General features: G+C 34.7%; 1 protein-coding gene across 1 annotated transcript; it reads left to right on the plus strand.

Annotated features, from left to right (window-relative positions):
- Nucleotides 1–27,366: 27,366 nt before the first annotated feature.
- On the plus strand, nt 27,367–49,595 carry LOC131148139 (uncharacterized). The gene is made up of 9 exons (XM_058097877.1): nt 27,367–27,771; nt 38,951–39,137; nt 39,280–39,413; nt 41,070–41,182; nt 41,276–41,516; nt 41,711–41,872; nt 41,996–42,075; nt 42,482–42,531; nt 49,447–49,595. The coding sequence occupies exons 1-9, from the start codon at nt 27,367–27,369 to the stop codon at nt 49,593–49,595; spliced, it is 1,521 nt and encodes a 506-aa protein (XP_057953860.1).
- Nucleotides 49,596–72,089: the final 22,494 nt, after the last annotated feature.

Below are 72,089 nucleotides of genomic sequence, written 5' to 3' on the forward strand. Positions count from 1 at the left end.
TCAATGATTTTGGCTCGGCAATGAATGCTTTAGGGTTACCGGACCAAAAATATATAAATGAATGCTTACTTAAATGAACTAAGCCTATATTGCCTCATTTCTTATGATTCCTAACTTTCACTCATCATTTTAAAAATATTTTAACATTGAAGCTTATCATAATTTTTGGTGTACATGGTTTTCTTTTTTTTTTTTGGGAAAAATTTAACAAAAATTCGGCAGCATGCCATCTGTAAATTACACATTTTCCCATAAATCTTACACCTCATAGGTTCAAATAGATCATTTATAAGAATTTCAAGGTACACGAGAACCTATATCCACTACCAGCATGAAATACACATCAACTACATCTGCCATGCAGGAGGCATTCTAGACTAGCATGCAATCATGTCGCATTCAACAATTCACGAAAGTAATACATGTATCCATTAAATTCAGAATATAAATAGCAGAGAATAGTGGATAGTATTGAGTCAGTGTAGCATTGTTATTCATTTAGGCATTTATACATGAACGTTATGTGATGATGAGAGCACTTAATTTAAATAATTATGAAAATAATGCTCCCCCTGAGTTATGTATATATTCAACTTATGCCTTTTTCAAATTTTCACATCTTTAACCAAATATTTATAATATTTTCAATGATTTTAGTTCGGCAATGAATGATTTAGGCTTACTGGACGAAAAACATATAAATGAATGCTTATTTAAATGAACTAAACCTATATTGCCTCATTTCTCATGATTCCTTACTTTCACTCATCCTTTCAAAAATATTTTAACATTGAAGCTTATCATAATTATCGGTGTACATGGTTTTCTCTTTTTTTTTTTTGGAAAAATTTTAACGAAAATTTGGCAGCATGCCGTCTGTAAATTAGACATTTTCCCATAAAACCTGAACTCGATAGGTTCAAAAAGATCTTTTATAAGAAGTTCAAGGCACACGAAAACCTATATCCACTACCAGCATGCAATACACATCAACTGCATCTGCCATGCAGGAGGCATTCTAGACTAGCATGCAATCATGTGGCATTCAACAATTCACAACAGTAATACATGTATCCATCAAATTCAGAATATAAATAGCAGAGAACAGTGGATAGTATTGAGTTCAGTGTAGTATTGTTATTCATCTAGGCATTTGGATATGAATGTTATGAGATGATGAGAGCATTTAATTTAAATAATTATGAAAATGATGCTCCCTCTGAGTTATGTATATATTCAACTAATGTCTTTTTCAAATTTTCGAATCCATAACCAAGTGTTTATAATAATTTCAATGATTTCGGCTTGGCATTGAATGCTTTTGGCTTATGGGACCAAAAACATATAAATGAATGCTTATTTAAATGAACAGAGCCTATATGGCCTCATTTTTTATGATTCCTAACTTTCACTCATCCTTTCAAAAATATTTTCTCATTGAAGCTTATCATAATTATCGGTGTACATGGTTTTCTTTTTTTGGGGAAAATTCGGCAGCATGCCATCTATAAATTAGACATTTTCCCATAAAAACTACACCCGATAGGTTCAAATAGATCATTTTTAAGAAGTTCAAGGGATATGAGAACCTATATCCACTACCAGCATTCAATACACATCAACTGTATCTGCCATGCAGGAGGCATTACAGACTAGCATGCAATCATTTAGCATTCAACAATTCATGACAGTAATGCATGTATCCATTAAATTCAGAATATAAATTGCATAGAACAGTGGAGAGTATTGAGTTCAGTGTAGTATTGTTATTCATCTAAACATTTGGACATGAACGTTATGAGATGATGAGAGCATTTAATGTAAATAATTATGAAAATGATGCTCCCTCTGAGTTATGTATATATTCAACTTTTGCATTTTTCAAATTTTCAAATCCTAAACATAGTGTTTATAATATTTTCAATGATTTTGGCTCGGCAATGAATGCTTTAGGGTTACCAGACCAAAAATATATAAATGCATGCTTATTTAAATGAACTAAGCCTACATTGCCGCATTTCTTATGATTCCTAACTTTCACTCATTCTTTCAAAAATATTTTAACATTGAAGGTCATAATAATTATCGGTGAACATGGTTTTCGTTTTTTGGGGAATATTTTAATGATAATTTGGCAACATGCCATCTGCATATTATATATTTTCTCATAAAACCTGCACCAGATAGGTTCAAATAGATCATTTATAAGAACTTCACGGCACATGAGAGCCTATATCCACTACCAACATGCAATACACATAAACTGCATCCGCCATGCAGGAGGCATTCTAGACTAGCACGCAATCATGTGGCACACAACAATTCACGACAGTAATACATGTATCCATTACATTCGGAATATAAATAGCAGAGAACAGTGGATAGTATTGAGTTCAATGTAGTATTGCTATTCATCTAGGCATTTGGACATGAATGTTATGTGATGATGAGAACATTTAATTTAAAGAATTATGAAAATGATTCTCCCTCTGAGTTATGTATATATTCAACTTATGCCTTTTTCAAATATTCAAATCCTTAGCTAAGTGTTTATAATATTTTCAATGATTTCGCCTCAGCAATGAATGTTTTAGGCTTACTGGACCAATAACATATAAATGAATGCTTATTTAAAAAAGCTAAGCCTATATTGCCTCATTTCTTATGATTGCTAACTTTCACTCATCCTTTCAAAAATATTTTAACATTGAAGCTTATCATTATTATCGGTGTACATGCTTTCTTTTTTTGGGGAAAATTTTAACAATAATTTAGCAGCATGTCGTCTGCAAATTAGACATTTCCCCATAAAAACTGTGCCAGACAGGTTCAAATAGATCATTTATAAGAACATCCCGGCACACGAGAATCTATAACCACTACCAGCATGCAGTGCACATAAACTGCATCCGCCATGCAGGAGGCATTCTAGACTAGCATGCAATCATGTGGCATTCAACAATTCACAACAGTAATACATGTATCCATTAAATTCAGAATATAAATAGGAGAGAAAAGTGGATAGCATTGAGTTCAGTATAGTATTGTTATTCATCTAGGCATTTGGATATGAACGTTATGAGATGATGAAAGCATTTAATTTAAATAATTATGAAAATGATGCTCCCTCTAAGTTATGTATATAGTCAACTTATGCATTTTTCAAATTTTCAAATCCTTAACCAAGTGTTTATAATAATTTCAATGATTTCGGCTCGGCAATGAATGCTTTAGGCTTATCGGACCAAAAATATATAAATGAATGCTTATTTAAATGAACTAAGCCTATATTGCCTCATTTCTTATGATTCCTAACTTCCACTCATCATTTCAAAAATATTTTCTCATTGAAGCTTATCATAATTATCATTGTACATAGTTTTCTTTTTTTGGGAAAAATTTTAATGAAAATTCGGTAGCATGCCGTCTGTAAATTAGACATTTTGCCATAAAACCTGTACCTGATAGGTTCAAATTGATCATTTATAAGAAGTTCAAAGCACACGAGAACCTATATGCACTACCAGTATGCAATACACATCAACTGCATCTGCCATGCAGGAGGCATTCTAAACTAGTTTGCAATCATGTAGCATTCAACAATTCACGACAGTAATACATGTATCCATTAAATTCAGAATATAAATAGCAAATAATAGTGGGTAGTATTGAGTTCAGTGTAGTATTGTTATTCATCTAGACATTTGAACATGAACATTATGAGATGATGAGAGCATTTAATTTAAATAATTATGAAAATGATGTTCCCTCTAAGTTATGTGTATATTCAACTTTTGCATTTTTCAAAATTTCAAATGCTTAACTAAGTGTTTATAATATTTTCAATGATTTCAGCTGGGCAAGAATGCTTTAGGCTTACTGGACCAAAAACATATAAATGAATGCTAATTTAAATGAACTAAGCGTGTATTGCCTAATTTGTTTTGATTCCTAACTTTCACTCATCATTTCAAAAGTATTTTAACATTGAAGCTTATCATAATTATCGGTGTACATGGTGTTCTTTTTTTTTTTTTTGGGAAATTTTAACGAAAATTCGGTAGCATACCATTGGTAAATTAGACATTTTCTCATAAAACCTGCACCTGATTGGTTCATATAGATCATTTATAAGAAGTTCAAGGCACACGAGAATTTATATCCACTACCAGCATGCAATACACATCGACTGCATCGACCATGCAGGAGACATTTTAGACTAGCATGCAATCATGTAGCATTCAACAATTTACGACAGCAATACATGCATCCATTAAATTCAGTATATAAATAGCAGAGAACAGTGGATAGTATTGAGTTCAGTGTAGTATTTTTATTCATCTAGGCATTTGGATATGAATGTTATGAGATGATGAGAGCATTTAATTTAAATAATTATGAAAATGTTGCTCCCTCTGAGTTATGTATATATTCAACTTCTGCCTTTTTCAAATTTTCAAATCCTTAGCCGAGTGTTTATAATATTTTCAATGATTTTGGCTCGGTAATGAATGCTTTAGGCTTACCGAACCAAAAACATATAAATGAATGCTTATTTAAATGAACAGAGCCTATATTGCCTCATTTCTTATGATTCCTAACTTTCACTCATCCTTTCAAAAATATTTTAACATTGAAACTTATCATAATGATCGATGTACATGGTTTTTTTTTTTTTTTTTTTTGAGAAAATTTTAACGAAAATTCAGCAGCATGTCGTCTGTAAATTAGACATTTTCCTATAAAACCTGCATCTGATAGGTTAAAATAGATCATTTATAAGAAGTTGAAAACATACGAGAACCTATATCCACTACCAGCATGCGATACACATTAACCGAATCCGCCATGCAGGAGGCATTCTAGACTAGCATGCAATCAAGTAGCATTCAACAATTCACGACAGTAGTACATGTATCCATTAAATTTAGAATATAAATAGTAGAGAACAGTGGATAGTATTGAGGTAAGTGTAGTATATTTATTCATCTAAGCATTTGGATATGAACACTATGAGATAATGAGAGCATTTAATTTAAATAATTATGAAAATAATGCTCCCTTTAAGTTATGTATATTTTCAACTTCTGCCTTTTTCAAATTTTCAAATCCTTAGCCAAGTGTTTATAATATTTTCAATGATTTCGGCTCGGCAATGAATGCTTTAGTCAATAAATTTAATTAAATTAAAGAGTTATTTATTTATTTATTTTTTTTATCGTTTTCAAAAATTGAGATGGTGTTACTAAAATTTTCCCTACAACTTCTAGGGAAAAAAAAGTTCGATTTCACTTTTTTTTTAAATCCATATGACATATTTAGTGAAAACAAGATGACCGGAAAAAAGAAATAAACTAGCAACAAACTATGTAGAAAACTTTTACCCAAACCTTTTCCTTGATTTTGTGGGTGAAAAATTCAAACAACATAATAGTAAACCTTGTAAATATTTTTTTGGTTTCAGTCACATGGGTACAATAAAAAACGTAACTTTCAAGCTTAAGTTAAATAATGATATTATAGATTATTTGTTAAATAATATGCGATAAAAGGAAGAATTTGATCAAGTCGGATAAAATTAAAATCACATAAATTATTTTAAAACTATTTAAACAGATTCTAATTTTGACTATTTTAATTGAGATCTATTTATATCATTAAAAAAATGGAACTCATGTCATGATGAAATCAATTTAATCTTGTGTTGTCACCACATGGATCCCTACAACAAGCTAAGGTATATAACGCAATATCTATGTAATCTTACGTAATCATAGTCGATTATGGATGAGCCGGTTTAATTAAATCGCCAAATTAAATTAAATTATCATAAACTTTAGTAGGGTTACAGGTCAAACATTGGCGACTAAATTATGACAAAAACTTATCTGCCTAACTTTCACGGTTAACAGAAAACTTGAACAATACAAAACTGAAACAATATATCATTTTGGCATGAAACCAAACATTACGTTGAAACACATATAATAATTAAAATTAATATTATACTTTTAGTAGATGTAAATATAAAAAAATAATAAAGAAAGTAGAAATTAATAATTTTAGTAAATTTTATAATATAAAAGTATTGAAAAAGAAAGTGATAGAAAGTTGATGAATTTGAAAATATTTTTTTACAAAATTAATGGAATCAATATAGAGAGAGGAATTTAGTGGGGCTGTGTGGGATCAAAAAGGAAAAAGTTTTAAAAATAAAATTTAAAACTATAAAAAATTAGTGGGGCCCACATGGACCCTTGTTGAGAGAGAAATGAGAGGAAAAGAAATAAGAAAGGTTTAAAAAAATTATGGGGCCTGCATGGGTCTTGCAATTGCTAGAAAAATACTTTTTAAAAAAAATAGTGGAGCTCACATAAGGCCCTCTGTATGGTAAAAGACACAAAAAAAAACATCCAACGGGTCTACGTTTGGTTAAATCTCTCGATTCAGGAATCAAGAAAGAGAGAGAAAAGAGAAAGGGGGAAAAGAAAAAGAAAAAAATAAAAAACAAAAGAAAAGTGAGGTGAAAAAACATGATTGTGACGCATGTCCTACCAAGTTTCAATTTTAATGCATATTGAATTAACCCCTAAATTGGGTTATACATTTTTGCTTGTGGAACAATACTTTTTTTTTTTTTTTGGATTTACATGGGAACTCCTCTTCATGAATGCCCTCCATGAGGACCCCTTTGCTCGCACCAAACCCATGGTTGACGACCTTCCCCCTGATGTGTCTCTCTAGAAATCCGAATGCGGTCACAGTTTCCATTCGCCAGTTGGACGTTCGTCAAATTCGAGACCTAGGGCCCATCTCAGTTTACCATCAAAGAACTTCGTTCGAGGTGCCTTGAGTGCATCAACCAGGAATCGAACACACGATCCTCTGTCTTACGAGCCAACGTCTTTCCACCGCGCCATGCCCGTGGGGTTTGCGAGACAATACTTGTTGAACTATGCTTGGGCTAATACGGACATAATCCCCCCCCCCCCCTGGGTTTTGCTCTATTCTACATCAAAATTCACGAGAGCTTTTTTAATGAATTAACTAATACATTTGTGGGAGAATTAACTAATATTGTAAAATATTGGAAGAATGAAATGATAACCGTTTTTATGCTCCTTTTCGTATTGGAAGTTCAAAATGTTTTTAATTTTTTTTTTTTTTGTGCATATTGAAAACCAAGGGAAGCACAACATACCATTAAAAGCAGCCTTAATAGAGGGGTAAATTGTTTGTTTAAAAAGTTTACTAAAATCACTCTACATTTTCACCCTTTGTGCTCTCTTAATAGAGGGGTAAATTGTTGGCCCCACAAGGAGGAAACCCAACAATATATATGTATATAATGTTATCTTGCTGATGTCATCCAATTCAAACGAATTAGTTAGGCTAGTTAAAGTTGCTGAGAATTGAATGTTCATATTATTTACTAGTTCGATTTTGAAAACATACTTTACTTAACAAAGCATTTTTTTTCAACTTAATTTATTAAATTGATGTCATTTTCTTAAGTTATCTTATCACAATTGAATAAAAAGGATAAAGTTGTTATTTTATTAAAGGTAAATTTTATTTTATTTTTCTCACATAATTAATGTTTGATTAACGATCAACTCGTATAATGTTCATTTAGTCAATAAATTTAATTAAATTACAGAATTTTTTTTTTTTTTATCGTTTTCAAAAATTGAGATGGTGTTACTAAAATTTTCCCTATAACTTCTGGGAAAAAAAGTTTGATTTTACTTTTTTTTTTTTCAATCCATACGACATATATAATGGAAAACAAGATGATTGGAAAAAAGAAATAAACTAGCAACAACCTATATAGAAAACTTTTACCCAAATCTTTTTCTTGATTATTTGTTAAATAATATGCGATAAAAGGAAGAATTTGATCAAGTCGGATAAAATTAAAATCACATAAATGATTTAAAAACTATTTAAACGGATTCTAATTTTAACTATTTTAATTGAGATCTATTTATATCATTAAAAAAATAGAACTCATGTTATGATGAAATCAATTTAATCTTTTGTTGCTACCACATGGATCCCTACAACAAGCTAAGGTATATAAAGCAATATGCACTTAATTTTATGTAATCATAATTGATTGTGGATGGGCCGGTTTAATTAAATCACCAAATTAAATTAAATTATCATAAACTTTAGTAGGGTTACGGGTCAAGCATTGGCTACTAAATTATGACAAAAACTTATCTGCCTAACTTCCACGGTTAACAGAAAACTTGAATAATACAAAATTAAAACAATATATCATTTTGGCATGAAATCAAACATTACGTTGAAACATATAAAATAATTAAAATTAATATTATACTTTTAGTAGATGTAAATATAAAAAAATAATAAAGAAAGTAGAAATTAATAATTTTAGTTAATTTTATAATATAAATGTATTGAAAAAGAAAGTGATAGAAAGTTGATGAATTTGAAAATAATTTTTTACAAAATTAATGGAATCAATATAGAGAGGAATTTAGTGGGGTCGTGTGGGATCGAAAAGAAAAAAGTTTTAAAAATAAATTTAAAAACTATTAAAAATTAGTGGGGCTTACATGGACCCTTGTTGAGAGAGAAATGAGGTGAAAAGAAATAAGAAAGGTTTAAAAAAAATTATGAGGCTTGCGTGGGTCTTGCAATTGCTAGAAAAATGCTTTTTTAAAAAAAATAAAAATAAAAATAAATAGTGGGGCTCACATGAGGCCCTCTGCAGACACACAAAAAAAACACCCAACGTTGTGTGCCTACGCTTAGTTAAGTCTTGGGTTCAGGAATCAAGAAATAGAGAGAAAAAAGAAAGGGGGAAAAAAAAAGACAAAAAAAAAAAAGAAAAAAGAAAAGAAAAATGAGGTGAAAAAACTTGATGGTGACGCATGTCCCACTAAGTTTCAATTTTAATGCTTAATGAATTAACCACTAAATTGGGTTATACATTTTTGCTTGTGGGGCAATATTTTTTTTTGATTTACATGGGAACTCCTCATCGGCGCCCTCCACCTTTGCTGGCACCAAACCCATGGGTCGACGACCTTCCCCCTGATGCGTCTTTTTAAAAATTCGGATGCGGTCACGGTTTCCATTCGCCAGTTGGACGTTTGTCAAATTTGAGACTTAGGACCCATCTCAGTTTACCGTCAAAGAACTTCGTCTGAGGTGCCTTGAGTGCATCAACCAAGAATCGAACACACGATCCTCTGTCTTACGTGCCAGCGTCTTTCCACCGCGCCATGTTTGTGGGGTTTGCGGGACAATACTTGTTGAACTGTGCTTCGGCTCCCTCCCCCCTTTGCTCTATTCTACATCAAAATTCACGAGAGCTTTTGTAATGAATTAACTTAACTAATACATTTGGGGAGAATTAACTAATATTGTAAAATATTTGGAAGAATGAAATGATAACCGTTTTTATGCTCCTTTTCATATTGGAAATTCAAGATGTTTCTATCTAACAAAATTTCTAAATGCTTGCAAGAATGGCCAATAGTAGCAGCCAGATTAAATGCCCTCTTTATTAGAAAAGACATAAATCGACAGACTACCCGATGGTAAAATTTGTTGAAAAAAAAGGTATCTACCTTCAAATTCTAGAAGGGAAGAAGGAAAAAGCAAGGAAAAATGTAGAAGTTCTTAGAAAATAGAAAGTCCAATCTCAGTCCATCGAGTTGTAGAAAGCAACAAATTTGAAAAAGGGAGTTCATCAAGAAGAGATGAAAAACCCAAAGATAAAAGTCATATTCAATGCTTTATTTGTAACCAGTATGGACATTATAGCACTCAATGTGCCCAAAAGCCTAAAACTAGAAAGCTTAGAGCAAAAGGGGAAGAAATATTGGTTTCAAAGGAACAACAAAAATGTGACTTAGTGACTGATAAAGTCTACTCAGAATCTAGTGAGGATAAGGAAGTAAATATTTGTATTGAAGATTTTCTAGGAAGGACTCTAGAAATTTCAAAAGGAAAAAGAGAATTTGTAGAAGGATTATTAACAGATCCAATAATATATGAAATTTTTTCTAAAAGTCTTAAAGGAGTAATTGAAATAATTGAAGAATTTGAAGCAATTATTTTAGATAATTACAAGGTAATTAACAGGGAGAATATGAGTGTTCTTATTCACCAACTGATTATTCTAAAGGTTGAAATGGATGTTAAACTTAAAAAGAGAATGTTCACTACCAGAGTGATAATCGAAATTAGTGAATATCCAAAACTAGCAGAGTAATGGAGGAGAAGTGGATTATGCATACCCAAATTGCATATTCCTAGCAGCATAACACCCAAAAGCTTATTAGCAGTTCAAAAAGCTCTTAGAATTGGAGATGTCCAATTTTTTGGTTTCAGAAAAACATGATAGGTCTTTAATTTCTTACCAGCTTTGGTAAAGCATGTATTAAATTTCACCAAACCAGGAAGGCTATGGTGGATAGGATACATAGAACCAATTGAATTAAAGACAGGAAAAATTTTGTTTTGGAACCTTTTTTCAAAGGACTGGAAAGATGCACCAGTTTCAAATTTCGAAGATGAAGCACCAGATTAGGATGATTTCTAAAAGCATAGAAAATTCTATAAATTAGTTCAAAATTTATGGGGAATCTATCTTCTTGAAGCAAGATTTTCTTTAGACTGTGTGCTATTTACGGATTGCGAAACCCTAATTGCGATTGAGGGAAAATTTCTTCAACCTTCTGAGAGGCTAGCTTATCAGACTTTTCTATTGAAGTAAGAAAAATAGTAAGCTAGATCATAAATTGGGAGTTTCATCTTCCGTCAACTCAAGCAATGAAAAATGAGCTCCAAATGGTTTTGGCAGAACTTGCGAAAAAGGATAAAGATGAAGAAGTCATCGAAGCCTTAAAAGATCTCTGGAGAAAAATGAGATTGTTTTTTCAAATGATGGTCCAGAATTTCATCATATCCTAGGCCAAACTGATTGGACTAATCAGTAGGGTCATATTAGATACTAATCCAGAATCATGTCATATCCAAGCCTCATCTAATGGGTGATTCGAAGGGTCATATAAGCTTTGTCGTGACGTCCTGGGGCGCATGTGCCTTGGGCGGTGAAATCAAAAAAATTTGGTTTAAATTTTCAAGGAAAAATAGGAATATCGGAGTCACCACTATCCTTTATTGTGGTTAGAACACATGATTACTACCCCGTTAGGGGTAGAATGGGCGTATGTTACCAGAGCTGGGGTTAGGAGTTCGGTTACGCGAGGGGAAGGTACGAGCACCCCCTACACGCCCGTTCTTACGAACGGTACCTAATTAATTCAGAATTATCCCTAAGTTAATCTAATAAGTCTTTTAAATTACCCCTCTATTAGTGGATTTATGAATATACATGTGGTATAAATGAATAAATAAATAATACAAAAATATATGTACTATATATATTCTCTCATAACTATAGGTACGTAAAACCCGAAGGCTAATACCCTAGTATTAAAATCATAGGGATATACACACACAAAAATAAATATTAATATAATAACATATAATACAAAATATAAATATACCCGAGAAATGGAAATACTAAGAATATTTGATATTAATAATAATAGAAAGGACACAATAATAGTAACAGTTATAAAAACAAGTTAGTATAATAATAACCCTATACCTATAATATCATATCAATAATACAATGCTATGCTATAACAGTAGCCTACAATAATATCACAATGACACTACACGAATAATTATAGCATAATAATTATATACTAATAATAATAACACATGATCATATTAACACTACCTCGGCATATGTATACATATGTATGACAATAATAAATAACATGTACTCTAATATATGGTAATGATAACACGTAACTCAAATATATATACATATACTAATAGTAATAATACCATCTACTTTAACCTATATATATACTTGCACAAAAGGATAATACTAATAATACCGTGCACTAGGATATACAATATTAACCCACATTTAAAAATATACGTATGTATATGTATATAATAATTATAGCAATAATAATATTAGTAGTAATAAGCATACCTAAATAATACAATACCTACCTTAACATACAATTAATGATGATATGTACAATATGGAAATAATTAATGAAAGTAAAGAAACAAATCAATCCCACAGTTAACATGTAAACTATATAATATGGAAACAAATCGATTCTAAAATTAGTATGCAATGGTAAATACGGAAACAATGAATATAACCATTAAATATTGAATAAATACAACAAATGATAAAAACCCTACTATACGAATATTAAACAATAAAAAGAAGACCCTAATAATAATGTGAAATAAGCAAAATCCTAGAAGCACATGGTCAATATGGATATGAAATAAACAAAACCCTAAAAATATATGAACAATATTAACATGAAGGAAGAAAAGAAAACAAATCATATATATATAAATTTCATCTTTGGAAAAGGTTGTTGGGTGTGTTGTGTGTGTAAATAGTGTGTTGTCGTGGGTGTGTTGTGTGTGTAAATATTGTGTGCAGCGTGTGTTGCTGTGTGTGTTTTGCTGCGTGTGTGGGTGTGTATGTGTCAGTATGTGGAGGGTGTTAAAAATCTGTATTTTATATTCTACTCCTTCATCTTTTTTTTTTTTTTTTCAGTCGTCTATCCTTTCTTATATACAAAAAAAACTTAACTTTTCTATACACTTTTCATCTCCTAGACTCAAGCTAACCACCCTTGATTTATGGGATGTTACAAATTTCAAATGCCTCAAATCTCTCTTAGTTGTTTACAATGACAACTCACGCCAACACTCCCCCTCAGGTTGATGCATAGAGGTCTCGCATGCCCAACTTGTCAAATGAGTTGTTGAAGTCCTTGCTAGATATAGCTTTTGTAAGTATGTCTGCCAATTGATCTTCGGATTTCACAAACGAAAATCTAATTGTTTTTTCTTCAAGACTCTCTTTGATGAAGTGTCGATCTACCTCCACATGTTTAGTACGATCATGTTGAATAGGATTGTGAGAAATGGCAATTGCAGCTTTATTGTCACACAAGGGATCCATCTCGGAAGTGGGGGCAATCCCAATTTCAGTGAGTAGCTTCTTAGACAAAGGAGTTCACAAAGACCTTTAGCCATTCCCCTAAACTCAGCTTCAGCACTTGACAAGGCTACCACTTTTTATTTCTTGCTTCTCCAGGTTACAAGATTTCCTCCAACAAATGTAAAATATCCTGATGTGGACTTTCTGTCAGTGATATTACCTGCCCAATCCGCATCCGTATACCCATAAACCATCGGCTGACTGTTATGTTTTGAGAACATAAGTCCCTTGCCCGGGGATGACTTCAGGTATCGAAGTATTCGAATCACTGCTTCCATATGACTCTTACTTGGATTATGCATAAATTGACTTACGACACTTACAACATAGGCAATATTTGGGCGAGTATGGGAGAGATAAATGAGTTTACCAACTAACCTTTGGTATCTTCCCTTATCTGTTGGTACTTGGTCTAGGTATTCTCCAAACTTATGATTCTGAACCATGGGGGTGTCTGCAGGCCTACACTCCAACATCCCTACTTCGGTTAGCAAATCTAATATGTATTTCTATTGGGAGAGAAATATGCCTTTCTTAGACCTAGAAATTTCAATTCCCAAGAAATACTTGAGTCCTCCCAGATTTTTCATCTCAAATTTAGTTGCTAATTGCTTTTGAAGCAGAGAGATTTCGTCTTCGTCATCTCCTGTAATAATAATGTCATCTACATAGACTATCAAAGCAGTTTCCTTGCCTAACTAATGCTTTAAGAACAAAGTATGGTTAGAGTTACTTTGTTGGAAGCCATATTTCTTCATTGCCAAGCTAAACCTTCCAAACCACGCTCGTAGTGATTGCTTCAATCCGTACAATGTTCGATGCAATTTGCATACCACTCCATTTTTTGAAGATGTTGTATAACCAGGAGGAACATCCATATAAACCTCTTCTTGGAGATCACCATTGAGAAAAGCATTCTTTACATCAAATTGATGCAAAGATCAATCAAGATTTGTAGTAAGAGACAATAATACCCTAACTGTATTTAGCTTGGCTACAGGTGAGAAACTCTCCTGATAATCGACACCATATCTCTGTGTATATCCCTTCGTTACCAGTTGTGCTATGTACCGTTCAATAGATCCATCTGCTTTGTGTTTAATGGAGAACACCCATTTGCACCCCACAGTTCGTTTTCCTTTAGGTAATGGTACAAGAGTCCATGTATCATTTTCTAATAGTGCCTCCATTTCTTCCTCAATAGCTCAGGTCCATCTTGGATCTGCCAATGCCTCATCAACACTGGTAGGAATTTGACATATGGAGAGTTCTTGTTCAAATTTCTTAAGAGGTTCAGAGAGTTCCTTGGTGGATACATAGTTAGTAATAGGATACCTCAACCTTCATTCCTCAATATCTGGAGAGTATCTATTAGGTGGCTTGCCACGATTGTACCTGTGAGGTAAAACAACCCACAGAAGCATCTATATCATCGGTATGTAAGGGTATAATAACATTACGTACCTCAAGACTATTCTCAGGAGATGATTCGGCTGGCACTTCAAAGGGAGGGGATATAGGTTCAGTCTCAGATGTTGCATGCTCTGCAGTAGGATATATCTCAGCTTCAGAGTTCACAATGCCTAAGTTATCATTCGACCCATCCTGCCCCTCATGTTCACGTGGCCCTTCATTTGGCACCAACCAATCAAACTCATTTGGCGCCTCATGTTGGAACCAATTCAACTTTTCATTATGTATCTCCCCCTAAAGAGGAGAAGTAGGTGCCGAAGAGGAAAAAAATATATTAGTCTCCAAGAATTGGACATCCATAGTCACATAGAGTCTACGGGTGGTAGGATCATAGCACTGGTACCCTTTTTGATGGACGCCATAGCCCAAAAACAAACAACGACATGCACACGGATCAAGTTTAGTGCGCTAGTTCTTGTGGAGATACATATAGCCAACACACCCAAAGACGCGAGGAGGAAGCATTAGTGCAGTAGGTAGTGACACATAAGTAGAAAGACATTGGAGTGGTGTCTTAAAGGATAAAACCTTGGAAGACATTCGGTTAAGAAGATGGACAGCAGTTGAGATGGCATCAGTCCAAAAATGTTTGGGCATATAAGCACCGAGAAGCAAAGCACGGGCAGTCTCAAGAACATGTCTATTCTTCCTCTCGGCAACACCGTTCTGTTAAGGTGTTTGTGAGCATGAAGTTTCATGAATTAAACCATGTTGAGTAAAGTACGCTTTAAGGTGCTTATTAACATATTCACCACCATTATCAAAGCGGAGAACCTTCATAGTGGCACCGTACTGAGTACCAACCATAGCATGGAATGTTTCAAACACACTAAGAACCTCATCTTTGTGTTTCATCAAGTAAAGCCATGTCATACGAGTACAATCATCCACAAAAATCATAAACCAACGAAAGTCAGACATATTAGTAACAGGTGAGGGCCCCTATACATCAGAGTGAATTAACGTAAATAGAGTGTCACTTTTATTCATGCTTAAAGGATAAGTAGCGCGATGGCTCTTAGCCAAAATACAAGTGTCACATTTCAAATCAGGAGTTTGTAAATGTTTAAACAAATTAGGAAAAACATGCTTCAAATAAGGTAAAGATGGGTGTCCCAAGCGTCGATGCCACAACTAAAGTAGTGTCTCTTTATCGGCATGCGGATGGTTCATGTAATTGGCCTGGCCGATACTAATGTCTTCCACATAATATAATCCCTCCCTCTTAGTACCATGTCCAGTTATCTCCTTGGTGAGAATATCCCGAATAAGACATAAATTGGGATAAATAAGCATAATGCACCTAAGGTTTGCAGTAAGCTGACTTACAGACAACAATTTATGGGATAAAGACAGAACAAGTAAAGTATTAGATAAATGCAGGGATGGAGATAAAGTCACAGAACTAGCGCCAGTGAATGGTGAGATAACACCATTTGCATTGACTATGCTAGACGGTGACACGTACCCGCACGCGTCTTCTTCGCTCGATTGGCGAGATCCGACCCAGACAGTGACCCGCGGCCAGGCCCAGAGACCCACAACCCATATCCGCGACTTGCGTGCATAACCCGAATCACTGATCCGTACCCACGCCTAGCATCCGACACGCAGCACGCGCAGAGCACGCCACGTGGCGTAACGGGAGCATTAACGCTGTTAAACAGCCGTTAAGTTAAACTGATTAGTTTAAAAATTCACCAGAATTTCCAGTAGCCAGTTCAGTGATTTTTGGACCGATTCTTTGCAACCCAAAACCAGTTCCTAAGGTTTTTCAATCTTCTGAATACATTAGTGGCATCATATTGCCAAAATCAGTTTCCATCTCTCTGTTTTTATATATTGAATTTGATGGCTAACGGTACTACCCAATCGGTCATTCCAAAATTGACCCGGGAGAATTATAACAACTGGTCAATTCAAATGAGAGCCCTTCAGGTGCTCAGGATGTCATGGACATCGTTGAAGATGGGTACAAAGAAAGCCCATCAAAGGAAGCCGAAGCCGAAGCACACTTTGGAAATCCTAGAGGTACTTAGGACATAGGTTCCCAGAGCACAAAAGTTATTGAGTGCTGGAACTATGGAAAGACTGATCATTACAAGAACCAGTGTAGGAGTTAGAAGAAAGAATTCGAGACGAGGGCAAAGACAGAAGCAAATATTGCTTCCGAGAATGATGAGATGTTGATTTGCTTTTCGGAGAGCAAGTAGGAGTTTTGGGGCTTAGACTCTAGAGCCTCATTTCATGCCACATGCTGTAGAGATTGCCTAGAGGAGTACACACGAGGTAATTTGGGTAAGGTGTACCTTGGCAACGATAAACCTTGCAACGTAACTGGCAAAGGAGTTGTGAAGATCAATATAAACAGGTTAGTTTGGAAGCTAAAGGATGTCAGATATATTCCAGACTTGAGAAAAAATTTGATCTTAGTTGGTCAGTTGGCAGATGAGGGATACATGATGAAATTCATTGGCGATGAATGGAAAGTTTCAAAGGGTGTACTAACGATTGCGTGAGGTAAGAAAAGCGGAACACTTTTTCTAACCTCCAATGCCTCCATGTCTATTTCAATTGTTGCAGGAAATCACAAAAGCAAAATTTGGCCCTAACAACTTGGTCATATAAGCGAGAAGGGACTCAGGGTGATGCACTCAAAGGAAAATTTGAGTGGTCGACAGTCAGTGCAGGTTGACATGTGTGAGGATTGTATAGTCAAGAAACAAAAGAGGGTTAGTTTCCAAATAAACACCCATACCCCAAAGAAGAAGGGACTAGAACTGGTCCACTTAGGATGTGTTGGGACACATCAGCAGAATACCAAAAATCCTCAGTTGGAGGAACTAGTGAAGCAGATCATCGCAGCACCGTCTCCTGCTTCAGCCCCAGAGCTTAGGAGATCTACTCGGTCCGATATACCAAAAAGAAGGTATATTGATTACTTACTTCCTACAGATGGAGGAGAGCCCGAATGCTATGATGAAGCATGTCAAGTGGTAGATACGAGCAAGTGGGAGCTTAAGATGAAGGATGAGATGAAGTCCCTCACCTCCAACAGAACATAGAAATTGCCCAAAGGCCTTCACAACAAGCGGGTGTTCATACTTGAAGAGGAGCATGATGACTTTAGAAGGTACAAGCCTCGGTTGATAGTCAAAGGCTTTGAGCAAAAAGAAGGGATTGACTACACCGACATCTTTACACTAGTTGTGAAACTGACAGCCATCAGATTAGTCCGCAGAAATCGAGCAGCAGGAAGGTGGCGACTACAGAGAAACTGAAGTTGTGTTCAACTTCAGTTGGTCTTCATGCCCGAAGAAACATATTTTGAGCACATAATTTATTCATGAGACTGGTTGAGGAGGCGTCTCTGTCTCCAAGTGGGAGACTGTTAGAGATGGAGCCAGAAGACAGCCAGGAGACAGCTGGAGACGCGGAGCTGAGTCAGAATCGCGGTGGAATTTATCTCTCCATTAATTTCTCTGTTATAAATTCCAATTGTATTGATTTTATTTAATTATGGTTTAACTTCCAAGCCCTATAAATAGAGGGCTGTCGGAGATGTAAAATGCAATGCAAAGAGAGCACAGAGAAGCTTAGAGAGAGCAGAGAGGAATAGGGGAAGAAGAGAGAGAGAGAGAGAGAGAGAGAGAGAGAGAGAGAGAAAATTGTAATATTTTCCGGAGAGATAGTGAATACTTGGTGTGTGCTCCGTGGACATAGGTCGTTATTGACCAAACCACGTTATATCTTTGGTGTCATTTTGATTTGGATGCTCATAGGTTCCATGCCCGTGGGGTTTGCAGGACAATACTTGTTGAACTATGCTTGGGCTGGTACGGACATAATTGTCCCCCCTCCCCCCCCCCCCCACCCCACCCCACCCCTTTTGCTCTATTCTACATCAAAATTCATGAGAGCTTTTTTAATGAATTAACTAATACATTTGTGGGAGAATTAACTAATATTGTAAAATAATTGGAAGAATGAAATGATAACCGTTTTTATGCTCCTTTTCGTATTGGAAGTTCAAATTGTTTTTTTTTTTTTTCATGCATATTGAAAACCAAGGGAAGCACAACATACCGTTAAAAGCAGCCTCAATAGAGGGGTAAATTGTTCGTTTAAAAAGTTTACCAAAATCGCTTTACATTTTCACCTATTGTGCTTTCTTAATACAGGGGTAAATTGTTGGCCCCATAAGGAGGGAAACCCAATATATATATATATATAATGTTGTCATGCTTATGTTATCAGTTCAAACGAATCAGTTAGGCTAGATAAAGTTGCTTATACGAGAATTGAATGTTCAATTTATTTACTAGTTCAATTTTGAAAACATACTTTACTTAACAAAGCAATTTTTTTAACTTAATTTATTGAATTGATGTCATTCTCTTAAGTTATCTTATCACAATTGAATAAAAAGGATGAAGTTGTTATTTTATTAAAGGTAAATTTTATTCTTTTCTCATATAATTAGTGGTTGATTAACTATCAACTCATATAATGTTCATTTAGTCAATAAATTTTATTAAATTACAGAGTTTTTTTTTTTTAATCGTTTTGAAAAATTGAGATGGTGTTACTAAAATTTTCCCTATAACTTTTGGGAAAAAAAGTTTGATTTAACTTTTTTTTTTTTTTTTCAATCCATACGACATATTTAATGGAAAACAAGATGACCGGAAAAAAGAAATAAACTAGCAACAACCTATATAGAAAACTTTTACCCAAATCTTTTCGTTGATTTTGTGGGTGAAAAATTCAAATGACATAATAGTAAATCTTGTATATATATATTTTTGGTTTCAGTCACATGGTACAATAAAAACCTAATTTTCAAGCTCTTAATGATATTATAGATTATTTGTTAAATAATATGCGATAAAAGGATGAATTTGATCAATACAGATAAAATTAAAATCACATAAATGATTTAAAAACTATTTAAACGGATTCTAATTTTGACTATTTTAATTGAGATCTATTTATATCATTAAAAAAATGGAATTGAAATCAATTTAATCTTTTGTTGCTATCATATGGATCCCTACAACAAGCTAAGGTATATAACGCAATATCTATGTAATCTTACGTATTCATAGTCGATTATGCATGAGCCAGTTTAATTAAATCGCCAAATTAAATTACATTATCATAAACTTTAGTAGGATTACGGGTCCAACATGGGCTACTCCTAAGTTTTGTTTGTTTTCAATGATATTAATTATTAATTAAATTATGACAAAAACTTATCAACCTAACTTCCACGATTAACAGAAAACTTGAACAATACAAATTGAAACAATATATCATTTTGGCATGAAACCAAATATTACGTTAAAACATATAAAATAATTAAAATTAATATTACACTTTTAGTAGATGTAAATATAAACAAATAATAAAGAAAGTATAAATTAATAATTTGAGTTAATTTTATAATATAAAAGTATTGAAAAAGAAAGTGATAGAAAGTTGATGAATTTGACAATAATTTTTTACAAAATTAATGGAATCAATATAGAAAGAGGAATTTAGTGGGGTCGTGTGGAATCAAAAAGGAAAAAAATTTTAAAATAAATATAAAACTATTAAAAATTAGTGGGGCTCACATGGACCCTGGTTGAGAGAGAAATGAGAGGAAAAGAAATAAGTTTGTTTTAAAAAATTATGGGGCCTGCGTGGGTCTTGCAATTGCTAGAAAAATGCTTTTTTAAGAAAAATGCTTTTTTAAAAAAATAGTGGAGCTCACATAAGGCCCTTTGTAGGATAAAAGGCACAAAAAAACATCCAACATGTCTACGTTTGGTCAAATCTCTGCATCCAAGAATCAAGAAAGAGAGAGAAAAGAGAAAGGAGGAAAATAAAAAGAAAAAATAAAAAACAAAAGAAAAGTGAGGTGAAAAAACTTGATGGTGACGCATGTCTTACCAAGTTTCAATTTTAATGCATAATGAATTAACCCCTAAATTGGGTTATACATTTTTCCTTGTGGAACAATACTTTTTTTTTTTTTTTTTTTACATGGGAACTCCTCTTCATCGACGCCCTCCACGAGGACCCCTTTGCTTGCCCCAAACCCATGGTTGACGATCTTCCCACTGATGTGTCTCTCTAGAAATCTGAATGCGGTCACAGTTTCCATTCGCCAGTTGGACATTCGTCAAATTCGAGATGTAGGGCCCATCTCAGTTTACCATCAAAGAACTTTGTTCGAGGTGCCTTGAGTGCATCAACTAGGACTCGAACACATGATCCTCTGTCTTATGTGTTAGAGATGGAGCCAGAAGACAACCAGGAGACGGTTGGAGACAGGGAAGCTGAGTTAGAAACACGGCGGAATTTATCTCTCCATTAATTTCTATGTTATAACTTCCAATTGTATTAATTTTATTTAATTATGGTTTAACTTCCAAGCCCTACAAATAGAGGGTTGTGGAAGATGTAAAATGCAATGCAGAGAGAGCACAGAGAAGCTCAAAGATAGCAGAGAGGAAGAAGGGAAGGAGAGAGAGAGAGAGAGAGAGAGAGAGAGAGAGAGAGAGAGAGAGAGAGAGAGAGAGAATTGTAATATTTTTCGGCGAGATAGTGAATACTTGGTGTGTGCTCCGTGGACGTAGGTCGTTATTGACCGAACCACGTTAAATCTTTGGTGTCACTTTGATCTGGATGCTCATAGGTTCCTAACAAGTGGTATCAGAGCCCAGTTGGAGCAGAAAAGCCAGATTGGAAATGATCCCAAAATTCAGAGCTCTATCCAGTAGATCCAAACTGCGTTTTGAGACCACCATCGCATTCAGTTGGTCAAGACGAAGAGAAGGGTGCCAGTCGGAGCCCCAAAGGAGTTCAGAAGAAGCTACACATGCTCTCATGCGCCCCACTGGAGTAGAACGCTTCGCCATGTCTCGGCGACCTATCCCTCACGCGCTGCACGCATTGCACGCATCTTCTTTGCCCGATCCGTCTCGACCCAACCCAATTTACTACCCGACCCGACCCGGAAAGTCACTCAGACCCGGGGTAACCCAAGATCCGATTCCTGATTCGGGTCTGACCTCCGCCTCAGCGCCACGTCATTGGTGGGCCCACCCTGCCACACCAGCTACCACATCATCAGTAGGCCCCACCCCACGCCAGCCACGGCATTAGCAGGTCCCACCCCGCCACGTCAGGTGCTACGTCAGCAGTGCCATGTTAGCAAGCTTGATCAAGTTTGACCAAACTTTGACTGAGCTTTTCAGGGTCGTTTTGGGTCCATTTTTCGAGCGACTTGAACCATTTATAAGGTTTTCGATCGTTCCGGGTCCAACCAAGCTATCCATTTAAGCTATTTCCATCTTTAGATCAATGAATCGAGATGTCGAATGAAAAGAGCTCAAAAATTGAAATGTTCAATGGAAACAATTTTGGTTTCTAGAAGATGCCGATAGAAGATTATTTGTTTGGGAAGGAATTGCACTTACCATTGAAGGGTAAGCCAACATCCATAAATGAGGACGAGTGGGAGTTGCTTGATTGAAAAGCTGTCGGAGCCATCAGAATGACATTGTCGAAATCTGTAGCGTTCAATATCAAGCATATAACATCCACCAAGTCTCTGATGGATGTGCTCTCTAATATGTATGAGCAGCCTTCAGTCACAAATAAGGTACATCTCATGAAAAGGCTATTTACGATGAATATGTCTGCAAGTGAGAGTTTCAGTAGGCGTTTGAATAACTTCAATGAGTTGTCTAATCAACTCGCCTCAGTCGGGATAACGTTTGATAATGAGATTCGGGCCATACTAATTCTTAGTTAGTTGCTTGAAAGTTGGAATGGTGTCGTTACTGCCATCAGTAGTTCTGTGGGAAAATCAATGCTTGTATACGACGAAGTCTTCAGCATGATTTTGATGGGGGAAATAAGAATGCAGTCAAACCATGGCTCCACTTCGAGTTCAGCCTTGAACATGGAAAGTCGAGGTAGAGGAAATAGGCATGGACGATCAAACAACCGAGGTAGATCTAGGCCCAAACGGTCTAAATCTGGAAATCCCAGAGGTACTTAGGACACAGGTTCCCAGAGCACAAAAATTATTGAGTGCTGGAACAGTGGAAAGACTGGTCATTAATAGAACCAATGTAGGAGTCAGAAGAAAGAATTCAAGACGAGGGCAAAGACAGAAGCAAATATTACTTCCGAGAATGATGAGATGTTGATTTGCTCTTTGGAGAGCAAGCAGGAGTTTTGGGTCTTAGACTCCGGAGCCTCATTTCATGCCACATGCTGTAGAGATTGCCTAGAGGAGTACATACCAGGTAATTTTGGTAAGGTGTACCTTGGCAACGATAAACCTTGCGACATAACCGGCAAGGGAGTTGTGAAGATCAATATAAACGGGTCAGTATGGAAGCTGAAGGATGTCAGATATATTCCAGACCTGAGAAAGAATTTAATCTCATTTGGTCAGTTGGTAGATGAGGGATACGTGACGAAATTCATTGGCGATGAATGGAAAGTTTCAAAGGGTGTACTAACGATTGCGTGAGGTAAGAAAAGCGGAACACTTTTTCTAACCTCCAATGCCTCCATGTCTATTTCAATTGCTGCAGGAAATCACGAAAGTAAAATTTGGCCCTAACGACTTGGTCACATAAGCGAGAAGGGACTCAGGGTGATGCACTCAAAGGAAAAATTGAGTGGTCGACAGTCAGTGCAGGTTGACATGTGTGAGGATTGTATAGTCAAGAAACAAAAGAGGGTTAGTTTCCAGATAAACACCCATACCCCAAAGAAGAAGGGACTAGAACTGGTCCACTCAGGATGTGTTGGGACACATCAGCAGAATACCAAAAATCCTCAGTTGGAGGAACTAGTGGAGCAGATCATCGCAGCACCATCTCCTACTTCAGCCCCAGAGCTTAGGAGATCTACTTGGTTCGATATACCAAACAGAAGGTATATTGATTACTTACTTCCTACAGATGGAGGAGAGCTTGAATGCTATGATGAAGCATGTCAGGTGGTAGATACGAGCAAATGGGAGCTTAAGATGAAGGATAAGATGAAGTCCCACACCTCCAACAGAACATAGAAATTGCCCAAAGGCCTTCACAACAAGCGGGTGTTCATAATCGAAGAGGAGCATGACGACTTTAGAAGGTACAAGCCTCGGTTGATAGTCAAAGGCTTTGAGCAGAAAGAAGGGATTGACTACACCGACATCTTTACACTAGTTGTGAAACTGACAGCCATCAAATTAGTCTGCAGAAATCGAGTAGACAGGAAGGTGGCGACTACAGAGAAACGGAAGTTGTGTTCAACTTCAGTTGGTCTTCATGCCCGAAGAAACATATTTTGAGCACATAATTTATTCATGAGACTGGTTGAGGAGGCGTCTCTGTCTCCAAGTGGGAGACTATTAGAGATGGAGCCAGAAGACAGCCAGGAGACAGCTGGAGACGCAGAGCTGAGTCAGAAGCGCGGTGAAATTTATCTCTCCATTAATTTCTCTATTATAACTTCCAATTGTATTGATTTTATTTAATTATGATTTAACTTCCAAGCCCTATAAATAGAGGGTTGTCGAAGATGTAAAATGCAATGCAGAGAGATCACAGAGAAGCTTATAGAGAGCAGAGAGGAAGAAGGGCAGGAGAGAGAGAGAGAGAGAGAGAGAGAGAGAGAGAGAGAGAGAGAGAGAGAGAGAGAGAGAGAGAGAGAGAGAGAGAATTGTAATATTTTTCGGCAAGATAGTGAATACTTAGTGTGTGCTCCGTGGACGTAGGTCATTATTGACCGAACCACGTTAAATCTTTTGTGTCACTTTGATCTGGATGCTCATAGGTTCCTAACATTACGTGCCAATGTCTTTCCACCGCCCCATGCCCATGGGGTTTATAGAACAATACTTGTTGAACTGTGCTTGGGCTAGTACAGACATAATCCCCCCCCCGCCCCACCCGTTTTGCTCTATTCTACATCAAAATTGACGAGAGCCTTTTTAATGAATTAACTAATACATTTGTGGGAGAATTAACTAATATTGTAAAATATTTGGAAGAATGAAATGATAACCGTTTTTATGCTCCTTTTTGTATTGGAAGTTCAAATTGTTTTTTTTTTTTTGTGCATATTGAAAACCAAGGGAAGCACAACATACCATTAAAAACAGCCTTAATAGAGGGGTAAATTGTTCGTTTAAAAAGTTTACCAAAATCACTTTACATTTTCACCCTCTGTGCTTTGTTAATAGAGGGGTAAATTGTTGGCCCCATAAGGAGGGAAACCCAACAATATATATATATATATATATATATATATATATATATATATATATATATATATATATATAATGTTGTCATGCTTATGTTATCTTATAGGAGAGTGGAATGTTCAATTTTGAAAATATACTTTACTTAACAAAGCAATTTTTTTTACTTAATTTATTAAATTGATGCCATTTTCTTAAGTTATCTTATCACAATTGAATAAAAAGGATAAAGCTGTTATTTTATTAAAGGTAGATTTTATTTTTTTCTCATATAATTAGTGGTTGATTAACGATCAACTCATATAATGTTCATTTAGTCAATAAATTTAATTAAATTAGAGTGTTTTTTTTTTTAATCATTTTCAAAAATTGAGATGGTGTTACTAAAATTTTCCCTATAACTTTTGGGAAAACAAAGTTTGATTTAACCTTTTTTTTTTTCAATGCATACGACATATTTAATGGAAAACAAGATGACCGGAAAAAAGAAATAAACTAGCAACAACCTATATAGAAAACTTTTACCCAAATCTTTTCCTTGATTTTGTAGGTGAAAAATTCAAACCACATAATAGTAAATCTTGTATATATATATATTTGTTTTCAGTCACACGGTACAATAAAAACGTAATTTTCAAGCTCTTAATGATATAATAGATTATTTGTTAAATACTATGCGATAAAAGGAAGAATTTGATCAAGTCGGATAAAATTAAAATCACATAAATGATTTAAAAACTATTTAAACGGATTCTAATTTTGACTATTTTAATTGAGATCTATTTATATTATTACAAAAATGGAACTCATGTTATGATGAAATCAATTTAATCTTTCGTTGCTACCACATGGATCCCTACAACAAGCTAAGGTATATAAAGCAATATGTACGTAATCATATGTAATCATAATCGATTATGGATGAGCCAGTTTAATTAAATCGTCAAATTAAATTAAATTATCATAGACTTTAGTAGGGTTACGGGTCAAGCATTGGCTACTAAATTATGACAAAAACTTATCTGCCTAACTTCCACGGTTAACAGAAAACTTGAACAATACAAAATTGAAACAATATATCATTTTGGCATGAAATCAAACATTACGTTGAAACACATAAAATAATTAAAATTAATAATATACTTTTAGTAATAATTTGAGTTAATTTTATAATATAAAAGTATTGAAAAAGAAAGTGATAGAAAGTTGATGATTTTGAAAATATTTTTTTACAAAATTAATGGAATCAATATAGAGAGAGGAATTCAATGGGGTCGCGTGGGATCGAAAAGAAAAAAGTTATAAGAATAAATTTAAAAACTATTATAAATTAGTGGGGATCACTTGGACCCTTGTTGAGAGAGAAACGAGGGGAAAAGAGATAAGAAAGGTTTAAAAAAAATTATGGGGCTTGCGTGGGTCTTGCAATTGCTAGAAAAATATTAAAATTAGTGGGGCTCACATGAGGCCCTCTGCAGACACACAAAAAATGACATCCAACGTTGTGTGTCTACGCTTAGTTAAGTCTCTGGTTCAGGAATCAAGAAATAAAGAGAAAAAAGAAAGGGAGGAAAAAAAAAGACAAGAAAAGAAAAATGAGGTGAAAAAACTTGATGGTGACGCACGTCCCACCAAGTTTCAATTTTAATGCTTAATGAATTAACCACTAAATTGGGTTATACATTTTTGCTTGTGGGGCAATATTTTTTTTTGATTTACATGGGAACTCCTCCTCATCGACGCTCTCCACCTTTGCTGGCACCAAGCCCATGGGTCGACGACCTTCCCCCTGATGCGTCTCTCTAAAAATTCGGATGCGGTCACGATTTCCATTCGCCAGTTGGACGTTCGTCAAATTTGAGACTTAGGACCCATCTTAGTTTACCGTCAAAAGAACTTCGTTCGAGGTGCCTTGAGTGTATCAACCAGGAATTGAATACACGATCCTCTGTCTTACGTGCCAGCGTCCTTCCACCACGCCATGCCCGTGGGGTTTGCGGGACAATACTTGTTGAACTATGCTTCGGCTGTTACGGACATAATCCCCCCCCCCCCTTCTCCCCGTTTTGCTCTATTCTACATCAAAATTCACGAGAGCTTTTTTAATGAATTTAACTAATACATTTGTGGGAGAATTAACTAATATTGTAAAATATTTGGAAGAATGAAATGATAACCGTTTTTATGTTCCTTTTCGTTTTGGAAGTTCATTTTTTTTTTTTTTTTGGTGCATTTTGAAAACCAAGGGAAGCACAACATACCATTAAAAACAGCCTTAATAGAGGGGTAAATTGTTCGTATAAAAAGTTTATCAAAATCACTATACATTTTCACCCTTTGTGCTTTCTTCTAGAATTAGATAATAAATTTGTCGGAATTTACTGCCTCTTGCCCACAAATTTAGGGGAGAACCCATCATTTTGTTTTTCAATTTTCATACAACATTCTGTATATATATATATATATATATATATATGTATGATCTTTGAAGCAGAAAATACCCAGTCATAAAAAAGCATCGTATGCAACATATGATATGAATACCCTCGTGCTTTCGGCTCCATGCCTGTCAATATTACTATTGCTGCTTTCCTCAATCTCTGCTCATATGAAACCATCATTCAATCTGCCAAGACTCGGCGTAGCAATACGAGAAGAAATCCTGCGTTATCCCCAAGTTGTACCATCTGCATCTTCTTCGAGCGATTTTAAAACTTTTTTCTACAACCAAACGCTCGATCACTTCAATTATAATCCAGAAAGCTATACAACTTTTCCACAAAAATATGTGACGAATACAGAGTATTGGGGCGGTGCAGCGGCCAATGCTCCCATCTTTGTTTATTTCGGGTCCGAAGCACCGCTGGATGAAGATATGTCTTCTATTGGGTTTCTCTCAGATAATGCTAGACATTTTCAGGCTCTTCTTGTTTGTATAGAGGTAAGAATCAAACTCCACATTCTTCCCTTCATCCTCATCTTCACAGTTTTCTCTTGGTTCTCCCTAATTGTATGCATAACATAGCATCAAATCTCAGTGATGAACGCACTGATTATTAGGCTACACATGGTAGGGAGATTTGTTTTTTTTTTTTTGAGAAATAAATTGTTTAAATATATTCCATAATTTATATGGTGCCGTGCATGATATTAACAAAAAAAAAAAAAGCTTTCCTTTGGTTTCTTTGAAGAAAAAAGTAATTCATATTTACTTAGGATCTGTTTTGATCAAATATTTTGGATAGGACAAGAAAAGAAAAGAAAAGAACAAGAAATTTATTTACCTTTATATTTTCCCTTTGTACCGAATACTACTAAAAATGAAAATTTATTCTAATATGATTTAAAAATATAAAAAAAATGAAATATTAATAATGTGTAAAATTAAAGTTGTGTAAAATTTATTCTAATGTGATTTAAAATTAAAATAAAAATCAAATGATTACATTTGATTTAGGAAATTTTAATTATGTTAGAGAAAAATTTTATTTTGAAGAGTATTTGAAATAGAAATAAAATATTTTTCCCAAATAACATCCTTGATCCAAAGGAAGTCTTTGATCGGTGGAGGGGACACTCAGCAAGTGGTTGTGACTGAAACTTAGTGAGAATCAGTTGTAGAAACAATGTAATTCAATATGAAAATAAATACAGAGGACTTCAAAAATAACTCTCTTTCTCGCTCACTAGTTATTCACTCCCTCAACACCTCATAATACATTGCACACACACACATATCCATTTATAGCAAATCATACAACAGTATAATCAACTATGGTGAGAATTAATCTTCAACGGAGGTGGGCTGGTAGGTGGAGTAGGTTGCGTGCCGATCTCTAATGTCAACAGAAATGACTGTCAATGAGTCAAGTTTAATTTTTCAACATCCCCTCTTAAACTTGACTCCCCTAGCTTTGTCACTGCGAGCATTGTCTTCAGTCTTACAAAAATATCATTCCTGAGTTGTTTTGTGAAGATGTCAGCAATCTAATCATATGTTCTGCAAGATATCAACTCCACTTCTTTATTCTTGACATACTCCCTGATAAAATGATACCGAATATCAATATGCTTGCTTCTTTCATGGTAAACTGGATTTTTCGCAAGTACATCGTTGATCAGTTGTCGATGTAGACTTCTGTGGGGTTATCTTGAAGAAATCTCAAATACTTCGGTATATTCCTAATCTATATACCATGACAAACAGTTGAGCTGACAGCAACATACTCAGCTTCACATGATGATAGTGCTACGATGGGTTGCTTCTTTGATGATCATGTAAACGTTGTATCTCCCATGAAAAATGTGAATCCCGTTGTGCTTTTTCTTTCATCAAGATCTCTCCCCCAATCGCTATCTAAATAGTAGATAAGTTTGCAATCACCTTTTGATGAATAGAACATACCATCAGTGATGTACCCTTGACATATCGGAGTATCCTTTTCGCTGCATTCAAGTGCGACTGGTTATGAGTCTCCATGTACCTGCTGACAAGTTCAACTCCATAGAGTATGTCTGGTCTCGTGCACGTCAAATACCTCAAGCTTCCAACCAAACTCTTGAAGTATGTGGGGTTAACATCTCCTTTCTCATTCTTTCTCAATTCTAATCTTGTTTCAACCGGAGTTGTCATAGGGTTGCATTTGTCCATCCCAAACTTCTTCAGTACTTCTTTTACATAGTGGCTCTGAGAGATGAAGATTCCCTTCTCGCTTTGCATGACTTCTATGTCAAGGAAAAGAGCCATCTAATCAATATCCTTCATTTTAAATTCTTTGACCATGCTCCTTTTGAAAATGGCAAACATCTCTAGATTGTTGCCGGTGAAGATCAGATCTGCAACATATAGGCAGACAATTAGCATGCTTCCATCTATCTCCATCTTCATGTATAGCGCATTAACATAGGGACACTTCTCAAATCCATTCTTCTGGAAGTAGTCATCAATCCTCATGGTCCACGCACGAGGTGCCTGCTTCAAACCATAGAGTGCTTTCTTCAGCTTGTACACTCTATCTTCTTTGCCCTTCTTCACATATCCAGGTGGTTGATCGAGACAAATCTCTTCTTCCAGAAAACTGTTGAGAAATGCTGATTTCACGTCCAGCCGGTAAATCTTCCATCCATTTTGTGCTGATAGTGAAATTAGTAATCAGTTAGTTTCAAGCTTGGCAACTAGGGCAAAGATTTCTCCATAGTTAATCCCTTCTTTCTTCTTGTAACCTTTGACGACAAGTCTTGCTTTGTATCTCAGAACTTCTCCGTAAGCGTTCCTCTTGGTCTTGTAGACCCATTTCACACCAATAGTTTTGCGGCCCTTCGGGAGATTTGTAAACTCCCAAGTCTTGTTCTTCTCGATGGATTGAATCTCTTCATCCATCGCTTTTCTCCATTTATCTTCTTCGTTAGCTTCTTCAAAGCTAATCGGGTCACTGGTCAACAACAGACAGTAGAGTAACATACTCTTCTATTGGTTCTGTAGTTTCATATAGGTCAACTAGATTTCGAGCTCCTCTAGGTCTCATGTCTGAGATTTCATACTCAATTGGTGATGGAGCTTCATTCCTCTGTGATAAATCATGTGGAGGTTTCTCTAGCTCGGGAACTTGTTACTCGATAGCCACTTCTCTTGTCTGTGTAGGTTCTTTTCCTTCAAGTGTCAATTCCGTATCTTTGGACGATTCAGCTTGGTCCCATTTCCAGCATTCATTTTTTTCAAAAATAACATCTCGACTATAAATGACTCTCTTGTTGATGGGATTGTAGAGTTGATATCCCATTGTGCTGTCACCGTATCCAACAAGGATACACTTCTCTCCTTTATCATCCGACTTTGTCCTTCTTGCTTTTGGGATCTTGGCGTAGGCTATGGAACCAAACACCCTAAGATGATTCACACTAGGCTTGTGAGTACTCCAAGTTTCATGTGGTGTCTTTGTATCAAGACTCTTCGTAGGACATCGGTTGAGTAGATAGATTGCACATGACACTGCTTCTGCCCAAAAACTCTTCGGCACATTCTTATCCTTTAACATGCTCCTGGCAATGTTAAGGATTATGCGGTTTTTCCTTTCAGCTACACAGTTCAACTGGGGAGTGTAGGTCGATGTGAAATGTATTTGAATCCCTTGTTGCCTAAGGAATTCTAGGAAAGCTTCATCCTTGTACTCTCCTCCTTGGTCTTACCGGAGTGACTTGATGCGATAACCACTCTATTTCTCCACAAGATCTTTGAACTCTTTGAACTTGTCGAACACCTCTGACTTCCTTTTCAAGAAGTAGACCCAAGTCTTCCTACTTTAGTCATCGATAAAGGTGAGGAAGTATCAATTCTATCCATTTGAAAATGGTCTCAATGGACTACACACGTCTGTGTGTACTAGCTGGTGCGACATGGTAGATCTCTAGTCAGCTTGCTCTCCAAAGCTATTTTTGTGTTGTTTGCTCAAAACACAGCTTTCACATATCACATTTGGGTGGTGGATGTTAGGTAAGCCTTTCACCATCTTTTTGCTTCCCAATTGTTTCAAACTTTCAAAATTCAGATGCCCATACCTTAGATGTCATAACTAGTATTTGTCTTTGATGATAGCACTTAAACACCTTGGCATATTATGTTGGATGGCGAGAGGGAACATTCGATTCTTTGCCATTTTTACTCGATTAACGAGCTTACCTCGAGCGTCTGTTATCGCCATCTGCTTATCTTTAAGACTAATTCGGTAGCCTTTCTCCATGAGCTGTCTAAGACTAAGTATATTGGTCTTCATGGCTTGCACATAGTACACGTTGGAGATAAAAGCGTGGTCTCCATCCTTCCTCTTGATAAGGACATTTCCCCTTCCTTGAATTGGGACTTTAGAGAGATCACCAAATGATGTCTCTCACTGAACTTTCTCATCAAGTTCATTAAATAGATTCTTTCTTCCAGTCATGTGATTGTTGGCTCCAAAGTCAAGGTACCAAACATTTTGGTCCTGGTAGGTTGAACTGTGTGCCATTAGCATCAATGATTCTCCTTCGGCTTTCTCCTTTTCTGCAAAGTTACCATTTTCATTTATTTCGTGATTTTGGAAATTACCTCTGCACTCATTGTTGTAGTGTTTGTACTTATGGTAGTTGTAGTAATGATTGTTTCTTTTGTCTACGTTCGAACGATTATTATATCATCCTCTTCTTCCTTGTCCTCTGCCTCGTGGGGTATAATTCTGTTGATTTCGTCCCTCTCTAGTGGGACCTCTTCTGCCTCTGCCACCTCCTCTGGAGTCAAAATTTCCATAATTTTTTTCATGAGATCCCCGGCCTCGTCCTCTTCCTTGCTGTGATGTCCCCCCTTTGTCATATCTATCTGTAGTGAGGGACAACTTTTTTTGGAGGGCTTGCTCCAGTGCTTTATCATCACCCCTTCTATTGACTTTCTGCTCATGGGCTTGGAGTGAGCCCACAAGTTCTTCTACAGACATGGTTTCCAAATCTTGTGTTTCTTCCATGGTCACAACTATATAACCATTTTTGGATCTATAGATCGCAAAATTTTCTCACAAATTCTCTCTTCATTGAGAGTCTCTCCATTTCTTCTCAACTAATTTGATATTATCATAACTCATGTACAGTAGTCAGCAATAGATCCAGTAGATTTCATTTTTAAAGATTCGAAATCACCTCGCAATGTTTGAAGACGAATCTTCTTTAATTTGTCTGCACCTTTGTGTGTTCGATGGAGAGAGTCCCAAACTTCTTTGGATGTCTTGGCGGAAGCGATGATTTCAAATGTGGTCTCATCAAGGCTTTGGTAGATTCTGGACTTCGCCTTGCAATCCTTCTTTTGATCGACTCGCAAGGTCGTTCTTTGAGCATCGGACATAACTATTTCGGCATATTTTGATGGGCTCTCTCTGTACTCATCTTCAATGATGTCATGACATCCTGAGCACCTAGAAGGACCTCATTTGAATAGACTAGTTGTCATAATTTTCTCGGGTCAACTTTGGAATGACCGCTTGGGTAGCATTGTTCACCATTGAATTTAATATATAAAAAATAGAGAGTTGGGGGTTGGTTTTGGCAAATCTAATGCCACCAATGTGTTCAGAAGGTTGAAAAACCTTAGGAACCAATTTTGGCTTGCAAAGAATTGGTTCAAAAATCACTGAACGGGCTACAAGAAGTTCAAGTGGTTTAAATTGGGCCTGTTTAACTTAACGGCCAATTTAATGGCGTCAAAACTTACTAGAAGGGCCACATGGCAGCTTCTGCACGTGCCGCGTGTCGGCGGCTGCACGTGAGTTGGAAGGCGGGCCAGGTCGTGTTTGGGTCAAGGATATTCTAAATGTAAGTACTTCAAAGTTAATTTCAAGTATAAAGTGGTTTGAAGCTCTTAGAAATTCAAAAATATATTTTTATATATATATACTCTAAAGAATATCTTTATAATCAATAAAAAGAAAGGGTTTGAGAAAAGAAAATTTTTTGAAATAATGAAGGGCCAGGTGACTGCCATAATAAGGCAGGCGATTGCCAAATTAAATAGAAGGTTTTTCAAAAAGTCAGTAGCTAAACAGGCGACTGCCTAAACCTGTCAGGCGCCTTCGTGAACAATCCAGGCGACTACGTTGGTTTTGGCAGGCGACTGCCAGCATTTTATGTTGAGAGTTTGCTCTGTCACAAGCAACTGTCAAGTCGTGGCAGGCGACTGCCACTCGAACATTGACATTAAATCTCTCAACGGGAAGATTTTTTAAACTACGTTTTTGAACATATTTATTTCAAATACTTGGAAATGATTTTTAGGAATCTTTGGGAGTAATGGATGGCTTCTAAAACATCTATAAATAGTTAAAATCTTCAAAGGTTTCAAATGATCATTATTGATGCAATATTCAAAGGTTTTTGAAATTAAGCAATCTTCAAATGTTTTTAGATCTAGTAATCTTCAAAAGCTTTTAGATCCAACAATCTTCAAAGGTTTTTAGATCAAGTGACTTTCAAAGTTTTTAGATTAAGCAACTTTTCAAAGGTTTTTAGATCAAGCAATCTTCAAGTATTCAAAATTCTCAAAGGATCTAAAACTCTCTTGTGCTTAAATTTATGATTTGCTATCGATTTATACTTTGAAGCAAAGCTCTCAAAACTCAAAATCTTTCATTTTCTTTGAAAATTATTTGGTAATTCATACTAAGTATTGAGCCTCAAATTTTTTATATTTGAATTACCTTGAAGTATCATTGTGTTGATCATTGTACTAATTTACTCTATTATGAGAGTTTTCTTTTGTACACAAAAACTCTTTATCTTGATTCTTAGATGATACAGGGTTGTTAAATCATTGGACCAAACGAGAGATTGCCATTTGGAGAGGCAGACTCTAGCCTAATAGAAAGGGTGGTTGTAAAAAGGTGTTGTTCCACGTGGTAACAGAACTGATATAGTGGAATCCTTTGGTATTTTTCCAAGGGTGAGGGCGTAGGCTGTGTTGAAGTCGAACCTCGTAAAAATTCTTGTCTCTTTCTCTCTGCTTTACTTTATATTCTTTATTTGTTATCATTGTATGGTTTAAAAGTATAGGTTGTAGGTTTTTAAGTGAGAAAGAAACAAAGGTACTTGATATTTAGAAAGTACGTTTTGGTTAACCATTTGCGGAAACCCAAAAAGGAAGTACGTTGGTTAATCTGCGGAAATCTTGATTAAGAGAGGTGCATTATAAAATCTTACAGGGAAATCAACTAATGCTCTAATATTCTTGGTTGAGTGATTGAATTACTTTGATTTCATTAATTGACTTGTAAATTTATATTTCAGTATCTTTAGGTGTGATTATCATTTATATATTTTGTTTTCCGGATATTAAAATCAAAAGCTTAAAAATTGTTAAAATTAAAAAGAATCCAATTCATCCCCCCTCTTGGGAAGCTATTCCTTATTTCATGATTCACCTCAGTTAAATCCTTTGTAGCTATCAACATGTCATCGATGTACAATAACAAAAAAACAAGAGAACCATCCTCCAGTTTATTCATACAAACGCAGCAATCATACTCACACTATTTGTAGCCAATCTTCATCATATACGAATCAAACCGTTTATACGATTGCCTTGGAGACTATTTTAGGCCATAAAGAGATTTCTACAACCTGCAAACAAAATTTTCTTTTTCTAGTTAAATGAATCCCTCCGTTTGTACCATGTAGATTTGTTCCTCCAAGTCATCATGAAGAAACATCGTCTTCACATCCATTTTTTCCAAATGAAGATCGTAATAAGCTACCAACCCCAACACAATTCTGATAGAAGTATGTCAGACCATTAGAGAAAAGATCTCATCATAATATATCCCTTTCGTTTGTGAATATCCTTTTGCCACCAACCGTGCCTTGAATTTATTTCCTTCATTTTCTGATATTGTCTCCTTCTTCCTGTACACCCATTTGCACCCAATCGGTGTCTTCCCATTTGGAACCTCCACCAACTCCCAAGTTTTGTTCTTATGCAGTGGTTCCATTTCCTCAATTATTACTCTCATCCACTATCTTTCTCTTGGTCGTGCACTGCCCTTTGAAAAGAAGTTAGATCGTTGCAACAAGTAAGGAAAGCATAAGATACTAAATCATCAAAATAATACCTTGACGGAGGCCTGATGATGCATTTGGATCCCGTATAGGAATATCGTCAACTTGCTGATTTCTCAAGCTAAAGCTCCCTACAACCATGGGACCATGATCATTTTCATTGCCCTGAGCTTCCAACTCCACCTGCACAACATGTTCATCATTGCCCCAGCTTTTTGGCACTTGTTTATGTTCATCTAACTCTTAAGTATGCTTCACATAACCTTCTCATTAAAGACTATATCTCTACTGATCACCACCTTGTTTGCCACCGAGTCCCACAGTTTACACCCCTTCACACTCTCTGGATATCCTAAGAAGATGCAATAATGAGACTTCGGTTCAAGCTTAAACCTCTCATCACTAGACACGTGGACATAGTCTGAACACCTGAATACCTTTAATTTAGAGTAGTCTACTGCATTTTCTGTCCAAACCTTTTCTGCCACTTTATCCGCTAGTGATGCCCTTGGTGATCGATTAACCAGAAAACAAGTCATACTAACTGCCTTAGCCCAGAAGTTCTTCAGTAGCCATGCATTCAATCTGATACACAGAGCCCTATTAGCAAGAGTCTAGTTCATCCATTCTGTCACACCATTTTACTGAGGTGTCCAGCGAACTGTAAAATGTCTCTTGATGCCCTGCTCTGCACAAAATTCCATAAACCAAGAATCAGCATACTCGATCCCATTATCCGACCTTAAGTATTTGATTCTCCTCTCTGTCAAGTTTTCCTCTTTAGCCTTCCAAATCTTAAACTTAGCAAACGTACTAGATTTGTGATGCATGAAGTAAACCCAAACCTTTCGTGAGAAATCATCAATGAAATTAACATAGTACACATGTCCACCTTTTGATGCAACTCTAACTGGCCCCCAAACATCTAAATGTATATAGTCAAGAATTCCTTTTGTCTTGTGAGTAGCTTATCTGAATTTTGCCCTATTATATTTTCCAAGAACACAAAACCTACAAAATTCCAACTGACACATTTTCAAACCTTTCAATAATTTGCTCTTGTGTAGTTCTTTCATGCCATGTTCTCCCATATGCCCCAGACGTATATGCCACAAGATGGTCTCATCTAATTCAGCATCCATGGTTGCAACTCCACCTACAACGATAGTACCCTGCAATGTGTAAATATTTCCATCCAATTTCTACCCTTTCATTACAGTCTGATTACCTTCCCATACCGACAAGACTCCACCATTGTACTTGTAATTAAAGCCATTACAATCCAAAGTACCAAGAGATATTAAACTCTTTCTTAACTCAGGTATATGTCTTACATTACACAATGTTCATATAGCACCATCAAACATTTTTGTCTTTACATTTCCTATGCCAACAATCTTGTAAGAAGCAACATTACCAAATAAGAATTGATCCAGAATTTACTAACCTATAAGTGCTGAACCACTCCTTGTTTGAAGTCATGTGATAAGAACATGCTGAATCAAGTATCCAAGAGTCCGTTAGATTGTTCAACTCCGCTGAAACTGATAGAACATCACCATCCACTGAATCCTCTTTTTGAATAACATTCACAGATTTAGAAATCCTCTCATGCAAATTAGCATTTCCCTTCTTCCAATTCGGACACTCTGGTTTCACATGCCCTTTTTTAACGCATTTATAACATCGGATTTCCTTCTTCTTCTTGGATTGATTTCGAGATTTCTGATTAGACCCATTTTTAAACTTTCCTTTGCCTCGCTCATTACTACCGTCTACCACAAGTCCTTCTCCTTCATCACATTTTCAAACTTTGATGAAAATGTAACAAAGCATTTGTTACCTCTTCCAATTCAAGTGTTTCTTTTCCCCACATAAGAGTGGTCACAAGATTCTCGTAGGTATGAGTTGAGGGCAAAGAATTTAACAGCATCAAAGCCTTATCATCCTCATCAAACTTCACATCAACTCTCACAAGATCACTTATGATTTGATTAAACTCATTGATGTGTTGATTTAGACTAGATCCTTCTACCATATTAAGCCAATATAAACGCTACTTAAGAAAAAGTTTGTTATTGACGGATTTAAAGATATACCGACTTTCTAACTTTTGCCAAATAGCCGTTGGAGAATCCTCCTCCATCACCCGATAGAGAACTTCATTGGCTAAACACAAGCGTATTGTCGACGCTGCCTTTGCTTTCAAATCTAACCATGCTGCCTCATCTATTCCTTGTTGCACAAGAATATCTTTCACTCTCCACTGCCATAAACCGAAGTTTCCAGTTCTATCGAATTTGGCAATGTCAAATCTTGTAGAAGACGATCTTGATGTCATAACAACAACTTCTCTAATACCAATTTGTTGTGATATGGATCGTATAATGAAAATGCATGGTAGAATAAACAACAAGAAATAAAAAACACAAAAAAGGAACCATAATACAAAGATTTATGTGGTTCGGCAAAGCCGACATCCATGTAAGCAAAAGGCAGACAAATTTCACTATAAAAATCACAATGTACACAATACACTTCAATAATGATCACTCTCACTCTCAAAATATGCCCAGATGACATATATAGAGTTTTCTTGGAGGTTTCCTCCCATTTGCCCAACCACCCAACGTTCAAAATTAAAAAATTCAGACAAACTGTCGTAAACTAGGCGCCTCTCGTCAACGAACACAGGGCTTCGTCAACGAGACAAAGAAGAACCTTCGTTGACGAATACAAGACTTTTATCAACGAAGTCAAAAGTCTAAAATTTCCTGCTCTCGGTAATTATTCGTCGACAAACTTCAGAACCTTCGTCGACAAACCTCTGTTGTTCCCTCATTGACGAGCATAGGCCCTTCGTCGACGAGTCATGTTGTGCTGCCCCCTTCATGTTTTTCCTCCTTCATTCTTTGCTTATCAAAATAAAAGTATAAGAGCCACAAATAACATAGTGTGAGAAACGAAACTAAAAAAAACAACTTAGATTTTATGTCACTTAGTGAAGTGGCAACAAGGGATGTGAGCGAATTTTAAACAATAAGAGGAGAGAGGGATTTCTTGACCCCTTGGTAATTGCTTATATTAAGAATCTCAATATTTTACTAAAATCCTAATTTTTAATTGAAATTTGCTAGATTTTTAAACAAATGGAAAAAAAAAAAAAAAACGGAGCATTGCAATGGTTTGATTTTGTTGTACAATGCCCCCAAAAAAATGGAATGTCTACATAAATAACTTATCATAACTTTAGATTTTGAATGACCTAGAGTGATTTTAGAAAAGCTTGAACTAGACATTTAATTTTTGAAATCAAAATCATTTAAAATCTAGAAATATGATTGGTAGTCGAAAATATGACGTGATTAGGGTGTATAACCTAATAATTTATCATATTTTATCAAGTTCTATTTATACATCTTTAATTTTCATAGTTAATTAAAGATTGAGTAATATTATTTGCCATTTATTATAGTTGAAATTAATTCCTATAATTTCAGCTCCATCATTTATCATTGGAATCTTATTTTGAGATTTACTTTGTCACTTGTCAGCATCGACTTTATGGGGATTCCAGACCCTTTAAATCGATTGAAGAGGTCTTGAAAAATGCTACTATTCGAGGTTATTTCAACTCTGCTCAAGCTATAGCAGATTATGCGGAAGTGCTCACATATCTTAAAGAAACATTAAATGCAAAAAAGTCTCCAACAATTGTCATCGGAGGATCTTATGGTGGAAGTGAGTTACGACAAATCCTAACCTTTTGATTTAATCGACTAAACTCACAATCAGATACACAAATTGATATGCACAGAAAGGATAAGCACGATTCAATAATTAAAAAAACGCGCATCATTTTTTTCAATCTTACTTTTTTCAGTGCTTGCATCATGGTTTCGGCTCAAGTATCCCCACATTGCCCTCGGAGCTCTAGCCTCATCAGCGCCTATCCTGTGGTTCGACGACATCACACCACACAATGGATATTCTTCAATTGTAACCAAAGATTTTAAAGTAATAGCAATCATCTATAGTTTATTAAGCATATATTTCGTATAAGCTAATCAACATACACATATATTGAATGTGATTGCATATGAGTAATGCCGCATGAAATATTTTTATAATTTTTAAGAAAATTTTCAGATATATTTTTTAAAAAAGATAAAAAATGTATTCATCATAATTTAGTTGACAAATATTAAAGTTTGAATTTTTGAAGTTATTTATAAATATTAATACTTTTAAAATTAAAAAATACAAATATGGATGAGATACCATGAAACATCTTGTAATATAGGGGCACAAAAAGTATTAAAAATACAAGATATAATGTGGCAGTAACGCTCTAACTAAGATTATTAGAAATATTACAAAGCATTATAGAAAAAAAATATATAAGTAATTAGTTCTTATTCTAAAAGAATATGACATGAAAAGTATAAAAAAAAAAAAATGCAAGATGTAATATGACATGAATGCTCAAATTAAGATTATTTGAAATATTACAAAGCATTATAGACAAAAAAAATTATAAGTAATTAGGTCTTATTCTAAAAGAATATCAATATATGACTTTTTCCATGAAAATACTAGTAAGTTTATTACAATTTTTAGTTGTAATTTTCTAGAAAAAATTTTATTGCTGCTATTTTTTTTTTTTACCAACCAATTATTAATGATTTTTTTTTTAAAATTTTTAAATTTATTGTTTGGAGGATACTTCTAGGTCCGCAATTTCATTTCTTAAATTAATCTTTCAGAAATTATATCACTATTTATTTTAATGATGTTAGATACTTCATAATAATTTTAGAAGAAATCAAGAAATTTACCTATTTTATTTTGGTATATATATTTTATTTAACATTTATAATACCATTAAATTCATTTATTTATTTTTTGAATGAAATGGATTTTATTAGATTCAACATTGACCTGTTTAAAATAAAGGTTTTAAACATATATTTATATAGTATTATCGAATTTACCTTTTTTTTTTAATACTTGTCTTACTTATAAAAGATAATAATGTTATTTGTCCGCATCATTTAAAATATTTCTATTTTTATATATGATGTGTGTATACATTCTTTTTTGTGTTCAAACTTTAATATATCTAAAATAAATTTTATAAATTTATTTATCTAATTTTGGTAGAATTTATTTTCTTTTAAAAATATTTTGTATTGCTTTGAAAATTAGGGATAGTTTTGTCATAAAATAATTTACTTTATTTGTATTTTTATTAAATTATTATATTATTTTTAGTTTTTTTTTTTTTTCTAGCTAAATAGAAAATTTTTTCTTCAAGTTCAAACTTTAAATATTAGAAATTGTAAATGTAATTTTATCTAATTTTGGTTTAATTGACTTTACATGCACACACACACACACACACACACACACACACACACACACATATATATATATATATATATATATATATATATATATTATAGAACATTAATTATTTTAAACGGATATATAATAAATATATAAAATATATATCTTATAATAAAATATTTTAATAATCTAAATAGAAATTTATCTTTCAAGAGCATTTTGGAACTTAGGTGAGTTGCTTTTATGCTATTTTAAACCATGCCCACATGCATGAAATCTGCTTGGCGTGAAGACTAACAAGGCGAGCACATATAATGCATGCAGGAAACTAGTGAGAGTTGCTACGAGACTATACGTGCATCATGGACTCAAATCCAACAAATAGGCTCTACGCCTGATGGTCTTTCATTCCTCACCAGGAAATTTAGAACATGCTCGTAACTATACAATCTCTGCCATTGACTTATATATATAATACAAGTATACATATAGATTTAATTTTTGTAACTATCTGTGGCTTTGTGGATCAGCCCTTTAAACGACTCTTCAGAGCTGATGAACTACATGGTCGGTATATATGAAGTGGCAGCGCAATATGATCGTCCGCCATACTACCCAGTTAACAGGATATGTTCAGGTATTGATGGAGGATCCCAGCAAACTGATATTCTCAGTAGGATATTTGCTGGATTAGTCGCTTATATTGGGAACAGATCATGCTATCACACAACTACTCCGCCAACAGAAACATCCTTGGGTTGGCAATGGCAGGTGACCTAATTCTTTCATCAACTTTTAAAATTTCCTTATTTTTCACTGCCAAGAAATTGCACTTTTCTTTTTTTAGATTAATAATTTTATTTGAAAGAAATGGCTTGTGGGAGTACTTAATTAATTCAATAAGAATTATGCTTGCATTTAACTAAATATAGTTGATGATGACTGATTATGTTTCTTTTACATAGACTTGTAGCGAAATGGTGATGCCCTTTGACTTTGCTACTGAAAAAGATAGTATGTTCTCTCCACCAACCCCATTTAATCTTAGTAGCTTCATTGAGGACTGTAACAAATCTTATGGTATCCCTCCCCGCCCTCATTGGGTGACAAGTTATTATGGAGGTCATGTATGTATATTTCTTTATCCATATTTATAAGTTATATGTTAATTTATAATGTTTCCATATATATTTAATTCTTATGTAACCTTATTTTATCATATCATTTCGAAAAATTGTTATGCTCTACAGGATATAAAGTTGGTTCTCCAAAGGTTTGGAAGTAACATTATTTTCTCGAATGGGCTAAGAGACCCTTACAGCATTGGCGGGTAACTTTAAAATTATAAGAAAGAAAAAGATGTATACAATGTTGTTAAAATAGATAGTTTAATTTTATAAGCTTATCAATCTACCTTGGAAACTAAGGTCATGGGTGACTTTGGTGATCCCAAGATCACCGGTTCAATTCCCCTTTAAGGCATTATGTTGGTGAAATACCAGAGGTGCGTTAATGGGCGAGCAACTTTTACCCCTTGGGTTTGGTGCCACCCCATAGTGTCTAAAGTGGCATGATGGTGGCTGTAGTCCTCGGGTTGTCCAAAAAAAAAAATCTAGTGTGGAAACAATATATTTTTCATAAAAAAAAAAAGTAGTGTTGATATATTATTTTATGGAATACTTACATGCTCTAACTATTTATGATTTTTGTTTGCATGTCTGCTTGGTTGGCTATAGGGTGTTGCAGAATATATCAGATAGTGTTGTTGCCATCTCCACAATTAATGGTATGTATTAGATTATTTCATCTTAAATTATTTTCTGTTATAAAATTATGTAGAAATTAATAATAAAATAAATGGAGATGAGCAAAAAAATAAATGAAGAAGAGACTGAATTTTTATGTGGTTCAGATATACCTACTTTACGGGCGGATGGGATCAAAGTTTCACTATTTTAGGGGAGAATTACAAAGTGATACGAATTTGACCTTGTACAAAAATATCATCTTTTACCTTCTATATCTCTCTTTTTTCTTTCTCTCTTCTCTTCCTTATTTCTTTTCTCTTTCATCCGTTATATTCTCTTCTACGTCTATACCTCTCATCTCAATCTACTTCTTATATAGGCATATTGAGATCTAAATGCATGCTAATATATTATTATTATCTATGTGAGTAATGAAGACATGGATGATGGAGCATCCATGTGATGCATGTGGAGAGTAGGTGGTTGTCAACCATGTGATTGACAACCACCATGCTTTATTTTATAATACTCCCTCTTGGTTGTCAATCATATATTCACTCCTTTTGCTAAAATCTTTAAAATGTCTCATTTCGATGGGATGAACCAATTTCTTGAATGTTATAGTTGTCAAAACTTTGGTCAACAAATCAGTTAAATTATCAATTGATCGAATTTTTTGAACATCTATATCACCATTCTTCTGAAGTTCATGTGTATAAAAGAATTTTGGAGACATATGCTTCGTTATGTCACCTTTTATGTATCCTCCTCTCAGTTGAGCTATACATACAACGTGGTCTTCATATAAAACTGTTGGAATATCTTTGATTGATTGAAAACCAAAATTTTTTTGGATATGTGAAATCATTGATCTGAACCATACACATTCTCTATTAACTTCATGCATAGCTAGTATTTCAGAATGGTTTAAGGATGTTGCTATAATCGTCTATTTTACTGATTTCCGAGATATAACAGTTTTTCCATAAAGAAATACATACCCAGCTTGAAATTTAACATTGTGAAGATCAGATAGATATCCAACATCTACTTATCCTACTAGTTTAGATTTGGAATCCAATGAGTAGAATAAACCCAAGTCAGATGTACCTCTCAAATATCATAGAATGTGTTTTAATTCCATTCCAGTGTCGCCAAGTAGGAGCAAATCTATATCTTTCTTGTAGATTTACAGAAAATGTAGTGTCGGGTCTTGTACAATTTGCCAGATACATCAAAGAGCCGATAGCACTTAAATATGGTACTTTAGGACTAAATAATTTCTCCCCTTTATCATGAGGTCGAAATGGATCTTTCTTGACATCAAGTGATCGTACCATCATTGGAGATCCCAAAGGATGAACTTTGGCCACATAGAATTGCCTTAATACCTTTTCGGTATATTTAGATTGGTGAACAATAACTCTACCATTTATATGTTCAATCTCTAGGCCAAGACAATATTTGCTATAACAATTATAGCAAATCCAGATTCTAATCCTTTAATAAAAGCTCATGGACAAATTAGATCATTTATGAGTCATTCTTTCACAAGGTACTCACTTAATCGATTGTACCACATGCATCCAAATGGCTTAATCGGTATAAAGATTGTTGGAGTTTAACTTAATATAAATTTCTGGGATTTGCTTCAAGCAATTCAAATCCTTCAGGTATTTTCATATAAATTTCACTATCCAACGATCCATATAGGTATACTGTTACTATGTCCATAAGACGTATGCTCAGTTGTTTAGCGACTGCTAACCCAATTAAGAATTTGAAAGTGATTTCATCCATTACAAGAGAATATGTCTCCGCATAATAAATTTCGGGTTTCTGCGAGAAACCTTGTACCACAACTCTTGCTTTATATTGAGTAATTTCATTATTTTCATTTCGTTTGCGCATAAATACCCATTTCTATCTAACGGGTTGGACATCTCTTAGTGTCTGGACTACAAGTCCACAAACTTCTATTTTTAATAGAGAGTTTATTTCTGCTGTGATAGCCTCTTGAATTCCATTTTGACTAATCACTTCTATATCGACATTTATCAATAGATTTAGGTTCAGGATCCTTATTACTTATGGTAATGTCAGTAGTTACTGCATATGCAAATGTGTTATTGACAATAACTTTATTTCTATGCCACATTTCTCCTGTATAATGAATTGAGATCTCATTATTATTTCCAGGTATCTATCTCTTTTCAAGGGATGTCTCTTCAGGAGTTTCCTCTTTAATTAGGAGATTCCTCTTCCGGAGGAATTTTCTCTTTAGGAGATTCCTCTTTGGGAGGTTCAATAATAGGGATTTCATTTTTAGGAGAAATGAGTTTGTGAATGTCGAATGGATTATTCACCTCTGTAACCTCTTCTAGAGTGTTTACAGATTTTAGTTTTCTCCATCTGGGAGTTTTATCTTTTGCACCATCAGACGTTCCATGTTTAACTTATGGCTTAGGTTTATTAGCTGACTGTTATCCTTCAAGGACATTAATACATGTTGGAATATTTGTAGCAGGTATGTGAGATTTTAGTATAGCCTTGGTATCAGCAAAAGAATCTGGTAACTGATTTGCAATTCCTTGCAAATGTACAATCTTATTAACTTTCAGTTCACTTTGATTTGTACGAGAATTTAAATGAGATAAACTCATGGCATTCCCTTCAATTTCATGCTGTGATTTAGGCACTAATTTTGCTCCCTCTAAGTAAGGAATAATGTTTCATCAAAATGACAATCTTGAAATCGTGCTTTAAACAAATCACCCGTTAAAGGTTCAGGATATCTAATAATAGAAGGAGAATTAAAAAACTAAACATATATACCAAATTAGGTTGAGGACTCATTGCAATTCTTGAGGGGGAGGGGCAATAGGAAATATATACAACACAACCAAAAGTTCTAAATAGAAATATCAGGTTGTTGCCTGAAAACTACTTGCGATGGGTGTTGAAAGATTTATAGTAAGCAGTTAGCCTTATATGGACTAGTTATGCAACATGAAAGAAAAGCATGTCACCAAACAGATAGAAGGCAATTGATTCTCATTATCATAGGTTAGCAATGAGTTGAATTGAAGCCTTAATAAAAAGATTCAGCAAACCATTTTGTGTATGGGTATGAGCAAATGGATGTTCGATGTCTGTTTTTCCAAGTGGAACGCATGCAAGAGTTATCAAAAGTTGTGGATGTAAAATTTCACAACAGTATCCAAATGAAATGATTTAATTGGAAATCGGGGAGAGAGGGGAAAATGGGCTCATAATCCTATCAAATTGCCGAAAGAAAGGAAGTCTGCGAAGCAAATATTACAAATAGAAAGTAGGAAACATGTGGCCATCTAGAAGATTGACATCAATTAAACCCATGAAATATCTAAATGATCAGATGGTGGAAGTATTGGTCTGCATTACATCACATATGAATTCTTGTAGAAAACTAAGAGATTCAAGACTTACTTTGAAATAGATAGTTTGACAATTAATTTCTTTGAGTTGTAGGTATACACATAAAATCACTCGACAAAAGAATATTCTGGTTCATTTGTGGAGGGACCAAATGAAATTCCCAATGATTCTTCGCAATCAGTAAATCTCCAAGATGTCCAAGATGTCTGCCAAAAGGTGTAAACACTTTGGGTCATGCACTTCTGTGCAAGACAGTTATGATTCTACACTTTTTTTGGTATTAATATGTCCTGAAGATAAAGTTGGTATTTTTCTAAAATTTGTTCTTCTCAGAAACAATAGCTGCACTTTATTTTGGTTTCCAATATTGATATCCATGAGGTCTTAAAATCTTAAAGATTAACATAGTTCTTCTGCATGAGCTGGAATATAAAGCTCATTGATTTTTTAATAGAAGTAGTACCAATGGGTAACTTATATTAGCTCTTCTAGAGTCTCCGTAAATTATATTTTGTAGGCAGATATTGTATTTAAATTCATGAGGAATACTTTTAAATGATGAAAATATTTTTCTATCTCGAAGGAATTGTGTGTGTGTAGCACTATGTCACTAAACAAATTCTTCCATAGGCATCTTCTTAGACTCGCTCAAAGCTTTAGGGACAATCCCCACTAACAAACATATTTTTAAAAACCCATTTTTTTATCATACGGTTAATTAAATTCAAACTTAATATTGCTACTTTAATTATTAAATCATTGTTTCATTTGATTTATAAGAAAATTAAAACAACATTCAAGATATACAGAGTTTGATGGCCCAGTATTAAAATCTATTGGAAACAACAGTATCAGCAAAAATTGCTTTCAACTTCTTTACTCTTTTCCTTTTCTTTATAGATGCTCGATAGAGATACAAGTGTCTAGATGTTACGACAGGTAAGCGGACCAATGACCTCTTCCTCTGCCATCTGTAAAATTTAGTTTCATACTGTTCTGGGCCGCTTTTGATTTGATCATTTGCCCGCTTCTAGGGGTCATCCCTCTTCTTGGGGTTTGGTACATCCACGTCAATGCCAGTAGTAATTATTCAACCAAGACTATGACCACTACACGACCATACCTTCGACCTCGTCCTTGACCATGAGATGTTGTTATATCACGTCAAGGAAATGGGGGTCAAACCCAGTTGTGGACGAGTTTGCGATTTCTTTATCAAAAGCTCATATTATGTCAATGACAAGAAGACATGATATAAGTTTGGAAAAATTGTAAATTTCCTCTCTCATATGGATGTGCAGGAGCACATAGTGGGATGAAGGTAGTAAAAAAATTTTCTAACATGTCTTCATCAGTAATATTTTCTCCACATAATTTTAGATTTTAACTAATCTTATGTAGATATGAGTTATATTCGCTCACTGTTTTAAAATCTTTCAACCTTAGGTGCAACCATTCATATTGAACTTTTGGTAAAATCACTATATTTTGAAGGTCAAACCTATCCTTTAAATTTCTCCATAGGACGAGTGAGTCTTTAACAGTGAGGTATTCCGTTTTTAACTCTTCCTCTAAATGATGTCGGATAAAGGTCATGGCTTTTGCGCAATCCTACAGGGATGCGGTATTTCCATCTAAAGTAGCATTTTTCAAGTTCATTGCATTTAGATGGATTTCTACATGAAGAATCCATGACAAATAGTTGTTTCTTTTGATGTTAAGGGGAACAAACTCAACTTTGCTTAGGCTTGACATCTAAATAAATTAACAATAATAAAGTGATTTAGAAAAGCGAAATGTAAAATTTGATATAATAATGAGATAATAATATATTATTTTCACCATTTCGGGGTTACTTATTATTTTATTTACTTATTGTTTAAATTTGTACTATTCAAAAGTATGGTTCCAATTTACAATATTAAATTGTGGCAATAATTTTTCACCCATTCTAGAGATTAAATATATGGACAGTAAATTTAAATATATAGTATCTCTTTTGGAGATAAAGAATTTGACATGAAAGATTTGGGTACTGTTAGGAAGATTCTTGGGATGGAGATTCGCAAGGACAGAGCTGTAGGGAGACTGTTGTTATCTCAGAGGAGCTACATTGAGAAGGTGTTGGGGAGGTTTAGCATGGAAAATATTAATGCAAAATCGGTGAGTACACCATTGGCGAATCACTTTAGGTTGTCTACCACCCAGTGTCCAAAGATGGATGATGATATTCATTGCATGTCAAAGGTCCCATATGTCAGTGCAGTGGGGTGCTTGATATATGATATGGTTTGTACAAGACCAGACTTGGCACAAGCTGTCAGTGTGGTGAGCATGTTCTATTAAAATCTAGGCAGAAGGCATTAGGATGCAGTGAAGTGGATTCTCATATACTTGAGGGGTACTACATACTTTGGCATTATGTTTAGCAGACAATAGGATGATCCTTTAGTGGTAGGTTATGTGAATGCAGACTATGCGGGGGAGTTGAATGATAGGAGGTCTACCACATGGTACGTATTCACCCTTGTGGGAGGGCCTATTTGTTGGAGGTCCATGGTGTAGTAACTTGTTGCATTATCTACTACATAATCGGAGTACATAGTAGTGGCTGAGGTTACTAAGGAAGCATTGTGGGTTAGAGGATTGGTCAAGGAGCTAGGTATTCAGTAAGTGGACTTAAGCTGCATTATGATAGTTAGAGTTAAGAAATTGGTTGCTTCTGGGGAACTATTGTTTGAGTAAGTTCTCACATATGAGAATGCAACATATATGTTGACAAATCCTATTACAACGGACAAGTTCAACAATTGCTCGGACTTGGTCAACGTCTTCAATTTCTAGATGGGAGGCGTCTCAACCTACTACCCCAGGTGGAGCTACGAGTTATGCTTTTGTATTTCTCTTAAGGGGTGAATATTCACCAAGGTAGATATTGTTGGAGTATGTGGCTCATATTTAGTGGAATGCATGCAAAGGGAAAGCATGGTGAAGAAAAACAAGGAAGTCAGGCTGTAAGAGGAACAATCAACGGTTTAATCAATGGTTTGATGAAACTGTCAACGGTTTTGTTTGGCATAGATTTCGAATTTTGAATTGGGAAGATTAGTAGGTTGGGGATTCATAGGCAAAACCTCCGAGGATTGTTATAGGGGTATTTTAGGAACTTCCTAAGTTCTTGGTATGTGTAGGGTTAGCATATAAACAATATTGTAACCCTTGTTTGAGGATTGATAGTGAAATTCAGCCGCTTGCTCCCGGGGATGTAGGCATATTATTGAACCACGTAAATTATTGTATTATGTGTTTATTTGCTTTCCATATTATTTGTGTGTGATTGTATTTTCATATTATTCATTATTGATTTCTACATTGTTTGATTCGAAACGATTTATTTGTTCGTTGCGCATTGATATTTTGCACAACAATAATAAATAAATAGACAAAATAATAAAAAAAATTCCCTTATGCAAGACCTAGGAGACTATGATATATACTTAATTTGGAAATCTCTTAATATAAACTTTATTTTGCAGGATCTCATTGCCTGGATATACTTATAGCAAACCAAATCACTGATCCAGAATGGTTGGTTATGCAACGAAAAGTCGAGGTTAAGATCATTGAAGGATGGATCTCACAATACTACTCAGACCTCTCTATTTCCATTGATTTTGGAGAATAATCACAATGTCTCTGGAAAATAATAATAAAAGATGGGTCTAATGCTACTTTACAAATAAAGAATTTGGAAGTTAAACAATATATATATATATATATATATATTAGATTATATTATATGTGAACACGTAATAGTTGAATATCTAATTTAAATAAGTATTAACAATCACAACTATTTGAATATTGGGCAATGTATTAATTGTATGAATGAATCTCTACCACATTTATGTATGTTGACATTAAAAATCAACTCCCTATTTTCATGTTTGTAACTCATTATCAATAACAAACAACTGAGGGAAAAAAAAAGCATAAGAGGCCCTCGTTAACCTCCGATGGCCTTCTCAAATGCTTTAGCCAGTGTTGATAGTGAAAGAATGTAATTAGTATGGCCATGTTAAATCTTTCCTACCTTCCTTTCCCCGCCCTTCCCTTTTATCTTACTCTTTTAAATGATCTATATTAATAAAGGAGTCACCCAATAATTTGGAGCGGGTTGCACCTTCATTATACCTTCTATTAATAGGGAGGTTACTCCTCCATTTTGAGGGAGTTATACGTCATCATTCTTTAAATTAATGGAAGGTTACTTCTCAATAATAGGATCAAGATGGATTATATTTATGATTTTATGATGCCTATTGACACCCCATTTTGTCTCTAGCGTCGCTTAGTAAAACATGGTTTCCTTTTTGATACCTCTTAATTTTCATGGGTCTCAAATTAGAAAAATTGGGTTTGCGGGACACTAGCAAAATAAAAATTTTAAAATTAAAAAAAAGCGTAAAAAGTTGAAAATCCAAAAGTATGTACTAAAACTCACTTTTATCCAAGCCCTAGAATCAAGGCTCAATCGGATTCTCAATTTTGAAATTGAACTCCAATTGGAGTTTTATTCGAAAAATCTAGCCCAAATCCCATTCTTGTAGCTCATTTAATTCCTAGTTTTAGCTCAATTCACATTAGCCCAAGCCCGACTCAATCCTAGCCTTTGCTTCGTCCACCCTCCCAATTCCAATTCCCCCCCAAATTCCATATGTAGTGACTTGCCCAAAAAGCTAGTTGTCTTTCCCCTTCTTCCTTTCACACTTTTAATGCTAACTTGACATTGCAATCCACCCACATACCCCATTGATTTGATCTTTCATTGGCCATTATGAGAGACATATATATTTGTGATAGAGATAGGGGAGATGAATTAGTAGAGAAAGCCAGAATGGCAATCACAAAAATTCAAATTTGTGATATGTGCTATTTTGAAGAATACCTTTGTGAGTTTCAACACTAGCATTATCGATTAGGCCACCAAGACCAAACCTATGCCAAAGAGGTCTTTGTACAGAAACTACCAAGTAGTTGGCCATGATTGGTAGCCCAAGCTGTAAAACAAAGATTAAAGAGAGATACATAAGTGTCAGATACTCTCGGAGTATGAGCAAAAAATAGTAAGGCAGATGATAAGGCTTTACTGTATGCAGAGGCATGTCTTACAGGACGTAAGAAATATGCCATTTATGAATCTTGCATGTTGCCCTAAGACTAGTGGGATTGTAGGAAGGTACGGATATGATCAGAGGACAATAAAAACTTTAGAACATACAGAGTATAGCTGTGCAGGAGGTCATTGCCATATAAGAAAACCAAGAAGGAAATCTTGGAAAAGATATTGTAAAAGGAGCAGTTCTTGGAAAGAACCTAAAGCTCTAGGAAAGGGATACCTGAGACCTAGCAGGGTTAGAAAGGATGTTAAGGAATCTTTCAAAAAGAAATATCAAAGATATCCTAAATGCCCACAAGGAAAATCTCTTTCAGAATGTAACTATTTTTGGTTTTGTGGTAAGAAGGGTCACAAGGCTAATGACTGCCCCAAAGCAGAGAATAGAAAAGGTAGCCTCAAGAGTATCTTTATAGAGAACTCTTCGGAGCTTCTCTACAAACCAATTTGAGGAGAAGACATTGACTCAGATGACGACAGTGTTTACTCTATCTTTTCAAAGTACTTAGAATTTGAGGGAGAAGAATTAGAAGAAGAAGTCTTAGATCAATCTCCATTTCATCTTAAACTAAGCCAGTTAAGACTAGCCATGATGATAGCAGTAAATAAAGCACCGGAACTAGTTTCTTTAGTAGGAGAAGAAGAGGATTTAGTGCAAACTGCAAAAACTGAAATCACTTCAGAAAGTAGGGATTGCCAAGAATGGAGAATGCCTCAAGCTAGTTGGTCTGAAGCATATCAAACCTCATGGATACCTTACAAAGAGAGTATGAAGGTTATTGATAACTGCAGAGGTATCTAGCACCAATATGGGAACATTTATAGTTCCTTTACTCACTACACAAGAAGTTCAGAGAGCAATGGATAAAAAGGCAAGATATGTCCACTATGGAATTATCCAGGTTGGGATAAATCCATTAGTAAGAAAAGGGCAAGATCTTCCTATCCTTATTGTAGTAATGGATGGAAGCATTGTTAATTTTGGTAGGTCCTTACTAGGAGGAGCAAGGGCTAACTTACACTCAGGAGTATCCTGGATAAATGTAATACTAGATTTACATATTGATCTTCAAGATAGAAGTGTGGAGAAAACTTTGCAGATCAGAGTTAACACGAGGGACTGGAAGAATATGTTAAAATGCATTCCAGATAGGAGATGCGTTAGACTTATTGCCGTATTATATTTAAATTCCTATAATACGGGGAAGCCAGTTCTTAGATGGGGAGTTAGTAAATTCACTCAACTATTCAAAACAAATCAAACTGACTCAGTCAGGGGATTGCAACCAAAAGTTGTAAATCCAAGAGCACTAAGTTGGTGACAGATATGGGTAACTCCAAAAATAGAAGAAAGATTAAAAATCTATTGCCACATTCAATACAACAAGAAGCAAAGAGGTTGATAATAACGGAACCTTTAAGTGATTACACTCCTAGTAGAGTGAGTGTATCCAGTGATGAAGAAATTAATTCGGAAGTTAGGTCAAAAGGATCTAGACCATCTAAATTAAGACCATTGAGAAGTAGGAGGATAGTTGGTCAGAGAGCAATAAGAATTCCTATCTAACTGCCAAAATCGAAGAATGGGAAACACTTGTAAACATTTCTATTAGCAAGATAGAATGTACAACCCTTATAGATACTCGATGTACTTGGTCATGTACACGTATTAAATTTCCACAACTAAATTGGGAATTAACAAATCTTCAAGTTATAGTAGGTAATAGTGCATTACTCCAAATTGGAGAAATAGTAAGAAATATCCAAATACCTCTAAATGGTAGAGTATTTGAAGAACAAATACTTTGCTTAATTCTAGAGTTACGAGCTGAATTTCTCATAGGAAATTTAATCCTTAAAAGATACTAGCCGTTTATGGTATTTTCAGGAGAGATTATATTAGACAATCATTTTATTCCTACTTCGTCTTCTATCAAGAGTGGCAGAATCCAAGTAATGATAGAAAAGGAAGAGAAAAAGGAAATACAAGTTTATCAAGAGAAGCTTGATGAATGGAAAATTTTGGTTGAAGGAGAAATATTAAGTGTTAGAAAAATATTAGAAGGTGATAGCTAGATTGAAGAAGTTAAGGCTATACTTTCAAAAAATTGGCCAGATAATCCTCAAGCATTATGGGAGAAGGCTATGCCTGAGGCTGATATTGTTCTTAAGGATCTGGACATGATTATTTGTAGTATAGGAATTGCTTATCCTAAGTTAATGATAGAGGAATTTGAGAAGCAAATTCTAGAATTATTAAAATTGGGATTTATGGTTATGAATCATGCTGAAAAGGTTAGAGGCAAGGCTAGGATGGTGATTGATTATAGGGAATTAAAAAAAACCACCAAGGATGATGGTTATAATCTCCCAACTCAAGAATCCTTAAGGAACAGGATTTGAAGAGAGCAACCAACGGTCTATTTTAAGTTTGTTCTTAAGTCAGGATACTGGAAGATTAAGGTCAAAGAAGAAGCCATTGGTCTCATAGCCTTTACAACCCTAGTAGGATTATATGAATGGATAGTTATGCCATTCGAATTAAAGAATGCTCCAGGAAGTTTTCAAAGAAGAATGGATAGAGCATTGGAAGGGATGTCTCGATTTGTGGCAATCGATATCGATGATGTCCTTTTCTTTAGCAGAAACTTAGAGGAGCATTATAAACACCTTAAACAGGTGGCTGAGGTGTTCATAAGAGAAGGAATGATTCTTTTAGAAAGAAAGACTATATGGGCAGAATCCAAAATTGATTTCTTGGGCTTAAAAATCCAAGGAAGCGGAGAGGAGCTCTAGTCGCATATAGCAGAAAAGCAATTGCAATTTTTAGATGAACTAGTATATAAAAAGTAGTTCCAAAGCTTTTTAGGAGTTCTAAATTATGCAAGAAGGTTTATCCAGAATCTTGCCGGAAAATCGTATTCCATACAAGAAAAAGTTTCTAGTAAAAAACCATGGAAATGGGAGGAGGGCACTGAAGTAATCAGAACCCTCAAGAAGGAGATCCATAATCTACCCCTGTTAGATTTCCCAGATGGGTCTGAATCAGAAATAATTTTAGAAATGGATGCATCCAATACCGCATGGGAATATGTTTTAAAAATCAGAAAGATTAATAAAACAGAACATCTTAGTAGATATTGGAGTGGATGTTTTAGTAGTTCAGAACTAAAATATCCAATACATAAGAAAGAACTTCTCGTTGTAGTAAAAAGCATTCCTATGAATGAATTGTTTTTAGGAAAACATTTTATTGTTAGGACGGATAGTTCCTATGTTAAGAATTTCAGGGGAATTAAATTGAGACAATTTACGCAGGCTAGATTAGTTAGATGGAGGAACGAATTGCAATATTACTCTTTTTCAGTAGAATATATAAAGGGTAAAGAAAATATTATTATAGACTGTCTAACAAGATTTCTAAATGCTTACAGGAATGGCCAATAGTAGCAGCCAGATTAAATGCCCTCTTTATCAGCAAAGACATAAATCGACAGACTGCCCGATGGTAAAATTTCTTGAAAAAAAGAGGTATCTACCTTCAAATTCCAGAAGGGAATAAGGAAGAAGCAAGGAAAAAGGTAGAAGTTCTTAGAAAATAGAAAGGCCAATCCTAGTCCATCGAGTTGCAGAAAGCAACAAATTTGAAAAAGGGAGTTCATCAAGAAGAGATGAAAAACCCAAAGATAAAAGTCATATTCAATGCTTTATTTGTAACCAGTATGGGCATTATAGCACTCAATGTGCCCAAAACCCTAAAACTAGAAAGCTTAGAGAAAAAGGGGAAGAAATATTGGTTTCAAAGGAACAACAAAAATGTGACTTAGTGACTGATAAAGTCTACTCAGAATCTAGTAAGGATAAGGAAGTAAATTTTTGTATTGAAGATTTTCTTGGAAAGACTCCAGAAATTTCAAAAGGAAAAAGAGAATTGGTAGAAGGTTTATTAACAGATCCAATAATATGTGAAATTTTTTCTAACAGTCTTCAAGGAGTAATTGAAATAATAGAAGAATTTGAAGCAATTATTTTAGATAATTACAAGGTAATTAATAGGGAGAATATGGCTGCTCTTATTCACCAACAGATTATTCTAAAGGTTGAAATGGATGTTAAACTTAAAAAGAGAATGTTCACAACTAGAGTGATAATCGAAATTAATGAATATCCAGAACTAGCAGAGTACTAGAGGAGAAGTGGATTATGCATACCCAAATTGCATATTCCTAGCAGCATAACACCCAAAAGTTTATTAGTAGTTCAAAAAGCTCTTAGAATCGGAGATGTCCAATTTTTTGGTTTCAGAAAAACAGGACAGGTCTTTAATTTCTTACTAGCTTTGGTGAAGCATGTATTAAATTTCACCAAACCAGGAAGGCTATGGTGGACAGGATACATAGAACCAATTGAATTAAAGATAGGAAAAATTTTGTTTTGGAACCTTTTTTCAAAGGACTGGAAAGATGCACCAGTTTCAAATTTCGAAGATGAAGCACCAAATTAGGATGATTTCTAAAAGCATAGAAAGTTCTATAAATTAGTTCAAAATTTATGGAGAATCTATCTTCTTTAAGCAAGATTTGCTTTAGACTGTGTTCTATTTACGGATTGCGAAACCTTAATTGCAATTGAGGGAAAATTTCTCCAACCTTCTGAAGAGGCTAGCTTATCAGACTTTTCTATTGAAGTGAGAAAAATAGTAAGCCAGATCATAAATTGGGAATTTCATCTTCTCTCAACTCAAGCAATGAAAAATGAGCTCCAAATGGTTCTGGAAGAACTTGCGAAAAAGGATAAAGATGACGAAGTCATCGAAGCCTTAGAAGATCTCTGGAGAAAAATGAGATTGTTTTTTCAGATGATAGTCTAGAATTTCATCATATCCCAGGCCAGACTGATTGGACTAATCGGTAGGGTCATAATAGAAACTCATCCAGAATCATGTCATATCCAAGCCTCGTCAAATGGGTGATTCGAAGGGTCATATCAGCTTTATTAAAGAAGATTCCATTTGTCTTGTCTTTTTGCAAAGTGAGTCCGCAGACATGATGTGTTGTCCATTTACTTTTTTTTTTCTTTATTAAAGTAGCTTTATCTTTTTTAAAGAATGAATATTTTCTTTTTTACTTTTTCTTTAAGTCAAATCAAGGAGAAAGTGAGGTTGTGCTTATCCCTTGAGACCAGGTATCAGCCTATATAATGAAACTCCGACCCTATTGTTTGGAGAGGAAAAATTAATAAAAGTTTCAGTTTGTTCCAAGACATCTCTCTCAAATATTTTCCTTTCTAGTAAACGTTGTTGTGTGGGTTGAAGTCTTATCTTGCCTAAAAGAGTTTGACATAGAGGCATAAAGGCACCACATAGGCACCAGCATAATAGTGGGTTTGGACGATTACCTTTTACAACTTCGTGGAGGTTTAAAGAAGAGAAGAAAAAAGAACAAGTATTGATCTTTTATTAATTTAGTTCTTCCTCCCCCTTTCATAACGATATAATTAGTCAAGTCCTTTAATTTAGTAAAAATTAAGAGCTCCACGTGTAGTGGTTTGCCCAAAAAGCTAGCTGTCTTTCCCCTTCTTCCTCCCACACTTTTAATGCTAACTTGACATTGCAATCCACCCACATACCCCATTGATTTGACCTTTCATTGGCCAAAAAAGATGCTAACAAATTCTTGAAATTTTAATGTTCCCTTTAGAACTTGAAAAATATTTTATATGTATATATATATATATATATATATATATATATATATATGTCAAGGAACTCATATTTTTGTATTTGATTAAAATTTGAAAAACACTAAGAGGCTTAGTGGTCAAGTGACTAATGATGATGCATCAGGCGATTGATATGCCACTGCTTGTGTTAATAAAAAAACAGAATGGGATTAGGAAACTAGCCATTAGGGTCAGGTGACTAACTGTTTGTATGCGCTATTTTAAATAAGTTCAGGCAACTAACCTTATGGATTAGGTGATAGAAGTCGATATTTTAAACTTTTCTAAAGCGTTGATTTCTTTCCGAAGTCAATTAATTGAGTTTCCAAACTTAGAGAAAACTTGGGGAAAACGGTAAGAAAATTTTCTACTCTATATGAGGATTATATTTTCTCAAATTAGGGCAACTCAACTCTCACACACAATTCAAATCTTGTTATATATACTCATATCATACTTTCTGAAAAACTGCTAAAAGTCTTTGCTGAATTTCCTAAGCTTATATTTTGATTTGTTTTTATTTAATCTTCACTCGAAAATTAGAGTACTTTAGATTACTTGTGAGCTTCAATATGATATTGATTATCTGAAGTATACTGCACTATATTTTGTACAAATTCTGCTCTAACTGAGAGTGATTATCTTTTATGAATTTCTGTATTGCTACTGTGTAAACTTTGACGATTCTGGGTTGTTGAATCGTTCCCTATCTCTTTAATTCTTGCAAATTATAATCTACGTGTATGATTTTAAATTCTTTGGGAAATTTGCTGAATAATGGGATTTGAGTATGGTTGAATCAAGTTATCATATTGCTGTTAGGGATTTATACTGAAAGACATGTTTTATGTAATTGGTTTTAGTATTTAATAATAACTTCAGTTATTCCATTTTAATGAGAATCTTTTTGAGAAATGTTTGCCTGACATTATTTATTTAATGATTATGCATTTGTGTCTTTTGTTCTATATAGTAGGTGATCTAGTGTGTAGAGTACGGCTTATACACAGAAGATTAATTCATCAGTTCTTATAGAATATAAGTTTATTGTTCACAATCTTAGATAAAATTGGACCCACCATTGGTAGTACTATAGCACAAGGTTTTAATAGGTTTGTCTTGACTATTAGGAATGATACAGTTCCAACTCCCTGTGCTAGTACACTTTGTGTGTATTGAACATGATCGTCTTGGGGTAATTGTTTTTATACTGATTATATAAAAAATTAATACCTCATGGTTATTATGAATGCTTATTCCCTTAATCCTAATATGATTATTGGACACGCGCATATAATGTTTAATACTTTGATTCATAAAAGAGTGAGATTCTTTATGGGTCAAAAAATTCAGTGAGTTGAGTGATGAAATTATGTGTATGGCGAACATTAATTATTGATGGAATCCACATCTCGGTATCGGAATTGATGATACCCTCTTAAGGAAGCTTATAAGTTTTGATTGTGTTAAACCTTACAGGTGGATTTTGAATCCGACACATCGAATAAGTTAAGTGGAAGGTCTCAAGGAATTAATATGTCAATTAATTAAATTGTCAGTAATTTAATTTAATAGATGGGTATCTATAATTTTTATGTGGGGAGATAAATAAGCATTTAATAATAGGAGCTCGAAATTTAATTTCGAATATGACAAGGAGTATAATTATAATTCTTTAGTGGTATGAATTATAATTAACATAATTAAATATGAATTCGAGTCAGATTAGGAATTCTTAATTACATGGGAAACCCTAGTCATATTTGATTAGAGGTCCCTATTGTAGCCTATATACATGCGCTCCATTCGGTAGTCAGGTGAGACGAGCGAACTCTCACAAAGGTAGACATTTTTCGTGAGAGAAGACAACCCTAGCAGCCGTTTACGAGCCCACTCTCTTAGGAGCAAGGCATGTTCAAGGAATACAGAATATAGTGGAAGATTCCTGGTCGTCTTCAAAAGCCCGTTTTTGTACTTATAGATTTGGGATCAAACCAGACATATCTCGCAAATATAATCTGTAATTACATAATTAGGGTTTGCATGATCATATTATTATTTTTTTGTTATCTATATGTACTACAGACGGATCGTAGGGCTATTCCAAAAGTCCCTTTATTAGTATTAGAGCTTCGGTTGATATTGTATAAGGATAATAATACCATGTTCTTTGAAGATCAAACCAATGCATGCTTAGGGTAGAACGTGTGTATACACTAACCTCTGTTTTGTAGCATTATGTCCGGCAATTATGGTCACAGGGATGTATGTTTTGTGATTGTGATTGTTTATTACAAGATTCGTAGCATGTGAACTTCAGATATGAAGGCATAAATTTTTGTAATCTGATGCATCTTCATCCAAGAAGGAGACACATTTGCGCCATGTAAATAGTGGTCAAAAACTGGGTGAAACCCTAGTTACGGAATAATGATTAGATAGTCGGTAGCGGCGCATAACCTCCACCGAACCCTGACACTTCGTAATGGCAAACAAGTATTCATGGTGTTATAATGCAAGCTGCTTGACCATAATAGCCAAGATATTTATTATATGATATTTCTTGTTTATATATGCTTGCTTGATGTGTTTGTTGTTCTTGTGTTATGTCATTAGCATGTAAAATTTAAAATTTTAATGTTGGTTTATGCATGTGCAACTAGAGAATAAAATTAATTCCCAAGTTATAATACAATTTTTTTTATAAAAAAATTAAATGAATTTGAAATTTTATTTGTTGTGTGTATTTTAGTTACCAATATTGAAATATTACATTCATTGGAATATTAAAAACGTGTTTGTATTCCTCATGAATTAAATAACTACGTGGGTGAAGGAATTTATTACATATAAATCTCATAGTCTCCAACACTAGTTCATAGGTGAAGTAATTAATTTTATGTGTTGATATTAGTATCTTCCTCCCCATCGAATAAAATTAATTACAGACTCACCAAGTATAAACTCTAGTAATTGTTAGTATTGGGTCACCTCTCCATCTAGAGATTCACTACGAGACAATAGGTCTAGTATTATGTGATGGTATACACTTAGCTATGAATAATAGTATCCTTATTCGAGTCACTCCTATTGTTTATAGGACCAAAAGTAAGTCAGCAGTTTAATTTTTCTTGACATAGTTACTCTGCCTAGATAAAATTAATAGCTCATCGCCTGTTTACACAAATGTTGAATAGTGGTCCCATTGAGGTATACTACTCACAGTGTGCTAGGTTGCTAACAGATTTTTTAAAAGAAAATATTGGTAGAGGGAACCATATTCTTTTAATTAAATTAAAAGTTTATTATTGCTCATCATATTTTGTTATAATATGTGATTCTCAAGATTAAAATGGCTTTCAATCCCTTGACTGTTATTCTCAAAGAAAACAAACTGATTAGACCTAATTATATTGACTGAAAAAGGAACTTGGATATTGTACTAACTGCAGAGGAGTACAAGTATGTGCACATAGAGGTATGTCCACAGAAATCCGGTGAAAAGGCAACTGATGAGGAAACCTAGGGTTATCAGAAGTGGATTAAGGCTAATGAGATGGTGCGGTGTTACATTTTGGTATCTGTCGCGACGTCCTGGACCCGCCAAACACACACGGGTGCGGCTATGAACTGGGAAAAAGGGTGAATTTTGGAAAGAATATTTTCGTGGAAAACATAGTGTGATGGATTTGCCACTAACCTTTTGAAGTGTGGTTAGAACACTTGATTACTACCCAATTAAGGGTAGAATCGGTCTGCATTACCAGAGTTAGGTCCAGGAGTACGGTTACGCGAGAGGAAGGTATTAGCACTCCCTACACGCCCGTTCTTACAAATGGTACTAGATTAATCAAAATTTTTCCCTTAAACTGAACCTAATAAACCTTTAAGATTGCTCCTTTCCAAATATAAAAAAAAAATGAATATACTATATAGGTATTCCCTCATAACTAGGACATATCGTACTCTTAAGAACTCATGCCTCCCTTTGAAATCTTCATGATCGAAAAATCGAGAAAATAGTTAGGAAAATACACTCCTGGGATTTTGAAATTTTTGTAGAATTTTCTAAGTATGAAAAATAATATTCCAAGAGGTTTTGGGATTTTTATGAATTTTATGCATTTAAAAAGGAATTATTTGAAATAATAAAAATAAAAGAAAAAAGAAGAATCGGTGTGATACGGTTCACGGGGCAGACCGATCCAACTTTGACCGGTCTAAAGGAGATTGGTTTAAGGTTTGGGTCAGGACAATTGAAAAGTGTCAGGTTTAGAGTGGTTGATGCATGCGGGTTGGGATCAATCGTGTGAAGACATTTCGGCCGATGATGAAAGAGTGATCCGACAATCCTCAGAAGGCCGTGTAGGGCAGTGCAGGTGAGGAGGTATGGATGCCACGTGTCGCATGGAAGAGTGGGCCATCATTAATGCTTCTAATGCATATGATCCTCACTGTTGGTGTAAAACAATGATTCGACGACTGCGGGGTGGCCACATGAGGCATTGGAATAAGAGGAAGGTAGGGCGGCACGTGCTAGTTTGTGGTTGGAGGGGTTGAGAAAACAACTGTGGTGACTATGACACCCTGAGAGGTACTGTTGAGCCATTCATTTATTTCTTGAGTTTTGATGTCAAACTCTGAGTTCATAAAACTCAACTTTTCTTTTTCTGGATACCCCTTGTTTACTAGTCTTTATTCTTGCATTTGCTAGCCTAGAGGTGACTAGCATTTCTTAAATTTAGTAAATAGTTTATCTTCTCTATGTACCTGAAGTACTAGTCTCAAATGAATTTCATGCTCTACAAAGCTCCTCGAATAAATTAGGATGTCGTCGATGAACACCACCATGAACTAATCTAAGTACTCATGGAACACCCTATTCATCAGATCCATGAATGCCGCAGGAGCATTGGTCAAACTAAACGGCATAACCAAAAACTCATAATGGTCATACCTGGTACGGAAAGCTGTCTTTGGTACATCCTCTAATTTAACCTTCACTTGATGATACCCAGATCGCAGATCGATCATGGAGAAAATCTGTGTACCCTTTAGCTGGTCAAAGAGATCGTCAATACGGGGTATCGGGTTCTTATTCTTCATTGTCACTTTATTGATTTACCTATAGTCGATGCACATCCTCATCGACCCATCTTTCTTTTTTACAAATAACACTGGCACTTCCTAGAGTGACATGCTTGGTTTGATAAACCCTTTGTCAAGTAGTTCCTGTAGCTGCTCCTTTAACTCCTTTAATTCAGTCAGAGCCATTTTATATGGAGCCTTAGAAATGGATGTTGTCCCTGGATTTAATTCAATGTCAAACTCCACCTTGTGATCAAGAGGCAATCCCGATAAGTCCTCTGGAAAAATGTCCGAGAACTCCCTTATCACTGGGATACTCTCCAACTTAAGTGCCTCATTCAGTGCTTCTTTTACAAATGCAAGGTACCCCTGGCTACCCTTCAGAAGTAACCTCCTTGTCTAAATTGATGAAAGGATCTGTGGTGCAAAGCGCACACACGACCCGATGAATTTAAACTCCTGCTCCTCAGGAGGTCTGAACACTACATCCCTCATGTGGTAATTGATACTCGCATAGCTGGATACTAGCCAGTACATCCCCAAAATGACGTCGAACCTATGCATGTAAAAAACAATTAAGCTAGCAGGCAGCATTCTCTCCTGAATCTCCACTGGGTAGTCTATGATCACCTTACTACACACAATAACTAACCATGTCGGCGTGACTACACCTAACTCAGCATCTAACAATTGTGTTTCTACCCCACATAATTTAATGAACCTGCATTTACCATGTCTGCTATAGTATTAAAAAAAGAAACTACTATATCATATGAGTTCCCAGATTAAGATTCATTCACATATTCCGGCCAAAAAGCCGTCAAGGTATCGGCCTCTAACCATAACATCGACACTATGCACATACTCAACCGACCTAACATTCCAGCTTAAATTTCCAAGTTCGAGTCTCTCAACCTAGAAACGAAATCATCAATGGATTTACCGTGGTTTTCCTAAAATCGTCATTCCAAGAAAAACACATAAGACGGTCAACGGATCTCCGCCTCTAAGCTTACAGACTAAAACCCAACCTAACCTACCCATTCTTATCCTTATCTTATCTCAACCTATACTCTAGTAATCATCCACTATCAAAGTCTGCAAAACCTAGCAAACATAGGCTCTGATACCCTCTATAACACCCCGACCCATCACGTGGGGCCTGAGGTGCTACTTTAGTGACGTCTATATTCCTAATACCATATTCATTATATAAATGCAACGAAAATAAATGATACATTCTCCAAAGTACATTACAAGGGTTCTAAACTACTTTTATACACAAAGGTCTCCAAATATCCATATTATAGACCATAATACAATACAAAAACCAACTCAATCCATACAATCATAATACATATCCGAGACATCAAACATAATGGAAACATATTCGAATTCTTGCAGACACTCAAAAAAACTAGCTATCACCTTACCCTGGAGCTTACTAAGCTCGATCTCAAGATGGTCATAAAAATATGATTTGCATATTGGGGTGAGACACTTCTTAGTAAGGTAGATTAAGTTATTACCAGTATGTTGCCAACATGAGTTTTAGTGTAAACAAAATATAGTTGTTTGTTAATTAACATCAATTGAGAAAACACATGCAAACTATATTCACACACACATAAACATTTATAAGAAAGAGTTCCCGAGGATAAGGGAGATTACAAACCCATACATGTAACACCCCTTTGCTCTGATACTGTTTGTAATCTTGCCCTTTTAATTGGGTGAGGCTACAACTAATACTTATCAGGTCACTCAGTAAGTCCTCGCACAGAGAGTTTTACTTCGCCAAAAACATTCACGCATTTTAATTCACATACAAGTACTCACACCTTTACAGTTGAAAAATATGCATTTGCTTCTTCAGTATAAACCAGCTCAATAAATATTAACACCATTTACATAAATCAACAAATATTTGTAAAAGACACTCCCTGGGACTAAATGACATGCTTAACCCCCATGATGGGTTGTGTGGCTCAAAGGCTGAACTTTGCCCTGGGGATCAACACAGACAAAGTCAAAGTAACCATCTACAAGTGCGTTTGCAGGCATCCTGAAACGAGGAATAGCTTCCCAAGAGGGGGGGGTGAATTGGATTCTTTTTATTATTTTAATGATTTATAGAATTTTGATTTTAACAACCCAGAAAACAAGATATATATGAATGATAACCACACTCAAGAATATTGAAATTTAAATTTACAAGTCAATCAATGAAATCATGATAATTCAATCACTCAATCAAAATGTAAAAGCTTTTGTTGATTTCCTTGTAAACTCTTAGCATACACTCTACTTAATCAAGATTTCCGCAGATTAATCAACGTACTCCCTTCTTGGGTTTCCGCAAACGATTAATCAAAACGTACTTTCTAAATATCAAGTACTTTTTGTTTCTTTCTCAATTTAGAACTTGCAACCTGCACATATAAATCATATAACAATAGCAAGTAAGGAATGTAAAGTAAATCAGAGAGAAAGAGACAAGAGTTTTTACGAAGTTCAGCTTCAACACAGCCTACGTCCTCGCTTTTGGAAAAAACACCAAAGGATTCCACTATATCAGTTCCGTTACCTGGTGGAACAATACCAATTTACAACACACTCCTTCGATTAGGCTAGAGCCCGCCTCTCCAAATAATAACCCCTTATTTGGCTCAACGATTCAACAACTCTGAATCGCTTTGGAAAGATAATAAGGAAATTTTTGTACAAAGGAGAACTCTCATAATAGAGTAAATTAGTACAACGATCAGCTCACTTTATACCTCAAAGTAATTCAAATATAAGAAATTTCAAGCTCAATACTTAGTGTGAATTACTTAATATTTTTCCAAAGAAAATGAAAGATTCTGATTGTTGAAAAACTTTGCTTCAAAATATAAATCAATTTCAGATCAGAGATTTAACCTTGAAATAGTTATAGATTCTATGAAAACAGAATTTTGAATACTTGAAGATCGGTCGATCCAAAACCTTTGAAAACTTACTTTGATCTATAAGCCTTTGAATATTTCTGAATTAGAAATTTTGTTGAAAATTACTAGAGCTGGAAATTTTAGAAGATTGCACAATTTCGAAACTCTTTTGAATATCTCATCAATGTTCTCTCTATGATTTTTCACACTATTAAAATTTTGAGATTAAGACTATTTATAGAGGCTTTAGAAATCATCCATTACTCCCAAAGATTTCTAAAATTTATTTCCAAATATTTTGAAATAAATATATTCAAAAATGTGGTTCAAAAAATCTTCTCGTTAAAAAATTTATTGCCAACGTTCGAGTGACAGTCGCCTGTCACAAAACAACTCTCAACACAGAATGCAGGCAGTTGCCTGCCAGAACCAAGGCAGTCATCTAGTTTGTTCACACAGGCGCCTGTCAGTTAGGCAGTCGTCTGTCTAGCTACTGACTTTTTTAAAAACCTTCTATTTAATTTAGCAGTCGCCTGCCTCATCATGGTAGTCGCCTAGCCCTTCATTATTTTAAAAAATTTTCTTTTTCTTAAACCCTTTCTTTTTATTGATTTGAAAATTATTCTTTAGGGTATATGTATAAAAACATATTTTTGACTTTCTATGAGCTTCAAATCACTTTATACTTGAAATTTACTTTGAAGTACTTACATTTTAGAATATTCTAAAAAGTATAATTCGCTTAGTCTTCAAACTTGTTCTTCCATCATCTTTGTAGTTGCAATCTTTCCTTTGCGCTTTTCACAATATAGCTTTGTTCTTCATGCTCTTTGTAATCCATTGAACTTTCTTATGCACTTGAGCTCTGTTATTTTCCTGAAAACTTTTACTTGAAACATATTAAACATATCATTAGATTTGTTATCATCAAAATAAGAATTTTAAGCTTTATTAGGCCAACAATCTCCCCCTTTTTGATGATGACAAATCGAGAGCGAAAATAATAAGATTTTAATATTCATGGCTCCCCCTATCAATAAGCATGATAAGATTTTAACATTTATGGCTCCCCCTATCAATAAGCATGTATAAAATTTCACAAACCGTACATACCATACTCTCATACTCTCATATTGTGTCATATTCACAAACTATACTCTCATATTGTATCATATTTTTGCACTTACAACTTCCTCTCAAACATTCTCCGCCTTTGGACATCAATCAAAAAGGAGAAAATATAAAACAGAGTAATGCTACAAGTCAAAATACTAATTTAAGAACACCAAAAATAGCTTAGCCGATAAAAACACAGAAAAGAACACATATAAACATATAAAAGTAATAGGTAAAGGCACATCAGTCTGAGGCTTCCATATTTTCACTTTCATCGTCTTCTTCTTCTTGTTCTTCAGAGTTATGATTTCCTTCCTCTTGGCCGCTGTCATCTTCTCCTTCTTCTTGTTCTCCAAATTTATCTTCTCTTTCTTTTTGTTCTGCAGATTCATCCTCACTGAATGTAGCAGAACTAATACTCATTGGAGATTTTCCTTTAGAAGAACTAGTCATCTGTTGCTCAATCTTTTCAACTCGCTTATCATTTTGTGAACAATGAGTTTCTATGGCTGTGACCTCTTGTAAAGTACTAAGGCCAGATTTCATACCATCACTAAATGTCATGTAATGGTTAAAAAATGGAGCAAACCATGAAGGAGTGTCTGGAGCAAGCTGAACTGAAGGTGTTGAAAAAGAAGATGAAGGGGGTGGTGGAACAGATGAGACATTCTTATTGCCTTTCTGAAACCACCCTTGTGGAGAATTCTTATACCCCATCCATTTGAGAACGGTATCACAAAAAATATCATAGTGAGTCTTGCTAGTGAAATTGAATGATGGTGTTAGAACATTAAAATGAGCAAAAACCATATTCAATATTCCAGCATAGGGTAAAACAATACGAGGAGCATCGAATTTCATGGCAATCCACTGTATGATCAAACTTGAAAGATCCATCTTCTTCCGTTTAAGAATGCATCACATTACAAAACAGTCCAAATATGAAATGTAATTGTGAGAACCAGATCGTGGTAAAATATTATTTGTAATGATCTTGTGCAAAATGAGGGCTTTCAAACTAAGTTGCCTGTAAAGCGGAGGATGACCAAAGTTTACTGGAGTGTCATTCATAAACAGTGGCAAAAACTCTTGTGGTGTAAAGCCTTGAGCAATAATCCATTGTTTCTCAATAATGTGAATCTCAAAATCCCCTGGCTTAATTCGAAGAATCTTGCCCAAAGATATGGGATTTAGATGGATGTCTTTCCCAAGCAAATTTATTTTGATTCCATTATTGCATTGTTCCATGTTTGCATAAAAAATATGTACAACATTTGGATAATAGCCTTTAGCTTGGTAGGTGATAAACTTATCCCACCCGATGTTCTTGAAAAGTTCCATGATTTCGGGAAAATTAGTATTGAAAAATGTTACGTCGAGAACTTTACCTAATAGTGGTTCAATTGAAGCAATTTGATTTCGATAAAGTTGCTTGGTGTGTGGAGTGACTAACCATTTCTCCACTTCAATGTTATTGATTCTTGTGGAAGAGGAAGATCCTTTAACACCAACGGATTTTGATCTAGGCATGTTTGGAAGAAAGAAAAAAAATCAAGGAGACTGTAATCTTAAGCTCGGTTTTTGTGTGGAGGAAGGATTTGATACTAGGTTTCAAGATGTTTTGAGCAAGATTTTTTTATGGAAAATGATGGAAACAAGGGGTTTCTGAGATAGAAAATAATGGTCAGGTGACTAGTGGGTTTTAAAATGACTTAAAATAGGGTTTTAAACCCTACCCGCCGCGAGGCAGTCACCTGCTTCAATGTGGCAGGTGCCTGTCTCTGTGGAATTTTGAAAGACAGTAACCAGGTAGTTGCCTGGTACTCTAGTGGTAGTCGCCTACCATCCAAAACAGTTTCTAGATTACTTCACGACTGTGAAGCGTGCCCAATTCTCTTCTTATAAATATGAATCTTTCTTCCGACAATGGTTTTGTAAAAATATCTGCTAATTGATCATGTGTATTTACAAATTCTAGTATTATATCTTCATTTTGTACATGATCTCTCAAGAAATGATGTCTTATATCGATGTGTTTTGTTCTTGAGGGAGATATTGGATTCTTTGAAATATTAATAGCACTTGTGTTATCACATTTGATAGGGATAGTTTGATATTTTATTTGAAAATCTTTTAACTGTTGTTTCATATATAATGTTTGAGCACAACAGCTTCCTACAGTAATATATTCTGCTTCTGCTGTGCATAATGCTACAGAATTTTGTTTCTTTGAAGACCATGAAACTAGAGAATGTCCTAGAAAATGACACGTTCCACTTGTGCTTTTTCTATCTATTTTACATCCTGCAAAGTTTGCATCTGAATAACTAAACATTTCAAATCCAGATTCCTTTGGATACCATAAACCTAGTTCAAGTGTACCTAGGAGATACCTAAGAATTCTTTTGACTGCTGTTTGATGTGATTCCTTTGGGGCTGACTGAAATCTTGCACACATACATACACTAAACATAATATCCGGTCTACTTGCTGTTAAATAAAGTAAGCTTCCTATCATTCCTCGATAATGCTTAGTATCTACTTGTTTCCCTTTTTCATCTTTGTCAAGACTAGTTGAAGTGCTCATAGGAGTTCCTATGGGTTTACGTTCTTCCATATCAAACTTCTTTAACATATCTTTAATATATTTAGTTTGATTTATGAAAGTTTCATTTTTTGCTTGTTTGATTTGTAATCCAAGAAAGTAATTTAATTCTCCCATCATACTCATCTCAAACTCTTTTTGCATACATGTGGCAAATTCTTTACATAGATCTTTATTTGTAGCTCCAAATATAATATCATCAACATTTATTTGAACTAATAACAAATCTTTGTTTTTAGTTTTAATGAATAAGGTACTATCCACTTTTCCTCTTGTAAATTCATTTTTAAGTAAGAATTTACTTAATCTCTCGTACCAAGCTCTTGGAGCTTGTTTCAAACCATAAAGAGCTTTTGTCAATTTGAATATATGGTTTGGATTTTTAGAATTTTCAAACCCTAGAGGTTGTTTGACATATACTTGTTCATTTATATATCCATTCAAAAATGCACTCTTCATATCCATTTGATATAGCTTAAAATCCTTATGGGCTGCATAGGCTAAAAGCATCCTAATGGCTTCCATATTTTTAAACTCTCTACCTTGGTCACTTCTAAAGCTTGTTACATTATAACCTTTCTCATTTTGTAGTTTCTTGCGTAAGGTTATCAATTGATTACAAGCTTCATCTTTGTTTGCTAAAAATATTACCCAAGTAAATCTTGAAAAATCATCTACTATTACAAAAGCATATTGTTTTCCACCTAAGCTTAAGGTTCTAGTTGGACCGAATAAGTCTAAGTGTAGGAGTTCTAGAGGTCTTTTAGTGGATATTAATTTTTTCCTTTTAAAACTTGTTTTTACTTGTTTTCCCTTTTGACAAGCATCACATATCTTGTCTTTTACATACTTAATATTTGGTAATCCTTTTACAAGATTTTTCTTAGATAATTTAGATAGTAGGTCCATGCTAGCATGTCCTAATTTCCTATGCCATAACCAACTTGCTTCATTTATGGCTGTTAAACAAGTTATGTTCTGATTTGTTATATTCTCAAGGTTTATACAGTAAACATATTTATTCTATGAGCCATAAACAAGGTTTCTTTGTTTTTAGGACTCTGGATGACACATTTTTCTTTCATGAACATTACTTTGAACCCTTTATCACTTAATTGACTGATACTTAAAAGGTTATGTTTTAATCCTTCTACTAATAACACATTATCTATAGTAAGTGAAGGTTCCTTACCAATTTTACCCATACCAACAATTTTACCTTTGGCATTGTCGCCGAAGGTGACGTATCCCCCATCCTTTTTTTTTTAAGGTAGTGAACTTGGTCTTGTCACCGGTCATATGCCTTGAGCATCCGCTATCCAAGTACCATTTGTCTATTGTCGTTGTTGTCCTAAGGCAAACCTATAATGAGGGACACTAAGTATTAGTTTTTGGAACCCAAATTCTTTTGACTTTTATTGTTTTACTATTAGTTCCATTATTTGTCTTCCATTCTCCTTGGACTTTAATATATTTTCTCTTTAATGGACAATTAAACATTATATGACCTTTAGTCTTGAACATATAGCAAGTGGTGTGTTCATGTTTTTTATTTGATGAAGTGCTAGCATAGAACTTAGCTTCCTCATTAAAGTATCCCATGTATAGCTTGTTGTTCTTTTTATTTGTTTTACCATTGTAGCCTATTCCTTCTTTGTTTCCATGAAGCCTTTGCTGTCCAATCATTTTTTCAAAGTTCTCTTTGCCTCTAGTGAAATTATAGATAATCTTTTCTTTATCCTTTACTATCTTTTTGAGTTCATTTATTTCTAACTCTTTCTTATTCAAACCATCTATATGGGTTTTATCTAACTCTTGTTTTATTTCTTCTTCCAGCTTCTTAATATAATTATTTCTTTCTTCTTCAATAACTTTGAATGATTCTAGTTGCTTTACTAGTTTTTGATTCTGATCTTTCAAAGTTATATTTCTTTTAGACACTTTATAAATCTTTTATGTAGTGAATATAATTCAGTTTGTAATTCCTCATAAGAAGGCAAACTATCACATGACTCATCACATGACACATTTTGAGATACTGTTGAGGACTAATAAGAATTTACCTCTTCATCATTTTCCATGAAGCATATATTTGCCATCTCTTGCTCACTTGATTCAGTTTCAGTTTCGTTGGAGCTTGAATCATCCCAAGTAGCTTTCATTGCTTCCTTCTTTTTCTTCTTGTCTTTCTTGAGTAATAGACACTCTGGTTTAATATGCCCTGGCTTTTTGCAATGATAACAGATTGGTTCATTCTTACCTTTATTTTCTTCCTACTTGTATCTCCTTTTTCAGTTTTCTTTTAATGGAATTTTCTAGGAAACCTTTTATTTCTTTTATAGAATTTTCCTAATCTTTTAGTAATGAATGCCAATTTATCTTCATCTAGGTCACTCGTTTCACTTTCTTCTTCACTAGAACTATGGCTAGATGCTTTTAGAGCTATGGATTTTTTATGCTTTGGTTCGGGATTCCTTTCTTTCAGTGCCATTTCATATGTAAGGAGTAAGCCTATAAGTTCATCCAAAGAAGTAGTCTTAAGATTTCTACCTTCCGTGATAGCTATGGTCTTTGGTTCCCAAATAGGAAGTAGACATCTTAGAATTTTTCTGATCATTTCATATGTAGTATAGGTTTTTCCTAAGGCACGTAGAGAGTTTATTATGTGGGAAAATCTGGTATACATGCTTGATATTGTTTCTTCAGAATTCATTTTGAAAGCTTCGTATTCACTTGTCAGCATGTTTATCCTATTGTCTCTAATATCAACCGTTCCTTCATAAGTTACCTTTAGTTTATCCCAAATCTCCTTAGCTGTTTTGCAGGCCATGACTCAATTAAACTCATTTGCATCTAGTGCACAATATAACGCGTTTATAGCACTTGCATTTATTTGAAGCATTTTATAATCTGAGTTGGTCATGTCTTTCTTTTATTTTGGAATATGTTTTCCATCAACTAACTTAGAGGGAATAAGGTTTCCATCCATGACAACTTCCCAAGCTTTCCAATCCATGTGTTGGAGATATATTTCCATTCTCTTTTTCCAAAAAGTGTAATTGTGTCCACAAAAGATTGGTGGACGAGTTGAGGATTGTCCTTTACCAAAAGGTGCTACTCCAATATTTGCCATTTGATCTTTTTATAGATTCTTGTTAGGAATTTCTATAACTAGGCTCTGATACCAATTGAAACGAGGAATAGCTTCCTAAGAGGGGGGGTGAATTGGATTCTTTTTATTATTTTAATGATTTATAGAATTTTGATTTTAACAACCCAGAAAACAAGATATATATGAATGATAACCACACTCAAGAATATTGAAATTTAAATTTACAAGTCAATCAATGAAATCATGATAATTCAATCACTCAATCAAAATGTAAAAGCTTTTGTTGATTTACTTGTAAACTCTTAGCATACACTCTACTTGATCAAGATTTCCGAAGATTAATCAACGTACTCCCTTCTTGGGTTTCCGAAAACGATTAATCAAAACGTACTTTCTAAATATCAAGTACTTTTTGTTTCTTTCTCAATTTA

The sequence above is a fragment of the Malania oleifera genome, chromosome 2 (assembly GCF_029873635.1).
Source record: "Malania oleifera isolate guangnan ecotype guangnan chromosome 2, ASM2987363v1, whole genome shotgun sequence".
In the NCBI taxonomy this organism is placed as follows: domain Eukaryota; kingdom Viridiplantae; phylum Streptophyta; class Magnoliopsida; order Santalales; family Ximeniaceae; genus Malania; species Malania oleifera.

Bases quoted from the DNA above. Each gene is read 5' to 3' on its own strand.
- LOC131148139 (XM_058097877.1), top strand. From the start codon at position 27,367: ATGAATACCCTCGTGCTTTCGGCTCCATGCCTGTCAATATTACTATTG. The intron at 39,414-41,069 runs GTAATAGCAATC...TAATGCATGCAG, and splicing joins TTGTAACCAAAGATTTTAAA to GAAACTAGTGAGAGTTGCTA. The intron at 41,873-41,995 runs GTATGTATATTT...TATGCTCTACAG, and splicing joins CAAGTTATTATGGAGGTCAT to GATATAAAGTTGGTTCTCCA.